This window comes from Mytilus galloprovincialis, chromosome 12 (assembly GCF_965363235.1).
Source record: "Mytilus galloprovincialis chromosome 12, xbMytGall1.hap1.1, whole genome shotgun sequence".
Classification (NCBI taxonomy): domain Eukaryota; kingdom Metazoa; phylum Mollusca; class Bivalvia; order Mytilida; family Mytilidae; genus Mytilus; species Mytilus galloprovincialis.
The window spans coordinates 41237419-41302502 of NC_134849.1; the positions used below are offsets into that span (position 1 = coordinate 41237419).

A 65084-nucleotide genomic window follows, 5' to 3' on the forward strand; every position below is an offset into this window, starting at 1 on the left:
TCGACATAAAATTGTGAAACAATGCAATACCCGATTTTCGTTATTGTGTTTTTTAATCTCAATACATATTTTTTACTATTGTTGAAATTCGTTATCAGTTTTTCCATCAAGTTGCCATGAAGTATAACAATATTTAACAATCGTTTAAATAATGATCGGCATTGAAAGTTCAATTAAACAAATTTAATTAAAAATGCACATGCATTTAGGATTTTTTAAATTTCACCGAGATAAATCTTTCATGGCACAATAATTTGATTAAAAAACACAAATGTTTATTTTATTCATTTGTCAAAATAATGTTTGCAGAGTTAAAATCAACATTGAAGTATACAATACATGTACATTGTCTTATAACAAAAACAAATAATTAAATAAATAACAACGGCTTTGAATTTCTGTATTCAAAATTATTATTCGTCACTTTGTTTAATAACATGGCCTTTCAACTATAGTTATAATTATTGTTAATTGTTCAAACATATTGAATTTGTGAAAAACATGTAGAAAATTGATTAAAGTGTCAATAAATTGTTTAAAGCTCTTAAGCGTCGTTAGCGACGGGGAACCAGTCACATATAAAAGGACCATGTTCACAGTTATTGTGAAATATTATATATTTGATATCATTATAGTTTACATAGGAAGACACAATGAGTTCAAAAACAACAAAATCAACTAAAACGAAACAGGTAAGATGTAATAATTGTATAAATAAAGATAAGATATAAAATAAATAAGGATAAATGATAGGTAAATTAGTTTACTTTTTTTCCATTGGACTTTAAGTGAATTTAGAAACCCAAATTATAAGGGTAAATGTGGCAGAGCGTAAGAAGCCGATCAATTGTTTATATTCTAACAGCTCTAGTTAATAAAACTGAATTACAGGCACTATAAATGGAAATGCATTTTATTTTATTAAACTGATAGATAATTAAGGATGATAAAAAAAAAATAGGCTTAAGTAATAGAATTTTTTGAAAAGGCATGTAAATTATTTCAAGGCACGAATTCTTTTTGAAAACCCAACATATATGTTTATTATGCTAATTAGTTCGTCAATAAGAAGTCTTGTTGTTTTTTTTGTTGTTTTTTTTTGCTTAGATATATTTTTACATTTAACTTGCTACCAAGAAGTTTTAACAGTGAAAGACTTTCACAAAAATATTGGTATACATAGAAAAATCTTATCTAAAAGTGTGTTTTTCTTCCTTTGATCTGTTAAATGATTAATATACTCTAAAAGATCCTTTTGCTGGCATACTGTTTTGAAGAAAAAACCCAAAATCATTGAATATGTGGAGTAACCTCCTGGAACGTCACTGGCTTGTATGTTGCTCAATCTTAAGGTGTTCTGTGAAGTGTTTGCACTTCTTCGACTTGATTGGTTGTTTTCACTCCGTATTTTCACATGCACCGCGCTGCATTCGGGAATTTCCAACATTTATTTAAACAAAATAGAATACACAAGACAATCACCGTCCAAAATTTGGATCAAAATTTTATGACGAGGTCCATCATTTTAGTTTGATATTTAAAACTAAATTGGTATTTAAATCTCAAAGAACAATATTTGTTTTATACACTATAACCGTATCATTTCGATAAATTGATTTAAATCAAGAACCCATTATCTGTATAATACTATGGGTCATTCTTAATAGTTGTTTGATTTTTGGATTAGGGAGCTACCATTAGATTTTTATGGGGGGGGGGGTGAAAATTTTTGTCCTGCTTATTTGTTTAGTTGTAATCTCTGTCCTGCCTTTTTATTTATCACTCTATTCGGTCCTGCCTTTTTTTTTTAGTTTATCCCGACTTTTTTTTACCTAAATTGTCATCCTGCCTTTTGTTTTTGCCAAGTTGCTCATCCTGCCTTTTTTTTTTACTCAAAACTCCTGTCCTGCTTTTTTTTCAAATTTCATCCTAGCCCCCCCCCCCCCATTAAAATCAAATGGTAGCTCCCTGTTAATGGAAAGGCTGCATTGATTTCGAAAATGCTTTCATTTCATTTCATTTTTTTTTTAATTTTATCTTATTTCCCGGTTTCATGGGAATATCTTCGACCAATGTGTGTGCTCCTTTGCTGACATAACGGAAAAATAATTTTCAACAAAAAATTAATGGCCAAATAGACATGTTCTTGGATGCCTTCATTTTTAAATCATTATCTTAATCATCTTTTCCAAGGGGGGTATATTCGACAAATTTTCGGTGCCTTACAACGACATAACGGAAAAATAATTTTTAACAAATAATTATAAGGACCAAAGTGAACTAAAATATTTGTTTTGTTATATTTAACTGTTAAAGTGTTCACACAAACAGATTTGTTTATATCTATGAATATAAAATATATTATTTAAGTCATATTTCGTGTTTAAGTGTTTTAGAAAGGTTTTATACAAATGGCACAAAACACTTCAAAATACTTAAATCTAATAACCCTATTCTGAATTACACGAGAGGGTAGACTATTATTTTCAACCATGAACTTCAAATAATTGATGATTTAAAAACCAATTGAATTAAGATATTTCTAAATTCTTTTACAGAAATTTTATGATATTAAACACACATTAATGATACATGTATCGCTAATTTATTATGCAACTGTGTTTAACACGCTGTAACAATGCATTGAGAATATACAATTTGGTTTTATACAATGGCTAGTCTTATTATAAAGGCTCATTTTGATACCCTTTGTAGCTAACTAAGGTATGGGCTTTGCCAATTTATGAAGGCCATACGGTTACTTATATTTGTTAATTTCTGTGTCATCAGGTATCTTGTGAAGATTTGTCTCATTGGAAATAATACCTATGGTGGCCTGTTAAGGCCATTTCGCGTTTTCGCCTTTCATATTCTATAGGTGAAAAAGCGAAATCGCGAAGTCGAAAACGCGAATATCTTCTCTTTATCATTGCATGTGTATGTACCCATGAAAAGCATACAGGTTCTTGGAATTTTACGTCATCTGATACAAAAATTAATTAGTGTTGCATGATTCTGAATCAACTCAAATCATTTTTTTTTCAAAAAAGGTTGTCGTATAAATAAAACAATCATGCATAGTCACAAAACATAAATTGCATTTGTTCTCAGCTCATTTAGAATATAAATGCTTGGCAAAGCTCCAATTTCTTTTTGTTTATCATTCTATATTATTTTAGTCAATATATCAGTGTTATATTATCAGATTATTACATGGCATTTTTCATATCGCATGTATTATCAGCCTAAGGTTCAATATCAGCTCAAGAGCCGCATGGCTCGAGGGCTGATATTGACCGAGGGCTGATATAATACATGCGATATGAAAAATGACATGTTATGATCTTTTTATCATATGCTTCAACAGTAAAGAAAAACAACAGATTCAGATATTGATCCTTCTACGTGGTTCCCGAAAAGAAGTTGAAAGAGTAAAAAGTTCACGGACGTCGGACCCAAAATTTGATACATTCAATATGAAATCTTTCTATCTTATGCCTCAATAGAGAAAAAAACCTATATTTTTATAAGGGCCAATCGACAGAAAAATAATTCAACAATATACATAATGAACATTGTTTGGAAAAGTCAACTTTTTTAAAGTAACTTTTTAAATAATGTTTCAGAAAAACTTTAAAAAATACCTTGATTTAATAATTAAAATTTTTTTTTAATTTAATTTAATTATTTTACACAATATACTTTCCAGTATTCAAATAATTATTTTGTACACTACTATGTAATGTTTTTCACTGAAAACGTAGCATTGAGGTGTATTTTCCGGAAATTGCCGAGTACCACCGGAATGCCATGTGATAACGTTACGGAAAGGCATGTGATAACAATCGAAGCATGTGATAAACTTTTCATATCAGCCCGCTAAGCACAAATTCGAAAAATATGGAAAATACTTTAATTTAATGCTATTATCATACGGTAAAAATCATATGTTATTTAGTCTAAGTATATGATAATACACAATACAAACGCACGTTAAAATTAAAAACTTTTTGTAAAAATAGAGCGTAGAGTACTTTTATCGTCTTTTAATATTTCATCATCTTACGCAATTTTACAGATGCAAATTTGAATTCCTATCAGAAATAAACTTGCTGCTACATTGGCTTGAGGCATAGCGTGGGGCTGACATATTACAAAACACGTTTTACCCCGTGTTTTTTTTTTTAAATCTTGATTCGTTTATATATTTCGGGGTTTAGTGTGACGTCTACATAGTTTCGCTGATCTAAAACACATTTTTAGGGGCCAGCTAAAGCCCGCAAACTGGTGCAGGATTTTTTGCTGTGTTAAAGATAAATTGGTGGCCTTGGACTGGTTTATGCTGTGTGTTAGGGTTGTTGACTGTTAAACACATTCCCTGTTTCCATACTCAGTTTTGGTGAAATGTGCAACGGTAGGCCATGTATATTCGTCTTCATCTTATTCATTAAATTAAGACTTTCAATATTCCAAATAATGAATTATTTGATAAAAAATATAGGTTGCAATTGCCTCAACAGGTCATAATTTAATTTAAAAATTAGAAGTTGTGGAAGAATTACCAATAAGACAACTATCCTCCAAAGACTAGATGTTAGCAAGTACCTTACAGCATCAACAATTAGCAAACCTCATATTGTTTGCAGCATAAGTTATCATAAAAGACCACGAAATGAGAAAAATAATGCTAAAAAACAATTTAAACGAATACACTTGCGGCCTGACATTGAATAACAGACTCCCGACTTGGGACAGGCACACATAGAATGTGGCAAGGTTAAACATGTATGCGGGATCGCTAACCCTCTTTTTACCTTCCGGGACAATACTGTAATAACAATACATAAGCTGACTGTTTTAATTGTAGCAGTCCTATTATAATATGCTCTTGCTTTGGATGCCTATACATTTTAATATTTAAGGGGTCAAGGTCATTAAGTGACATGCATGTCTGATTGAGGTTTTTTCCGAAACTCTTAGCTACACAAAAGTTTACGACAACAGAATTGTGTGCATGAAATATTTGTCACTGGACGGAAAGCTAACAACAATATTCATCACTCATGCAGTATTTCATCTTTTTTAAACCTATATATTAACTCTATTAGTTAAGCTATTTGGATTTTATTTATCTTAATGTAAGTAAGTTTCCTATTTTGAGGACAACAAAGAATAAAATTTAAAAGAATTTAGAAAGGGATAAGAAAACAAACACAATAGAGAAGTATAGAACAATATATTTGATTTGTGAATAGATTCAAATGTTGTTATTATATATATAGCTAGCGTATTTATATACGTTTCCTTTCGAGCTAACTTAACAAAGGGCTATTTAAATTCGATAAGGACAAACCGATCGAGAGACTTGTTTTGTGTCGTATCAACTTTACTAAATACTATTTCTAGGCATATCAATAAATACTAAAATACTATATATAGCCGATAGCCCAGCAATACTGGTGGACCCCATATTTTATTAATATAAATATAATAGATATATAATTGTGTTCAAAAATATGGGCTCTGTCATAAACGATCCCGCCGGCCAGGAAAAACCAACAAAAACGAGTTACCTCGGTTCAAACTCCATTTAAACTGCAGTCAAAAGACTACATTTTAAATAAAGTGGAAAATTTTGGAAACCTGTGTCCAAACCCAAATGCTCGGAAGACCGTCTCGAGAGGTACACTTGGACTGTGTATAACTGAATAAATATACTATATGGAATAAATAATAAATCAAGTTACTATATAAATCCCTACTAAATACAAATTTGAATAACAATTCAATAGAAAATGAAATTTATTTCACTGTTGTCCAGTCTGATGCTTGGCTAGAAGTGACCAACAAGGGAAAATATTCCCGCTAAATATCAGTATCACGTGATACATGTATGTATATACGTGTACATAAGAAGTACCCGTATCAATAGTATTCACTAGTACCGTTATTACAATAATTTCCCACTATACTATCGAACCGTTGGAAATTATAATTATCGGTAGTAATGTAATAAAATGGTTCGACAAAAGGTCATAAATTTGATTAATATAAAATGTTCGATTGAAAACATATCCATGTGCAAGGTTGTGTAATTCATTTTGCTTAAGACGCTATTTTTCTAAATTTCAAAAAAGTTTTATAAAACAACATCTTTATATAGATATTCTACGATTCGGCCGGTAGTCATGAACCGGTTAACTTTTAAATTACTTTATTACAACAACAAAAATATTTGCTATAGGCTTTCCCGATCAATTAATAAATCCGCCGATCGGTGACGAACCCGATCTATAATATTTACTATATACTATACATAAAGATTTGAGCTACCAATAATAAGAGAACGGAATTACTATCAATCATTATAATGGTAAGATTTCATTAAGTTGTCGTATTTCTGACATTTATCGAGTTTCAAAATATATCTTTAAATTGATTTCTATGCCACTAAGACACTAGAAGATTTAAGTATAGTTTTAATGCTGTAAAATGTTGACTATATATCCAGTCATAGATACCAGGGGCGGATCCAGCCATTTTAAAAAAGGGGGTTCCCAACCCAGAGTAAAGGGGGGTTCCAACTATATGCTCCCATTCAAATGCATTGATCGTCCAAAAAAAGGGGGGTCCAAAACCCCGGAAGCCCCCCCCCCCCCCCCTGGATCCGCCAATGGATACTTGAAACACCGTTACATCGTTTCGAGTAGCAAGAGAGGTCTTTTTCAATAACCTGGAAAAAACTTGTTTAAACTCAATGTTGTATTGTTCTTGGGGGGGGGGGGGTCTAAATTTTAATGAAAACATTCTATCATTTTCATTTTCAATCTCCAACCAGCTATATTTTAAAGAAATTGCAATCATTGGTATTACCCCCCCCCCCTTTTTTCACACACAGCCTCACAAAATAAATGAATAGTCAGTGCATCAGATGTAATTCGTCTACCCCATGTTCAAATGATTATGAGAAATTACAAGCAACCGTTTCTTTTTAATAATATTTTCATTCATGTAATGTAGATTTTGTCTGCCGATCGGAAAACGTACCCAGTCGTTGCATGTCATATCATTCTTCTATAAAAACCAACAAAAGGGGGGGGGGTGGTATTTTTCTTTTGGATAGAAAGGTGTTTCTTTTGGTTAGAAAGGTGTATATAGTAAAGATTTTTATCAACGTTAATGAATCAATTTTTAAAGTAAACATGATTGAATGATTGGGATTTAAACACGTTTCGTGACCTTGAAATTTAATGGGACTTAATCCTGTTTTATACATTTTAAGAAAAATATTTAAAAACATGAAGGATTAAGGAACAGAAATAATATGAGATACACCGCAAACATGAAAAGACAAGAATTATTTATATAATAAATTATCTATAGATAATGCAAAGTTATAAATGAATTAAGGATGGCTTTAATATTTGGTATCAAAGATTCTTAAGGAATTTACAAAAATGAACTTTGCACTTAAAGACCTCATACAGCGTACAATTCGGGTCAATACAAACTCATTATAAAAGTCAAAAGTAATTTAATGTATAAATTATAGGATTAACCAGATTAATTATTTGATTTAAGGTAAAAATTAAAGGATATGAACAAAAGTAAACTTAAAAAAGTATTTTGGTAGAAAGACCCTGAGTACTTTGTTAGATTGTGCATATGTTATGACTTGCAGAAAACCAACCATGGAACTCACAGGCGTACTTATAAGGGTTCCTACACGTTAGGAGAGAGTAGGATGCTGACTAATCAGTCGTGATCACGCCGAGGGTGGTTTATATCGACATTGACTACCAATTTGACGTGTCTACGTACATGTACATGTTCTTATACATCCCAGACATTCAAACAGACGCTTATCTTCAGAAGCGAATACAGACAATGTTCTTAAGAAGGACCCACAAACTGCCTAAGAGGGAACCCGCTCCAGTCATGACTCAGTGATTCTCTATATAATCAACTAAATGTTTCCCACAAAAGGGGAACTTTGCCCCCTCCCCCCTTAAATCCACCTCTGAATTTTTGGGGGCTCTTTATAACTTGGGCTTTATTATCAAATAGGAGATGACCATACATTCATAACCCACTCCAAATTTTATGTATTAATGAAACAAAAACTGATTTTCAAGAGAATGTGGGAATTGGGAAATTTATAAATCTTATAATCTGCTTCTGCTTCATATGCAAAATTAGTCACGGTAATGCATAAAGACCCTGGATACATTGCAGCGAGTTGTCTCGATATCTCAATTGTATGAGTTTGAATCCCGGTGAGGGTTTAAGTGATTTCACATTGTTATACTGATATTAATATAAAAAATTATTATCCTTAATATTCTTAACGATAAACAATTAAACTAATCTGCAATCTATTCCATCTTCATGCCAATACGTACATTATGCACTGTGTTACAACTAGTTGTCTTTATAGCAATCCTACCATGTATTATAAATATATATCATAAAATTATTTTGTTCTGTATGGGTTATTAAAATTCTTGCAATAAACAGGTCAATTCCTTTACTTTTAAAATGGAAAGAGAAATGTTAAAAAGTGCATTTGACTTTTTTCTACCAATCGACCCCGTGACATTTTCTAACATCATTCTATTTGAATTTAAAGTATAAGTAAACTTTTCATGTTTAGGCTACATGAAAAGTAAATTTCATTCAAATAACATGATTGAATCAATTTCAAAGTATCAATTTCTTTTTTGACCTTTTGAGTTGAATGTGTAAACATACGCTATGATAAATTAAAATGACGTTTTCAATTTCGATTTGAAAGCCACTGTTAATACAGAATTTACAATACCTGATTTTGTGTTTTTATACTTAGGATTTTTCTAAACACTTATGTACATTTAGGTTACTAGATGTAAACAATTTCAGGTTCGGGTCAGCAACATCAATATGTATACCCGATACAATTTTCATAATGTCAATATTAAAACATGTTAATGTAAGATCTAATCAGAAGATATCGCTCATTAGAAGATTTTTTTCTCTCTCAAATGTATGGGTGTCAAAAAGAGAGACTTGCAAATGTATAGTGCTTAAACTTCCACCCATGTGCATGCATGTACATTATGCACGGTGGCTTTTCTGTAGGTTTCTGTATTCTAGAGAAAAAATTTTCTCATGTTAAAATATATAATTGAACTAGCTACCAGTAAGTGCTAGAACACTTAGATCTGTATTTAGACTCTTTATGTTGGTTTTGGGATGTATAAGTACCCTGCCACGTCCGGTCTGTTTTTTGTTAGATGTATTTATGTATCTATTTGATGAGTTAAGTACTTTTCTGCTGATTTTCATAGTTCTTATGTTTTAATATTGCAACATTGCTAGGGAGGGTCGTCTCATTGAAAATTAATCATACCATATCATAATTTTGTATCGAATAATATTGAATTTGACTTGAGTGGATTTCAACCTCAGTTTTTGTTTAACTATCATCATTTACATACTTTAAATGTTCACTATGAAAAACTTTGTATTTAAATGCTTATTTGTATTTGTTAAAATGTATCGAAATTCAATATTTTGGAATTTTATCTGAAGTATAAGGAAACAATTACTTACAAATGGACAGGAAAATAATTTATTTATCAAATGCACATTTATACCCCTGGGGTTTGAAGGCATATACAAACAATACAATACAATATACACAATGGATGTAAAATGCCTACAAAATTGTACAAACATACATTGATTGATTTTTCTGGGTTTATTCATGGGTGCTTTGATGAAAATGTAACGAGCCATGCAGATGCATTAAGAAAACAATGAAGTTTAAATTGAAATAGCATGAATTATTGAAAACTGCAAATCAATTTCATGTAGGAAATGATTAAAAACAGTAGGGAAAAAAGAACATTCATTGATCTCTCTTTCTCATGTTTGATTATTTCTACCCGGGGGTCAATATCAAACAGGAAGAAGTTATGCAATATACATTTACTTACATGTACCTTTTATACCATTAATACGTATTTACGTGTAGGAAAGGGTGCCAATATACCAATTCTACTATTTAACATTTTAGAACTCACCCTAGAATTCAAGTTAAAATTTCTTCATAAAACCGGCTATTTACGCTGACTTTAAATAAGGATGATCAAAGATTACTTTACTTTTACTTTATTTTACTTTTTTTAAGAATTCCTCTTGCATATTTGTGAAACAAGCCGTCATCCTTTACGACGGAAACTGTAAGGGAATTTTTTTGTTCGGAAATCTTACTTTCAAACGGAAAGGAATTTTGTATAATGTTGTTTTACAACCAATTAAGATATTTCAATAGTTGTATTAAGCTTCAGCTACAAAGAATCTTACGATATGAACTGGTCATTATACTAAAATGTGTATGACTTACGAGTATTTTTACTCTTATGATATTTTTTTACAACAGCTCAAGCTCTTTAAATAACGTTCATGGGTCAATATTTCAGCTCAAGGTTATTCGTATTTATTTTATAACTTTATAAGTTAAGAATATCTAAATGCTATTTACATTTGGTAAAAAGCTCACTTGATCCCATGTTTGATTATTTACGCTATGCCGAATCAAAATAAGGTTGCTATTCTATTCTATAAATTTATCCATGATTGATTGTATTATATACTAAACTTTTTTTTAGTTTTCCGTAATTGATTTCCACTGCGTTCTTTAATGCTGCAAAAAAGAAATAGACTGGAAGGCCTTATTACTTATCCTTCGATAAAATAAAAGGCTATTAGCTAGATTAAACATTTTGTGTATTCAGCCAAAACTCATTTATCTTAGCGATATTAAAAGTCAAAAACAAATATTAGATTCTTATACATGTAATTGCGGGTCTGGATGGGTAAACGTAATTGAGAATCATAGTGTCAAATCTAATTTTTTTTATTAGTTTAATTAAAGAATAGAAGAAAAGGCCCTAAAAATTAACAATAGAGATGAATGGACTAAAAAATAAAGAATTATCATGGTGAAAATGACACAAAAACATAAAAAAATATATATACAGAAGTGAAATGCCCACTCAGACCTTCATAATTCTGCAACACAGTTGCCTTTGATATTTTGAAAGTCAATACAGCTAGGTTGATAATTGTTTTGTATCCATAAAATGGTTTGGATAAAATCTAACTTCGTCCATGGATAATAAAACATTACAATGAAATAGTTTCCAAAGATTAGTCAAAGAAGTTAACTGTTTGTTAATAGAATGCTCAAATAATTGGTAGTGTCTTCCTAATTATGGAAAGCCTGAGTGTGGCATTCGATGGAACATTTGAAAGTAAAAATAGAGCGGGAGATAGGTATACTGCAATGTTACACTTGAATAGCAAACACAACGAATAAAGCAAGGAACTTTAGACAATTTATATTATACTAAATGTAAAGAGTTAAGGAACCTAGTGTGTCTCGTCAAGTCATTGTGAATATTAGTTATTTTCCAATATATGTCAATAAAAATCATACTTAGAATATTAAACAAATCATTTAAATTGCAAATAAAGCTTTGTTCTAGTACCGAGAAAGTCTAGATTGGTATTTTTCGCAGTGTTTTTATTTCATAGACTTACAAATGTCCTCAGATAAAATGGCATTCAGAATACCTTTCTCTATGGCTATTTATGTAGACAAGACAATATTTTATTTTTTATTTTGTAATATGATGTAATAATCCTAATTGCAAATGACAATACTCATCGCTGATCCGATTTATTTAATAGTTGTCGATTTTTACAGTCAATTGTGTGAAAATCGTTTTTGATATGATATGTTACGGGAATTATGATGTAACAAGGTAATCTGATTGACACGTTTCGTAATGTAAGCTGTTCATACAAAAAAAATGCTCATATTTTTGGTTATTGGTATTGTTTGTTTTAAGATTATTTACAATACAATACCACTTTTTATAACTGTTCAACCTTTAAAAGATAAGTACAAAATGCACTGTTAAAATCAATTAAAATAAAAAAGCCAATTCATATAGAATAAGGACAGACGAGTATCTACAGATAATTAAAAGACTTAAAACTATAAAAGAAAAAGATAACGGTTACGAAACTGGATTATCGTTCTTACAAGTTCAAACCCAACTAATAAATTTAAAATAAATATAAACACAAATAAAAAATATGCTGTGACGTGTAAGCGGTTATTCAAAATCAATCTTTGTTAATTAGACATGTTTTCATTGCTCTGGTCAAGAGCTCGGTTGCATATAATATATTGCACAATCAACTGTCTCTAGCTACACAATAGTTGTTTAATTTTCAACCACGTGAAATTACTTTTTGCAGAGACACAAAAAAAACAACCCAACACAGACATTTGTTTATTTGGGTGCCTTTTGCTACATGAGGGTCTGGTGAAGGGGATGTCTTCATTTCTTCTGTATACTTACCATTTTTGTAAGCTTAATTTTTTTTCTAAATGTTTTTACATCTATTTTGCCTTTAATTCTTTTTCCCTTACTTTTTATATCTCATTTATACTCTGCTGTTTTTGATTGTATTGTAACTAAAATGTTCTCCGTTATTTATTTTGTTGACCTATTCTATTCTATTCTCTATTCTACCATTTAGTGACCGCCTTCAACAAATTGAAGATTATGTCACAGGAGGAAACTTACAAGACATAGATTGAAAAATGTACAATTTTAAAAAAAATACGAAAAAGTTTAAAAGATAACATGTTTTGTATAATTAAGTAAGATGTTTTGAGTTAATACTGATGCTTTGAAATTGAAGATTTGAAAGAGTCTACTGAAGTGCAATTTACAATGTTATCCGGTAGTTTGTTCCAGTCGGTAATAGTTCTTGGAAAATAGGATTTTTTCTGTACTGTGTTTTGCAGGATGGAATTTGGAAGCTGTTCGAATAGAATGTCTTGTTTGTCTTGTTTGTGGAATTACAAAAATGTACTTTATTATTTTTAGGTATTGCAATCTTTTCGTGTTCAATTTTGTAAAGCATTACCAATCTGGAGTCTTTTCTTCTGTCAGAGAGGCTGCGCCATTCATGATTTTGTAACATGTTACCAACGCTTGAGGTGTTTCTGTGTTTGTTGGTAACAAAACGTGCAGCCCTTCTTTGAACTTTTTCAATGCTATCTATGTCCTGTTGTAAGTATTGATCCCACACAGAGCAAGCATACTCTAGTGATGGTCTTACTATGGACTTATATGCTTGCTCTTTAATGGATGTTGAACTTATGTTCAGGTTCCTCCTTAGAAAGCCTAGTGTGTATTTCTGTTCTCTTTGACCTTATTCTTTATTCTGTAGACCCCTTCTAGGCCTCCTATACATATGTATCTTCTTACGTTTTGTATCTTGTACATCATCTGATGTTATGTATTTATAAGATTAAAATAATAACTAGAAAAAAACCCGATCTTGTAAATAAAATGTCCATAAAATCATCTGACCACTTATTTTCATATTCAGGACATGTTTAATTACGTATTATGACAAGTATAAGTAAAAAGGTTTACAATTGCTAATTATAATCAGTATTTGAACTCATTAGTATAAGTATCAATTTTGACACCTTACTTGTCGTAATCTTTTTTAAATTTCAATTTACTTAAGAATTGTGATAATCTTTATTCATTTGATATAAGATCGAATTATGATACATGTAATAGTTGATCATAGTTATACTTATGATCTGTTATGAAGTGTTCGGATTCATTAGAATAATTTTGAATTTTGACACCTTTCTTGTTATGATCCTATTTTTATTTCATCTGACATAGTAATTGGATAATAGTTATTTATGTTATCTAATTTGAGAATTATTTTGTAAAACGCCAGCGAAAGTCCTTACCTTTTATGTCAATCGATGGACATGCTAAAATTATCCTTAAATGGTCTTAAATTTAATCATCTGAAGTATTCAAATCGTGAAAGAGAAATATGCGTCAACTGGGATTAAAACATTTATATTGACACCACAACACTTTATGTCACCTTCAACAATGAACACAGTGTATAAATAAACGTTTAATACATAAAACGTGCGTATTTGTTAAAATTTTCATATGGTATTCCTCTTGCTACCTTGTATATTTTGTTTGTAAAAGACAGATTTCATACTGTAGCTTCTTTGGAAGAATGAACAGAAGCAATTTTCGCTGTTTAGATGTTGTCTTCACTATAAATAATTAAATTACGAGTTTGGTGGCTATGGTGAGCGCATATATCAAATCGAACGTGAAATGAAAGATACCACATTATACGTATCTATCAAGTCTGCCTCATATCTATTAGCGCACACAGTAGAAATTGACAATGACGATCGATTTATAAATACCTCAACTTTAAAACATATCTGATACAGATGACCGCAAATACGTCCCAATCGTCCTGTCCTCATTTCCTCGAGTTTGACACCATATGATTTGTACTTGCATGAGCAGTACGACGCGTGCTACATGTGGAGCAAGATTCGATTACCATTCCGGAACATCTGAGGTCACCTCAATTGTTTATGGGGTTCGTATTGCACAGTCTAGCGTTTTGTAGACTAATGGATTTTTTGCTCGTTGATTTTCTTTATTTTGCCACCCAACCTTCCTTCTGTAACTTCTGTCTTTTATCCTTCATGAGTATGACAAGGAGAAACCGAAGGAATGTATACATTTTAAACCACAAGTCAAAGGAACACTCACAACAACTTAAAAAAAAAGACTAAAAGACAAATGAAACCTAAGACCAACTCGACTTACAAGTTTGGGACAATCAAAATGCTTTGAACTTGTGTATACATGAAAGTGTATTTTTCGTAGATTTTTAGCACAACATTTTATCATATATTTTTTTTCTTTTTCAGAGTCGGAAAACAACTGATTTAGACAAAGGTACGTTAATTTCCCAGTTTTTCGGTACATATAAAAAAGAAGATGTGGTATGATTGCCAATGAGACAACTCTCCACAAGAGACCAAATGACACATAAATAAACAACTATAGGTGGCACGGTAGTGATAGCCTTTTTAGAATTTTCACCACTTTCTAACACTACAAAAAATTCTACATTCACAGTTAACTGAAGTACTTTCATTTTACTATTCAGAAATGAATTTAAATATGTATCATGACCGTTTACTTTTTTTGCTATTTTCAAAAACCTAAGGCCACTAGTACTTTTAGGTCTTTTATGGTGCAGTGAATACAAAATTAAAAAAAATTCTCAAAAATTCATTTTCATCTGTATGTAAAATTATTTCATATTTTTCTACACCTGATTCATCCCTCATTTTGGGAAAGTATGTTCAGTTGATACTGTATTTTTTGTCCAATCACACTGTTTAGATACATTTACTTAAGTAGGGTACACAATAGGGCAACCTAAATTCTGGAATGCAAATACTACCGTGCCACCTATAGGTCACCATACGGCCTTCAACAATGAACAAAGCCTATACGACCAATTGTGAAGGTCTGGATGGGGTTTACAGAAAAAAAGATTGGTGAACAGTACAGAAGAAAGGGGGAAAACAATTAAATAGAAAAAAAGTATTCTAGAGCTTTTTCCTAAATTATTTTGTGAATGTTTTATATATTGTTTTTTTTTTAATTTCAGAAATTGACGAGCTTTTCAAAGTATTTGATAAAAATGGAGACAAAAGTATAACAGCTTCAGAATTAGGAGCTGCTATGAGGTTTTTAAATTTAAATCCAACTAAAAAAGAAATTGCAGACACTATGAAGTTACTTGATGTTAATAGTAAGTTTATAATGTACGTTAACGCAACACATATGACACATAAAAATCACAAGTACACATGTACATCTATGCGTTAACGCAACAAATAAGAGGACACTCACACACAAATAACAACTGTGCGCTAAAACCGAAAATTGTATGAAACAAAAAGTTCAACAACTGCCAGCAAGAAAAAATGACACAGTGACACAAAATACAACTGTGCGCTAAACACCAACAATTACATGACACAGACTATTATACATTTTATATGTAGTCCTATCATACAAATAGAAAATTGACACAAATAGAATGTATTTGTTCCTTTACACCAAAAATTACACAAAACATATACAACAGTGGGTAAACATAACTATTTTGATGAAACAAAATAGGTAAACTCTGTGTTTGAATTACTAAAACGACCCACCGAATATAAGTGGCATACTGTGTAGCTGGTAAACACCTATATAATTCAAGACTTCACCGGCTGCACGATGACTCAATATAGATTTTGGTTATCGATGTCGTCGAGTTGCTGTCTCATTGACGTATATTTCATATTTATTTCATACATTTGAACGAGTATTTTGTGCAGGACTTGGTTTATGTACATTCCAACATTCAGCAAACTATTATCGTCGATGTCATAACCATGCATGGTTGTCAGATTTTGTTTTTCTCGTTCGTTATAATTTATGTACATACTAGTAGATATAAGAAGATGTGGTATGAGTGCCAATGAGACAAGTCTCAATTCAAGTAACAATTTATAAAAGTAAACCATTATACATTAAACATAAATGGCATTCAAATGTTTAGGTTTGAGCTTTCCTGATGAACGCACCTCGGACGCATGAAATTTATTAAGCTTTGTTTTAATGTCGTCTATAATCACGGGTGTCATTCGGTTTATCGAGAGAAATGATCGTGAAAGAATATCTAACGGCGGTCAAGTATTGAGAGACGATCGTGAAAGTTCTGGTAACGGATCGTGAAAGACATTTAATGTACATTCTAGTTCAGAATCTTTGAAAAAATCGCTTAATTTTCAAAACGCGGAACAAATCCGAACAAAAAATATGTCTGTCAAAATGGTTTAACTTCCTCAACATAACTGTGAAAGAAGATAAAGAAAATTTGAAGTACTTTTTGAAAAAACACAAAAGGCGCAATGCGTGTCTATGAAAATTATTACAAATAACACGCTTTTTGTACCTATAATGGTGATTTTTCAGTTTATCGGGATATATTTGAAATTTAATCTTGGGTGTATCTGATAGTACAGTAAAATTAAGGTATGTTCTTCTCTTAAAAGCATTAATTTGTATATGAAAACCTTGAATTTGTTGAATATCCATCAAACTTGATCGTGAAAGCTCAGGCAACGCATTATTTTGATCGTGAATAATAATGCGTGACAAGACCTATTATTACTAGTAATCAGAAATCAGTATTTCTTTTACCATTTGATACACCTGCAACTGGTTGAAGCCTGTAACTATTTTAATAAGGATGAACATTAAAGCTATTTTTTTTATTCAACACTTTACCTCGAAAGTTAAAAAAAAAACCAACTAAAAACGTCTCTAAATAAGTTTGAAAGATTTAGCTCTAAGAATCGGCCAAGTGCAATTCAGGCAGACCGACACTATTTAGCCAATAATATGGATATGCAACGTTTAAACCAAAATGATATCCATCAAACAAAAAATTACAGCAAAACAGCATCTTTCATGAGTAATTTGAGATTGAACGATAACCAACATTTTGTGCAACAGTACTTTCTTAAGTTCTGTATATACAACGCAGATGTGGCCATGGATTGATTTAACTATATACTACAGACTATAGAATACCAGAACGCAAATGCTGTAATGTCTCGTCTGCTTTACTTATGATAGTTAATTTTTGGAACGTCTATAATATCAAGGGTTTTACTAGAAGTGTCAAATGCGATTAATGCACTTAATGTATTTTTGTCCATCTGATGAGTTACGCCTTTTCAATTGATTTTTATAGTTCGTTTTTATTTTGTACTGTTATACCACTGTCTCAGGTTAGGGGAGGGTTGGGATCCCGCTAACATGTCTAACCTCGCCACATTATTTATTAATGTGTCTGTCCAAAGTCAGGAGCCTGTAATTCAGTGGTTGTCGTTTGTTTATGTGTTACATATTTGTTTTTCGTTTATTTTTTTTTATACATATAAGGCCGTTAGTTTTCTCGTTTGAATTGTTTTTACATTGTCATATCGGGGCCTTTTATAGCTGACTATGCGGTATGGGCTTTGCTAATTGTTGAAGGCTATACGGTGACCTATAATTGTTAATGTCTGTGTCATTTTGGTTTTTTTTTTGTGGATAGTTGTCTCTTTGGCAATCATATCGCATCTTCTTTTTTTTAAATTATGATTGTCAATGGTTCATAAAAAGAGTGCAAGGTCAGATGAACCATGACATACAGATCTCTACAAATATCCCGTAGACCAAATAAATGTGTTCCGATCGTTACAGTGCCTTAGAAACTGACAAAAGTCGAAAATATAATCCTCACAATCATAAGAACAGACAGTTATCCTAAAGCTTAACGAATCCGCGATACGGACTTGACCACAAAAATGAATCTTCATCCATGAAATAAGGCAAATTCGGGGTCAGGTGAATCCTGTCTGACGGACATGTAGTTTATAGGATCCAATATACAAAATGTGGGTATCCTAATAACTCGTAATAAGTTAGTACTTTACATAACAATAAAAAGCTTCATCCTACAATCATCCAAGTATTTTACATATTTCATTTTCTGAAAATATCAATACTTTGAAAAGCTTAAACCTATTGAGGATGTTGACCTATATAGCTTTTCTCAATATAAATAACAAATATTAATTATGATATAATTGAAGAATAATTTGAACGTCTTCGTAGCATCAGATCTTTCACGATCACTTTCACGATCTTTAAAAATGCGGTACGTGATCTTTCACGATCCGAAAAATCAATTTTTGTGTAAATAGTACTTTATTTACCAAGTTTCAGATTATGTTTATACAAAATAACTATGAGAACCATTTGATTAATTCAAACAGAATGCCCTTGTTCGTATTAAAGTAGGTTTTCTAGTTGAATTTGTGAAAAAATCATGTTTGTTTACATTTTTTATGTCACTGAAATGTCGAGAAGCAATCTGCCTTTTGTTGTTTTGTAATAACTATGTACTTTTAAAACTGGATATTCTCACATACTGATCATAATGTTGAACCATTTTGACAGACAGTTTTATTTTGTCGTAAATTTGTCTGTGTAATTAATTAAATTAGAATATGTATTGACCTTTCATATGTCTTCTCGATTAAATGTCTTTCACGATCCGTTACCAGAACTTTCACGATTGTCTCGCAATACTTGACCGCCGTTAGATATTCTTTCACGATCATTTCTGTCGATAAACCGAATGACACCCGTGATAATATCCAAATCACTGAACGATGAGTTGCGGTCTTCTTGTAGGAAAATATAGTCTATTTTAAAAGAAATCAAATGTAGATGTATTTAAAACTATGCTAAACCCGAACTACACACTATATTATGTATTATGTTTGGTATAAAAAAGAAAAATATATACACATGCAAAGTACAAAAGAAAAACATGCAAGGTAAAAGTCACTAAGTATATATAGACGACAATGAATGCATGTGAAAACCTAAAGAATTGAGAAAAAAAATATAAATAAGATATGATTTAATCCGCGTAGCGAAGTAACCATATAAAGTGGAGACAGCGGGAAAATATATTTTATGATTTTGAACATTTCAGAATTGATTGAAATGTCTCAGTCTGATCCAGTTACTTTAAACCGTATTTTTCCTTTGCAGACGATAACAAAATACAAAAGGACGAATTCCGCAAGTTTTTGAAAAATTATTTAAAGGAGAACCCGGAAGTGATGACACAGGAGGAATCGATAAGAGCAGCATTTAAAGTCTTTGACAGAGACGGTAATGGCTATATAGATGGTAAAGAATTAAAAGTAGCCATGACAAAATTAGGAGAAGCCTTAACAGACAAAGAGCTTGGAGAAATGATGCGAGATGCTGATGCGAACGGCGACGGTAAAATAGATTATAACGGTTAGTACGAATAAAAGGAGATATACTATTTACGTTATATGAATTTAAGGCGCAATTACTACATAAGTAAGCCGCCTACCAAAACCAATAACAACAAGATGAAATGTATAAGAAGGTCTGAATGGAGGTTCTTCACTTCGGTATTCTTTAATACTTTATGTCATTTTTCTGTATCTTTAATACTGTTTGCTCATTAATCTTTATTTAGTAAACCCCCATCCACACCATCATGTAAGCTAAAATAACCGATGTTAAATGATAAATATATTATAACGGTTAGTATCAATATATAGACTTGTGGTAAAAGTTCAACAGAAACAAGATGCCAAGGGGTCATTAAAAACACAATATAAGAAAAATGAATTATCCCCCAAAAATACAATGAATAGACAACCAAGAACACAAAACTACACAAAAAAAAACAAAACAAATGTGTCTAACGAAAACAGTGCATGTAAACTCGCTATATTCAGAACAGGTCAGCAGTTCCTGTCTGACTATTTACACCGTCGTGTTAACTGGTTCGTGTTACCTTTATTAAAGACGTTTTTAAATGTAATATAACTTGATCTGTATTTTCTATTGAGCGCAGAGTTTAGATATTAGTTACAGCTAGGATTTGTTGAAGTATTGTTTATGGTCCACATTGTTTAGCAGCATAAATTTAATTCATCATGTTCGTAGTTTTTTTTAAAGGAGCAATATTATCAATAATAAACTTAGAGGGTGGTAGTTTGGTCAAAACAGTCAGTAGTTTCCTTATATTAATGTCATAACAGGTTATACGATATATTTTTTCAATTTTCAGAATTTGTAAAGATTTGGACCGAAACGGAGAAAGCAAAGTAATAGAGCCATTGACGTTCAAAATGTGTTCATTTTCGTCCTCATTACCAGAAACAGCATTCAGTCGTTTTATAAAGATGTATACAGCTAAATTATATCAGTTAAAACACTTGTGTGGATCAAGGCAATGCGTTTTATACCAAATAACTTTGAAATTCATAGTCGGTTTTATAATATTTTGATGGCTGATTCATTTACCATTGTGGACTTTTTGAGTTTAAAAACATAGTTAAAACTTTCGATGCTATTGACACTGATTGATATTATTCTCTTTTACGATGATTCGCTTTTTACCTCATGACATTTTACATCAAATCCTTTATGTGAAAAAGAACCCATGCATTTATACCATATAGAATCGTACATGCTGCTTTTTCTTCTTCATTGTTGTAAATATGTTGATAGGGCAACGGTTATGTATGTTATTTTTCAACAAAGTTCCATTGAAGTCTTTTTGAGAATATTGTTAAAAGCGATGATGTGATAAATGTGCAAAATATGCAACTGTGATAACAGATATTATCAAATTCTATCATTGTATATGAACTATTAATATCTGCAATAACGTTACTTGTTTTATGTATCTTTTTAGAATATTTTATTTTTACTCATAAATAAATCCGTTATTTTGAAAGAGTTTGCATTTTATTGTAGCTTGTACTAGAGAGTTCAACTTGGGCGCATGTCTGATTGGGGTATGGGTTATATAATGAACTGTCCTCATATGAAGCTATAATTTTACAATTACAACCCAGGGTGTAAGTCTTGTATTTTCCAAGATTACTCTGACGCCTGACCGCATTTTTTAAAAGACTTGAGGTCGTCAGAGCGCACTCCATAAAGATAACAAGGAAATCACCCGCCCCAGACTTGTGGCAAGAATTGTATATTTTATACTAAGTACATATGTACTTATGCACTTTAGCACAAGAGAGGGCTTGGTTTGGCATGGTTTTTATATGGAGTTCTCTGTCATGGACGCAGATAATCCCCCAAAACAGCCAGCAGATGTCATAGCAATTTCGGACACGTCTAAACAAAGCAGGGTTTATATGTATGACATTATCATGCTGTCTACCTAATATTTATACTATTGTAATATTTGCAACTGAAAGTTTAACAGCACATACCTCAATATGTGGTGGTTGATCGTTATGAAACACCCGTGTCACAAATGACTACTAGTATGTTACAATTGTCGTATTCTTCCTCTTTTCTTAGACTATGACATCACAGACTGAGACTTGACCCCGAATGTCTTCTGTAACCAGGAGCAACTCGACGGGTTTCAATACCGACCAAAATTTCCCCATGTTCCGAAGCAACTAAGATCACCCCTACGCTTTTGTTTGTTCATCTTTTACGATATATTTGTTTTAACTTTTAAGGTGTTGTTTTTGTTTTGTTGACTGTTGTTTGTCTACTGGTTTCTAGGACATACAGTAAATCATTCAAAAAGCTTTAGGTTACTAAGGTACAGAAAGATTAACACAATTAACCAACGAAGATTTTCCATTAAAACCCATATCATGTTCAAATGAACATCAACAACAACTGATGATGTTTTCAAATTGACACGGCTACATTTACACGAACCTTCAAATGATTTAACTGAAATCATTTTAAATAAATATTTCATTTCATTCCAGTAAGAAAGTAACACATCTATGTTAAACATTTAATGTTTTGTCAAGCCAAAACGGTATTGATTAATGAAACTATACCACTATTCTTGAATGTTTGTTAACCAAATACGTTTGACGGTCCAAAGTTAGGTAATACTCCTTGGCTAATAGTACAAGTTTTTGTCATTTTTAGATAGTCCGGTATGTATTTTGTCCAGAAAGCAGTCCGCGTAGGAAGCATGTGTGAATCGGTTTCAATCGTTTCACCAACACGTAGGTAGTGTTCATCTTCGACGTTGTAGGGTAACCACTTCACATCTGGTGATTTTGGTAGATTAGGGTCACTGAAATATAAAATCACCATTTATATTTTGAATTAAGTCTTTATCATTGAGAATTTATCATACAATATCATGTAATTTATATGTTAATCCTTTGCTTTGAAAAAAAAGATGGTTCATTGATTTTTCTAGTGATTTGGGAAAGGGACCAAGGGCCCATGGAAGTGGGAATAAATGTTCGTGAAATGTTGGCTTTGTGGAAAATATATTCTTCCTTTTATAGGAGGGCACAAAGCATCTCCGTTCGCAACTTATAAGGGGAAGAGGGGTCTGGGGACATGCCACCGGAAAATTATATGAGAAATTTGGATAAAAAAATCTGCATTCTGAGAAGGAATAACTGCATGAATTGCTAAAAAGACTAAGGAGATTTGTAAACAAACAGACAACGATACAACAATAGCTAAATGTCGTGTCAAAATACGATTGGGAATTTTAGAGCTAAAAATTGGAAAAAAAACATAAATAAATAAAATACTTTCAATACACACGACACTCAAATACAAAAATGCTGTTGTAGTCATTACAGTTCCGTGGCTTAAATCAGAAACATACAGTTCTATAGGCTTAAATTAGAAATATACAATTATGTAGGCTTAAATCAGAAAGATGCGATTCTATAGTCGATATCAGAAATATAGAGTTCTGTAGGCTTAAATCAGAAATATACAGTTATATAGGCTTAAATTAGAAATATACAATTATGGATGCTTAGATCAGAAATACGTATAAAATGTCGACATACGATGGATCTGAAATCACAAAAGAAACAGTTCAATCAGAGAAAGATGTAGGAGTAACTATAGATTCAAAGCTAAAGTTTGATAAACATATACAGACACAAGTCAACAAAGCAAACCAACTAGTTGGGATTATTAAAAAGAACTTTTAAATATTTAGATTATAAAAGCTTCTGTCTACTATTTAAGGCATTAGCCCGTCCTCATCTAGAATATGCTAGTAGTGTATGGAACCCGCCCAAATAGAAAGATATCGAGACAATTGAAAGCGTCTAACGTAGAGCAACAAAAATGTTACCCAACCTCAAAGATTTGTCATACGGAGAACGATTAAAAATTCTGAAAATTTAGAAGGCTAAGAGGCGACATGATAGAAACATACAAGATAACAACAGGGGTATATGACTCATAAATAATAGAAGGTCTATTCACTCGCAACACCAGCTCGACAACAAGATGCAACTCTATGAAATTGGTAAAAAATAGAAGCAGACTAGACATCAGAAAATACTACTTTACTCACAGAGTAGTGGAAGTATGGAACAGCCTACCAGACATCGTAGTGACCACAAAGAATGTAAAGATTTTTGGAAATCGCCTAGACAAGCATTGGAAAGAACACCCAATGATTTATAACTTTGACACTGAATACACCTATAACACCGGAAGTAGCACAAGTGTAGTTAGTGACGATGAACCAGAGCCAAATATAGTGGAGCAAACTTATATCCTGCGTTTGGAAACACTTAGGTAGGTAGAATACTCACCCAGAATAAGCAAAATTCGAAATATATAACATGAGTTTTTCAGACAGTTGAATTTCTTCAGCTGTAATATTTGTCCTTGACATTGCGAATGGCTTCATCATACTATCAGGAAAACCAAAGAAGTATGGAATTTCATCTGCATGAAGGTTAGGTGGTTTATACTCTAATGGAAGAGTAAATGAAGAGTGTTTTTCAAACCCTAACAAATATGTCTTCTTCTTCCCCTTTTCTCTCTGTGCATGCGCAGTAGCGGTATTTATTATTGGAATATAAAAGCTGTAATCTGTATCCAAATTTAAAAGTTTTGTTTGATATGAATTATTTCCTAATGTTTTGGTCCAGTCACTGTACAAGAAATTCATTATTTTAGCAAGTTCCGGGGAAGTAATATTAAATCTATCCGATAGAATATTCGGAATAACAAATTTCTCCATGACGTCATCGGGAGATATAATCTTCGATATGTGCTTTTTAACATAGGGCAACATCGTTGAACCAGTAACGGCAGTTCCGTCACCGGTCAATGCAACAAATGCCATGTCAATATTGTCGAAAACACTTCCGGTTTGGTCATTGATCAAACAAGACTTCGTAAAAATATCAGGAGCGTATTGTTTAATAAATTCATCATCAGGGGCAGGAACAAACTCAGGTCGAAATAGATTTTCGGATTCCGTCCCTACTCTGGATTTATCAACAATGTCCTGAGCTGGAACGTTTCGCATGCAGGTTAACATGTCACGATCGTTAGCCGTAGGACATTTTAAGTTCTGTGCCATTCTTTTCGTGAAATCAAGCATCTTGTCGCGTGTATTATAACCCCATGCAGACATGGCTACTCCACTCTCGGAAATTGTTCGTGCAAATAGACCCTTGTTACCAGAATACATTGCTTGATAAACGGTACTTCCGCCTCCAGCAGATTCGCCAAACAGTGTTATTCTACTCGAATCACCATGGAAATATTCAATATTTTCGTGTATCCATTTAATGGCAAGTTGTTGATCCCATAAACCTAAATTTCCCAGCGAGTCAGGGTCCTTTGTAGCTAAAAATCCAAATGGACCAAGTCGATAGTTAATCGTTACCTGAAACAAATTATTAGAAATACTGTTTTCAAGTAAAGAATGAATGGATTTATCACGCACTTCAAAATGTTTTCGAGTATATGTATGATACTCGCCATATATAATTAGTAGTACAATTCACTAACACAATGTGTAATGAAGTTATCTTACCGACTATCTTGATATATGGAATTTAAACTAGTGGCATATCAATGTGACTAAGTCGTTAATATTAGTTAGTTCTTGATTTGTGCCGTTATACCACTGTCAAAGGTTAGTGGAGGGATGGAGCCTTCAAACATGTTAACCCCTCAACATACTGTTTGTGTCTGTCCAAAAAATCAGGAGCCGGTAGTTCATAGGTTGTTGTTTGTTCATGTCTGTTATTTAGATTTTCATAAATTGTTTTGTTATAAATTAGGCCGATAGTTTTCTCAATTGAATGTCTCGTATTGCTCATGACAAGCCTTTCATAGTCAAGTATATGGTGTTGGTTTTTCTCATTGTTGAAGGCCTATAATTGCTTACATCCATTTCATTTGAACGCTTGCAGATAGTTGTCTCAATGTCAATCATACCACATCTCCTTTTTCTGTATTGAGGATGGGGGCTTTAATTCGACGAAACAGAAAACAAACGACATTAAAAAAACAAAAACAAAAAACAAATCTAGTGGCTTTGATATAATAGACTAGTATATGATTGCGATTTTGTTGAAATTTGCAATTGCTTCACAAGAACAGGATGTCAGGCTAACAAAATTTCCTATCTTGGCAGTCAATATCAGGTACAAGTTTACTGCTGTGTGCTACATAAAATAACATTTTTTAGTCGAAGAATTTCAAGAATGTCTGTAATGTTTTTTTCAGTCTATGAAGAAACAACACATTTCGAATAGACAGAAAAATCATATTACAGTCATTCCTTATAATTTAATCATAAATTCCAATTAAAGCCGGAGTAAATCACGAGAAAACGTTGAACACGTAATGGTCACATGATAAAATTATGTCTAAGAGCTATTACATGTAGACAGTCTGTTTCCCGGCCGTTATGATTCCGTTATTGAAATTCTTGACAATTTTTAACTGGTACCGTATGAGGACGTTCGACAAACCGGGAACCGACACGTTCAAGTTCAAGGCCATCATCAGCTCATCTATACTATTAAACGAGAAGACCTCATTTTTGGTGTCGCTTCTCCTCCTTTCACAATAAATAAATCATCATGCCTCTGTGTCCTATAGGTAACATGTATAGTCGCATTTGTCATCCATTCTTATGATCATTAAGTTAGGGTTATTTGGGATAAAAAACGAAAAAGAATGTGTCCGGATATTTCCCCGTCATTGGACAAAACTTTAAGTCAGATTAGACTTCCGGTTTGTGTTTTTCTGTACTTCGAACATACAAAGACTATGAAATAAAGTATATGAATTTGCTTTCTGCTATCATTTTGAGTACTAGCATGTATCATCCTTGCTTAACGTGTTTCAGTTTGGGTTATTTTGGGAGGAAAACGAAAATGATTACTATCAATTAGTTTACAGTGGCGGATCCAGAACTTTTCATAAGGGAGGGGGCGCTGACTGACCTAAAAGGGGGGGGGGGGCGTTACTCTCATGCTTCCCCATATAATCAACAATTTTTTTCCAACGAGAGGGGGACAGGGCCCCCAGCCCCCCTGGGATCCGCCTATGGTTTACTATCAACGGCGGTGACTGCGGATATATGTCTATATACATGTACTTACATACATTTACTATGAATTACTGTATTTGTTATAATTTACTATAAATTCCAATGGTTATCTTTGGGGGGGGGGGGACTCTTTACTATTCATGGCGTTCACTGATGTATATATATATATATATATATATATATATATATAAGTACCTTTGACTTTGGATACCTCTCCTGAAATTCTCTGTATTGAGTAATTAAAGTATATATGCATGTTCATAGAGTACAGAAAAACAGAAGGTATAAAAATCGGTATTTGGAAAATAGGAGGAGGGCAAAAAAAATGTGCCCAGTCCCTAAGTACCTTTGAATTTTGATACCTCTCCTGAAATTCTCCAGTCAGTATATTTTTTTTTACAGTTTACATACGCTCTATTTCCCCGCGATTTCGCGGGTGTGTTCTAGTACCGTTAATATTTGTATATTACGAAGGCAACCTGAATGTTTTACGTATGGCACCAACCTATGTTAGACAAAACATTGTCAGCCAATCAGAAAAGAGGGACGAAAGATACCAAAGGGACAGTCAAACTCATAAATCTAAAACAAACTGACAACGCCATGAAGACGCGTTGCATTCAAAATTATATTATATAGCTATTTATAATCAAATCGATGATGTATTTACTTACCACAATAACCTGACCGTAACTAGCCAAATTTTCGGCAGAATAAATACTAGATTGTCCAATCTGGTAGGCTCCTCCATGAATCCATAACATTACTGGTAATCTAGGACCATTCGAATGAATAGGAGCAAATATGTTCAAGGTCAAACAATCCTCAGAAAGAAAATCTCTACCCGGTAACCATAGTGACATAAGGAATTTATTTTGTAAACATCCAGGTCCAAACTTCGTAGCATTAAAAGGTTGTTTAAAATTTGTAGCTGGTCTGGGTTTCCTAAAACGTAAATCCCCAACAGGAGGAACTGCATAGGGTATTCCTAGAAATTTTAATGCACCTCTCGGTTGACCATTGGTAGATCTTGTTATTTCAATAAAACCGTTTATAGTCCCAACACTTGTATTTACTGCAGTATATGCCTCATTTATATAAGTAGTTCCTATAGTTGCACTTGAAATTCCTGAAATAATTTGTGTTAAACCAAACAATACTAAAAAGTTGACCATAACCATCCCGAAATTTAAATCTTATCATAAAACTGAGGCGACTATAACTTTCCAATTTGATTATAGTTCAAGATTTGTACAGATAATTTTACCAGGTGCAAATTATACTTTGATAAGAAATCAATTTAAATTTGAAGTACATGATGTACGCATTATGAGGTTTATAATAAAGGCAACAGTTGTGTATCGGTTCAAAAGTCATAAATTGATTAAGAGAAAATAAATCCGGGTTACAAACTAAAAAACAGAGGGAAACACATCAACTATAAGAAAAAATCAAAGGAACAACCGGAACACCGAAGACTTACGTGCAACCATTGTTCTACATGTTCTATGAAGACATATTATAATCCTGGTACCTTGACCTTTGATAACTATTTAAACCACTGGGTCGATGCCACTGCCGGTGGACGTTTCGTCCCGAGGGTATTACCAGCCCAGTAGTCAACACTCCGGTGTTGACATGAATATCAATAAAGTGGTCATTTTTATGAATTGCCTGTTTACAAACTTTGAATTTTTCGAAAAACTAAGGATTTCTTATCCCAGGCATAGATTACCTTAGCCGTATTAGGCACAACATTTTGGAATTTTGGATCATCATGCTCTTCAACTTTGTACTTGTTTGGCTTTATAAATATTTTGATATGAGCGTCACTGATGAGTCTTATGTAGACGAAACGCTCGTCTGGCGTACTAAATTATAATCCTGGTACCTTTGATAACTATATAGCAATCTTGTGAAAAAGACAACTATCCACAAGAGACCAAAGTGTTTACGTGACCAATTGAGAGCAACGTCAAGTGTTTACAATTCCCCGAACTAAAAGTGTTTATGTTCATACTGTTCGGCAGGGTACAACAAGCAGTTCCTGGTAATGAATAAACATATCGCTTGATAAATTTGATGTAACATCTTTTAAAAGCTTTTCAAGATTTACCGGCACTAGCAACGAATGACATTTTGATGCATAAATAACTGAACGCGTCAGGAGCCAGATAATTATAACAAAAAGAGACTTAAAACGAGATATATCAGTATATTTATAGATTATCGTTGATCATCTCAACGAGATTGATTTTCTCGCTTGAGCTGGTACAGCGAAAGTGAGAAAAGCAATCGAGTTGAGATGACCAATGATAATCTGTTTATCGCTATTTTACCTAAGACGACGTTGTCAATTTCATGTAAATTTCGTTAGCAACACCACGTGGCCTCCTTAGTTTCTAGCGATAATTTTTCTATCTCAAGCCAGAAGTATGATATGAAAATTATCACAAAAAAAGATCAAAGGAAAAATGCACAAAATAGCGATAATATGTCCTATCTTATCTTTTTGATGTTTGTTTGTTTGTGTCTCTTTATATCTTACGTTTTTAGCAAATGTCAATCAATATCATCAAAACTTAAAATGGTTCAAAAATGTTTTTTTTTTTTTTAATTTGGGTACATGTGGTATGATTGTCAATTCAACAACTCAGAGACAGATGACATAACATGAGATCACTGGACAGCCTCCAAAAATGACCAACTCATATCGCATTTTAAATGTAAGACATATCAAACAAAATAACTGAGTTATGGTCAAAACAGTGAAGGAAAAACAAAAATGAAATACACCAAAATAGTGAAAAATATAATAGGGGCATTCAAACTCATAAGTCGAAGAAAATGGGCCGACAACGCCATTGTTAAAAACAAGAAAAAAATATCAACATCAAGAAAAACCAAGTACCCACAAAAAAAAGTTAATAAAGACCGAGTAAAACAAACCAACCAAAAACTGAGGGTGATCACAGGAACTCTGGAAAGGTAAGCAGATATTGCTCCATATGTGACACTCGTCGTGATGCAAGTATAACTATTAGTTGGGTGGGGGTAGGTAAGGTGGGGGTTTCGAGTGCACTTAAACTTGTTAAACCCCACTACATTTGTTATGTGTCTGTCCCGCGCAAGGAGCCTGCAATCAAGTGTATGAGGTTGTTGTTGGTACTTGTCTGTCAAGCATGTTTTTTTCATTAACTGGTTTGTTAAAATTTAGATCGTTAGTTTTCTCAATTGAATTGTTTAACATTTTCAATGTCGGGTCTTTTATAGCTGACTATACGGTATTGGCTTATCTACTTTATGTATGCAATACAGTGACCTATAATTGCTTATATCTTCAACATTTGAACTTTCAGACTGGCGGCTATTATACCTCATTTGCAATCATATCACATCTCTTTATTTTTCTATTTACGCAAGAACAAGACTTATAAGCACACATGTATAATGCATTTTCACAAAGAACAAGTAATTCTGTATCCTTGGGGGACTTTTGCATATATAAAGGACACAAATAACTACGTATAATATAAATTTAGTTGTTATATTTTGCTGTTAATAAAAATCTTGTCTGCCACCCGCATGCACAAGAAAAAGAGAGTTAATATCAGTCCGGATACGGAATCACCCTTTCCGATTCCGGAGTGATACAGATACCAGACTGTGAACTAGCAACCATTATTTACAACGAAATATGTACATAACAGTAATAGTAAAAGTGAGGGGAAAGATACCAGAGGAACATTCAAACTCATAAGACGAAAATAAACTGACACCGACATGGCTAAGAAAAGAAAAAGATCAGCAGACAAACAATAGCACACAAACACAGCATAGAAATCTAAAGACTGAGTAACACGAATCCCACAAAATAACTGTCGGGAGATCTCATTTGCTCTAGTAGGGTAAGCAGATCCTGCCGAAAATGTTGCAATTGGAGTAAGTACACATACGGTAAAAAGAAAAGACATTTTCCATCCAGGTAAAACATTTGACTGTTGCAAACGACTCAAATTATTCCATTGCAGTTACCACCCTCAATACAAGAATCGACTAAGCCAGATAGAGTATGTATACTTAATCATTATATCTCTATCAGGGATTTTATATTAAAAAAACAAGCTTTAATAAATAGGGTTTCTCTCCACTTCCGTGAAAGATTTATTATATGACATTTGTAATTTTTCTGAATATTTATGATCTATTCGACTATTATACTGCATATTATGTATTCTGGCCGATTGAAATTGTAAGGGTTCACACTGTGTAACTAAAGCAGTACGAAATGCATGTACCAATGGGACAGATATAGTACGGTGACCAGACCCAAATTTTTTAGATTTAATCGTCAAACATACTATATGGCTATATTATATATCATTGGATTCGGAAAAATGAGTACTTTTGAAATATCGATGTCGTCAAAAAGAAATGTGGTGACAGTTTTGCATAAAATAAGGTCAAAGATCAAATTCTGTTTTTCTTTTTTCTTCTTCCATACTTTTAAAATTTGAAGATATACACATCAATTAAGTTTAAATTTCAGATACAGACATTTTTACAAATCTATTAACAATGAATTACCTCGAAAATGTAAAACAAAAAGAATTAGGAAATCGATTTATTCTGTAAATTGGCGTTTTTCAAACACTTGATTTATGATACACATATTCTGTTAAAGTTACAGAAGTTATATTGCTGGTTGGCATTCAACGTCAGCAATAAAGGATAACTATTATTATTTTTAACTGAAGCCTAATATCATGAAGGCGTATTTTGCCTAAGCTCATTCATGTAATTCATTAAAACTAAAAAGCACTCAATACCTCGAAAACAGTTGCAATCAAAAATCTAATCAAAGAGATCCACACAACAGAATTATGCCAGAAGTATGTTTTGGTTCATCTATCAAGGAACATGATTTGAAATGTCTACATAATTCTGAACTTTCCAGGAGCAAAGCTCCGGACATGTAGGGTGTTGTTGTGAATAAACACATGACTATTTTACATGGAGATTTTCCTTTCAATGAAAACACAAGATCCTGTAAGAATTCTGCTGACATATGCCCTTTACAATACACGGGGTGTAATGAATCATAATTAACTATCGCCAGTCGTATTGTAAAATTGACGTAATAGGGGGTTTAGCAATGCGTAATGCGGTCCAAATTTTTAGTTTGAAACGAATTACGTAAAACATGTTGTTTCAGTGCCGCCTCACAGAGAGGTAATCTGACTAAACTTACATCTTTACTAGCGGCAAGCTTGACGCGCATTTAAGGAATGACTGTATTATGTTTTCTGTCTATGAAGAAATAACATAAAAAATTTGGTGCACACTGAATAACGCGCGTAGCGGGTTATTTAACAGTGTGCACCACATTTTTTATGTTATTTCGAATAGACAGAAAAAATATTACAGTCATTTCTTATAATTTAAATCTAAGTTCCATTTTAAACCGTAGAAAACCATGAAAAAAACGTTGATGACGTCACGGTCACATGACTAAATTATGTCTATGGGCTCATAACAAAATAACGTCAGCCAAACAGAAGACGCGTTACATCCAAAATTAAATTATTGGATAATAATTATAATGGACAGGTTTTAAAGAGATTTTTCTGATCATAGAGCTTTGAAATTAACTTTCATGTACAAGCAAGGGCTTTATCTTTGGCAATATTATCGAAACTCCAAAAACCACTGAAATAGTCGTGCGTGTCCTTCAAAGTCTGGTAGATAGTTTGTTTGCCTACTCCAAACAGAGACAAAGTTGTGTCGCATCCGGTCGGGCATGTACAACAGTTAGTGAATGGGTGAAAATTTCCGTCCATCCTTTGCACTGCTAATACTCCCCATCTGCACCCACAACTCGCTTGAATGTATCATACATTTATAGTAGTGAACACGAACACACAGAACAAACACATTTGTATTAGAGGTCTGTATGCTTGTTCTTCCGCTCTATCCCATTTCTCTAAACTTCGTGTCAAAGTTTAAGGAATTGAGTATCAGCCTAGGTCTCCTCTTGAGTGCTAAGCAAGATACTACAGCCATTAACAGTGTTGGTATAAATAACTTTGACAATTTCGGAATTTACAAACGTTCTGCCTATGTAAAGCTCACATCAGGTGGAATCATAAGGGATTTGTCAAAGTTTTGCAGTTAGGAATACTTCTCCACTCAATAATCTTATACACTTTGGTGGAAGCTGTAGTCTTTGTGCAGCGTTCCCTTTCGGCAGGCGTTATAGAGTTGTTCATTTCGTAGCGGTCAAAAACATCTGCTACTGTGTGCGCTATAGAAATTCATCGGAACATATGTTTTAAGTCAGCTGCAAGGTCACCGAATGTTTTACCTTTCTTAATATCAATACATTGAACCAATGCCATACCATCTCTGATGCAAGTTGAAAGTGATGGTAGAAGGGTATGGAAAGTGCACAAGAGACTCAGATTCTAATTGCTTCGCCAAATCAGACTTGCATGATTTTCTGATGGCGCCGTCATCTTGAAACTAGAGGCTCTAAAGAGCCTGTGTCGCTCACCTTGGTCTATGTGAATATTAAACAATGGACACAGATGGATTCATGACAAAATTGTGTTTTGGTGATGGTGATGTGTTTGTAGATCTTACTTTACTGGACATTCTTGCTGCTTACAATTATCTCTATCTATAACAGTACTTTCTGTGGAAAATGTTATTGAAAATCTTCAAATTTTAAGAAAATTGTTGAAAAATGACTATGAAGGGCAATAACTCCTTAGGGGGTCAATTGACTATTTTGGTCATACTGACTTATTTTTAGTTCTTACTTTGCTGTACATTATTGCTGTTTACAGTTTATCTCTATCTATAATAATATTCAAGATAATAACAAAAAAACAGCAAAATTTCCTCAAAATTACCAATTTAGGGGCAGCAACCTAACAACCGATTATCCGATTCATCTGAAAATTCCAGGGCAGATAGATCGTGACCTGATCAACAATTTTACTTCCTGTCAGATTTGCTCCTTTGTGGTTTATAGACATATCCTGATTTTTGATCGTAGAAGATGACAAAATGGCGGAACGCAGAGAATTGATACTCAAAATTTGAAATCGATGGTGATCTCTTATCTAGCGGAATAAAACTTTAATATCTATAAATTTGAGAATTTTTATACAGAATGGACATAATATCAATTTTTGATTTTTTTGCGAAGTTTCCCTTTAATGCTTTGGTTTTTGAGTTATAAGCCAAAAACTGCATTTTACCCCCATGTTCTATTTTTAGCCATGACGGCCATCTTGGTTTGTTGGCCGAGTTACCGGACACATTTTTTAACTAGATACCCCAATGATGATTATGGCCAAGTTTGGTTAAATTTGGCCCAGTAGTTTCAGAGATTAAGATTTTTCTAAAAGATTACTAAGATTTACGAAAAATGGTTAAAAATTGACTATAAAGGGCAAAAACTCCTAAAGTGGTCAACTGACCATTTTGGTCATGTTTGACTTATTTGTAGATCTTACTTTGCTGAACATTATTGCTGTTTACAGTTTATCTCTATCTATAATAATATTCAAGATAATAACCAAAAACAGCAAAATTTACTTAAAATTACCATTTCAGGGGCAACAACCCAACAACGGAATGTCCGATTCATCTGAAAATTTCAGGGCACATAGATCTTGACCTGATGAACAATTTTATTGCTGTCAGATTTGCTCTAAATGCTTTGGTTTTTGAGTTATAAGCCAAAAACTGCATTATACCCCTATGTTCTATTTTTAGCCATGGCGGCCATCTTGGTTGGTTGGGCGGGGCACCGGACACATTTTTTAAACTAGATACCCCAATGATGATTAAGGCCAAGTTTGGTTAAATTTGGTCCAGTAGTTTCAGAGGAGAAGATTTTTCTAAAAGATTACTAAGATTTACGAAAAATGGTTAAAAATTGACTATAAAGGGCAATAACTCCTAAAGTGGTCAACTGACCATTTTGGTCATGATGACTTATTTGTAGATCTTACTTTGCTGAACATTATTGCTGTTTACAGTTTATCTCTATCTATAATAATATTCAAGATAATAACCAAAAACAGCAAAATTTCCTTAAAATTACCATTTCAGGGGCAGCAACCCAACAACGAAATGTCCGATTCATTTGAAAACTTCAGGGCAGATAGATCTTGACCTGATGAACAATATTCCCATTGTCAGATTTGCTCTAAATGCTTTGGTTTTTGAGTTATAAGCCAAAAACTGCATTTTACCCCTATGTTCAATTTTTAGCCATGGCGGCCATCTTGGTTGGTTGGGCGGGCACCGGACACATTTTCTAAACTAGATACCCCAATGATGATTGTGGCCAAGTTTGGTTAAATTTGGCCCAGTAGTTTCAGAGGAGAAGATTTTTGTAAAAGTTAACGCAGGACGACTACGGACGACGACGACGGACGACGACGACGGACGACGACGGACGCCGGACGCCAAGTGATGAGAAAAGCTCACTTGGCCTTTCGGCCAGGTGAGCTAAAAAGGGATTTGGAATGGGACCTACAGGGTGCGACAGCACATGTTCTATGGTAACATCATCTCTACATTTTGCCAAAATCAGTGCACGTCTACAAGTTATGGATTTATTTGAGCTAAAAGTATTTCCTCCGAATTATATCTAATGTTTGTTTTTGTGGTCATGTTGTAAAACGTTTTTAGTTTTGACTTTGATATATGACTATAAAGACTCCTTGCCTGGATCTAAAGGAAAGAGCACTAGTGATAAAATTTTTAGACATTTTCAAGCCTTCCTATTCAGCTGTGAGTAAAGAATCTCGAATATCTCGTGTAGCATGCATTCTAGAAGAGATGTTAATAAGACACGGAGGATGGGATTCCACATCAAAGGGATCAGTCATGGATCATTCAGATGATCCACAATGGCAATAACATGTTCATCTCTTTTCATTGCTTTTAGCTTTATTTCCCCTTGTGATAATGCATTATTTGCAGCAATTCCAGCGTTACACGACTAAGAGATTCTAAGAAATGTCTAAAAAGGGTCCATCTAACAAGCGCAGACTTTTGATTTGTTATGCCTACAGTGCCACCTGATCCCCTTGAGGCTTCTAGAACGGTCTTTCTGTTGCCATGTCTTTCCATGAACCGTTGAAATGTCCAGGAGTCTGTTTGAAAGCAAAGTAGCCATCTATTAAATTCTCAGAAAGTTGAAGCATATCGAGTATGTAAACTTGCATACACCTTCAGTAATTGGTACGGTTGGTTACAAAAACATGAGTATACATTTGAGAAGACGATCTCAAGGAAGTTACAAATTTCCCTCTCGTTCTACTCTAACATTTGACAGCTACTGTCTACTGCTTCAAGGAACACATCCTAGTATTTGAATGCAGTTGATACAGCACATTCCCTTTGCTTATATGTATCTATAATAGGCTGTATATGATATTCGACTAGCTCCGTAGTATAAGCGTTAAAACTTATATCTGGCTTAATTATAAATTGCTGAAATAATGCTTCTGATATAAATTAATTTTATATTATTGATTAATAAAGGTATTAAATATCATATAAATGTGAATTATTTTACATTTTGCATTAAAAAAAATTATGAAATTAAATTGAAACGTACTCTATTCAATGCAAAATATTCGTAGTTTTAATCCTTTACATAAACTCTTAAAAAACGGGTTAATATTGCTAAACTTTATTTGAAATCGTTAAAATAAGGTGTAACAACAATGTATATAATAACAGAAATCATATCACGGATGTTATTCTACAACTTAGACCTCAAAACTTTTCTACGTCGATTTTGTGTTCAAGTTAAATAATGTATTTCAAAGCCCATTTTACAAAAATTGCACCGTACGATTTTTTGACGACAAGTCAAAATGTTAAGATTAACCTTTCAACTACCAATACTGTGATTTATAGCCGTATAGTCCGAATGACAATTAAACTCCTTAAAAAAGCGACTTTTCCTTACTCGGTCACCGTACTAATAGGTGTGTGTTAACATACATAATCTTTTCTTTTTATTTTTTTCGTAACTTTGGTGAATAGTTTAAATCGACTGATGTATTGTCCATTCCAATTTTTATAAACTTCAGATTTCACGTCGTGACCATTTATTGGACTTTTTATAAATTCACAATACGGGGGATAACACGTATTCTACATATAGCTCAGTTTCCCTTTCACCTTTGTAGGAGAAGCCGTTTCCAACCATATGTTCCTATGTCGGAAGATGAATAACACTTATGTGTATAATATACAAAACCCTAAGAGTTCAGTAATAGATTTTGACAAGACAAATATATCTACAAATAAAAAGATGTGGTTTGAGTGCCAATGAGACTATTCTCCATCAAAGGTACAATGGATAAACATTTAACAATTATTAATAGGTCAAAGTACGGCATTCAACACGGATCTTTGGCTCACACAGAACAACAAGACATGAAGGATCCACAAATGACTAGACTAGTGTAAAACAGTTTAAACAGGAAAACCAACGGTCATATTTATCTGAAAAACGAGAAACGAGTGAACCAATCAAACAAACGACAACCACTGAATAACAGGCTCCTGACTACATGATAAACATAACATTTCTATTTTTAAATCTATCAGACTTCGAGATATTATTCTATCTCCCGATGAATATGCCAAAAAAGTGGAACATTGAGGGCATGTTGGTGATTCCTATACTTACTAACAAATTAATATCAAATTAAATCATTTATCATGTAATTTATTTTCACCTTCATACAAGTATAATTTATGTAACTGCATGTAATTACTCAGTCAAAATGGGGGAACGAATTATTTTTTAATTCCAAATTAAATTTTTGTCTTTGATACAAATTATTACAAAGCTACCCTTATAATATATTATCGATCTGTTCTGTGTTTAATGATAATCCACGTTTTTTTTGTATTTTACATGGATAAAATCTTTGTCTTTGTACATGGATAAAATCTTTGTCTTTGTACATGGATAAAATTGAATTATCTCCCGTTGAACAGAGAAATCAGAAAAGAAACTATAACATAATGTATAATGGCAAATGATAATATTTATAACATTAAAGTATTGAGATATTTATACATACATTATGAATACAATTGTCAAACACTGTTACAGTAGTGAAATCATCGTATAGAAACATTACTATCTTGTGACAGCTGTGCCTATGAGTCACCGATAAATCAGTCCTGACGATGAAGGGGCCTCGGTGGCAAAGTGGTCAAAGTAGTTACTACTGCAATCACCAGCCAGACAACACTAATGTTGTGAGTTCGAATCCCGCTCGTACAGTTGCATTCTACTCAAATCTTAATTGACTAGGATTGTTAGTTTTCCTAACGAAGGTCGGTGGTTTTCTCCGGTCACTCCGTTTATCCCCACCAATATTCTGGCCGCCATAAAATAGCCTTAACGAGGTGCTTAAAAGTGGCATTTAAACACAAACAATCACCAATCAAATCCACGTTGTATGCCATGTAGTTCTTTGGTAGAATATCTTTTCAACTCTGTTTTTGTATGGTGTTTGCCACATATTTTGTGGAGGCAGATAATTGTTGCATATGCTTATATAATCAATATTTGTAATAACTAACATAATAATTTCATGATATAAAGTATAATAATTTATAATGCATATGTAGTATACAAGTTGCAATTTTGTACAGGTTATAAAAGGTACAAAATATTGTACATGTTATAATTTGTACAATGCCAAAATACAAGTTATAACATGTACAAAAGTACCTCGTACATGTTACAACATGTACAAAATATTGCTTAAAAATGGTTTTAACCTGTAAAAAATTTAAAAATAATTATTAAGCTGAATATACATTCAAGATTGAAATTTATCAAATAATAAAGAACAATAATCAAATGCAAAAGAAGGTGTATTATTTACAGCATGAATAAAAGACTTTATTTTCATATATTTTAGAAACAAGTTTTTAATGTCTGTGTCATTTTGGTCTTTTGTGGATAGCTGTCTCATTGGCAATCATACTACATCTTCTTTTTTATATATTTTTTAATTGTTGCTACAAGACAGAGACATCTGACCCCTTTGAGTTGCACAAAACTTTCATTCTTCTACATTTTCACCTACCACACTTACAACTACTACCTTTCTTACACTAACAATGCACAAAACTTGCCCTCCACTTACTGATATTTGTGGCCCCATCTCAGTCAAACTCATATCACTCATTTGGACTTTAGACACTTTTAAATTTGCATTTGCAAGACATTGAACCTGGTTTCTACTGAAGTATCCCTTTATTTGTCCAACAAAGTCTTTAGTTCCAATTTTATAGCCGCCATGTTTATTCATATTCACTACGCCTGTTATGTTTTTCTCATCGGCAAGGCCCATCTCAATGGACGGCATAGGAATGATAACCTTATCAACTTGGGAGAGAACAGTTAATCTAGATTTGAGATTTTTTCAAGGCATCAGCTTGTACCTGCTGGCTGAAAAGGGCCCTATTTTGTACACGCTTCATGTCAATATTTGAAATTTCAGAAAATACTCTAACTGGTAATTTGACAGCAGGAATATCACCACCAGAAAGCGCCCTCTTTCAATGAAGTGTACCAGTAGATGTCATGCTGATACTTCCTCACCAACCATGCTAGCATCACTGCATTCAATTACTATTGTTTCTGTTTCTAACTCAGTTGTAATCATTGTTGTCTACTGAATTATGAACATTCAAATCACCATCAGTTTCTGTGTTTGTGTCAGTAATAATGTCCGTCTCTGACATTGTTTTGTCAGTTTTAATTTCAGTGTCGGTATTATGTTCTGTCTCTGTAAAAGGGTCTTCACTATCAGTATTATTGGATACAGAACTAGCTTCAAATATTGCTTCTAATATAAAAAAAAAAGAAGATGTGGTATGATTGCCAATGAGACAACTATCCACAAAAGACCAAAATGACACAGACATTGACAACTATAGGTCACCGTACGGCATTCAACAATGAGCGAAGCCCATACCGCAGCTATAAAAGGCCCCGATAAGACAATGTAAAACAATTCAAACGAGCAAACTAACGGCCTTATATATGTAAAAAAAAAATGAACGAAAAACAAATATGTAACACATAAACAAACGACAACCACTGAATTACAGGCTCCTGACTTGGAACTGGCACATACATAAATAATGTGGCAGGGTTAAACATGTTAGCGGGATCCCAACCCTCCCCTAATCTGGGACAGTGGTATAACAGTACAACATAAGAACGAGCTATAAAAATCAGCTGAAAAAGTCTTAACTCATCAGATGGACAAAAATACAAGTGGACGTGGTCCGGTACTTATACATCCCGACACAAAAAGACACAATGAACAGATCTGAGAGTACTCGCAGTTATCTGACAGCTAGTTCAAAGCCACTAACAACTAATAAAAAAATCATGCAACTAAGACTAAGTCTTCTTCTGTCTGAATACCAGCTAAAAATACTAAATAATGTGTGTATTTTAAAAGTCTTTAAGGTGTTAAGTAATTATGAATACTATTTAAATGGTCATTAACTATATAGAAAAGGTATGACACTAACATGAATGTAAAAAAACAATGATGCAAATATAATTGAGGTTAATGGCTTGTGTTGTAATAATAGAAACATTTTTTTTATTTTCCAATTTTGTACAAGTATAAACCATTTTTAAGCAATATTTTGTACATGTTACAACATGTATGAGGCACTTTTGTACATGTTATAACTTGTACTTTTGCATTGTACAAATTATAACATGTACAAATTTTTTGTACATGTTATAACCTGTACAAAATCGCAACTTGTACACGACACATATATTCTAGTATATCACGTAACTATACAATGATTTAATTTCAATCAATGATATTTGTCGTTTATTTGATGAGCTAAAGTGAAATCAAAATGTAATCTTCCGAAAGCACTATAGATTTGAGAAATTCTAAAGCAAATATATCATATACATTTCTATCATTTCACTTTCAAATTATACACTGTCAGATAGGCACAAAACAAAACATAAAACGGAAGATAAGCGTACACCAATTCCAGACGAAATTCTCGAGGTTTTTTTTTATATCCCTTTGAACAGCAAACTTATTATATTTCTGGTCAAATACCCATTGTATTTATTAGTATAAATCAACTCTACATTTAGTCGAATTGACGATAATTTAAACGAAATTTGGGATTTTTGTTTTGGCTGTTGAAATTATGGCCCAGATATTAAGGAATAATAAAAATGTAAAAGGAATAAATATAAAATTAGATGGGAAAAGTCATAGTATCAAGATTTCACAACTAGCAGACGACACAACACTTTTTTGCAAGGATAAAAACGATGTGGTAGCTGCAATGAACGAAATAGAAATTTTTGATTTCTTTTCAGGTTTACTACTAAATAGAAATAAAACAGAGGGAAATTGAAATCTTGTAAAGATAAAATAGTCGGGATTAAGTGGGGAGATAAACCTATTAAAGCTTTAGGGGTGTTTTTCGGGCATGACAAAGAAGAATGCAAAACTTTAAACTGGAATGGTAAACTAGAAAAGATGAATAAATTATTTATGATATGGAAAAAACGAAATCTTTCAATTTTAGGAAAAATCCTAATTATAAAGACTTTAATATTGCCTTTGTTTGCTTTCTTGGGAAGCGTCTGTCTAACTCCAGAAAATGATCTAAAAGAAATAGAAAACAGTAGCTTCAAATATATTTGGGATGGGAAACCAGCCAAGGTTAAAAGAAACATGATAATTGGTCCATATGAGAAGGAGGTTTAAAAATGGTAGACTTTAAAAGTTATTTTGTGGCTTTAAAAGCATCATGGGTAAATAGATTGGTAAATGGTAAACTTGCGACTTGATAGCTTATACCATTTAAATACTTAAATGTTTCAAACAATATTTTGTCAATATTTAATATGAATTTTAGTGATATTAAATCTTTAAGATATCTTAAAGATATTCCTGCGATTTATAAAGAAGTAATACAGTCTTGGAATTTGACTGGCGGGGGGCAAACAAACCAACCAGACACATTTGTCGATATTAGAAAGCAAGTAATATGGGGAAATAAATCTATGAAATTTGGTATTAAATCAATTATATTTGAGAACTGGATTAGGAGTGATATAATTTACATTAATGATATCTTAGATGATAAAATGTCATTATCGGAAATCTACATTCTAAACAAATTAAAGTACAAAATAAACTGGATCGCCGAATTTCAAAAATTAAAAAAATCTATACTGGCAGAATGGATTCAAGTTGTCCAAAAAGAGAATTCTGTCAAAACTACAGTTAATATTCAGAGAAATAAAATCATATGGAAAAATAATTTTATCAAGACTACATAATTAATAAATAAAATGTCATATAACTCTTTGATAAGTATAAAACTAGAGTCGTCAATAGGGATAAACAGATGGCTTAGAATCCTACCAATACAAGAAACTCTTAATATGAATACATTTTACAAATTTATTTTTGAATATATGACTGAAAATAAATTAAAAATATTTAGATGGAAATTATTACATTATATTGTTCCAACTAAAAAACTGTTATTGCAGTGGAAAGTAACTAAGACAGATAAGTGTAATTTTTGTAAGCAGGAAGATTATGCTCACTATTTTCTGAAGTGTAGATATTTGAATAAATTTTGGCAAAAAGTCTATGAATTTTTTCAAAGAAGTAAAATAGATTTTGATATTAAATTGCAACATCTGGTATTTGGATATAAAATCACAGGTAGTAATTAATAATTTTTGAATCATATACTAACAGTATTAAGTTTTTCTATTTATAAGTCATACTACGTATCCGAGCAGAGAACAAAAACTGTTGATGTATTTAGTATTTTTGAAAATGAATTTAATGGAAGAATAGATGCATATAAATCAAGATGTCCAATGTTATTGTCAATTAGAAAGAATTTTTAGCATTGATAAATCTCTGCATAAGACAACTATACATCCTTTATATTATTCTTTATAAGTTTAAGTTGGATCAGCTGTTTATTTCCCTGGATAATCAGTGGAGTGTAACAGGGTAAATCAAGAGAAGCTTGGACTCTTGGTGAAATTTGTAACAAGCAAGATTAGATGAATAAATATTATTATGTTGTTAAAAAAAAGACGACATAACGTTTCAACATTCAAAAAAAAAAAAAAAAAAAAAAAAAAAAAAAAAAAAAAAAAAAGATAAGATTGGGATTTTTGTTGTAAAGACATATTATTGTAAAATTTTGATAATGCTTTATGTGCAGTCTTTTGATAATTGTACATCAATCCTCTCAAACTTATCGTTATACTAATTTAGCAAAACCAGAATATTTCATTTACTTTATTGTGAAGAAGAAATTCTTTTGAAAGTCTTTGTTTGACTTAGGCCCAACTTCTTTAGATGCCTTGAACAACAGCCCTTTAGTAGTGGATTTGATGAGATTTATCTTAAACTCGTTTTCGCTATTGTCAAAGGCGTTGTCTATTAGTCTCCTACTTGTATGTGTGAGGTTGATCAAATTCCTTGGAAACCTCCTCTTCTTTCGTGTTTACATTTGACTTGGTGTCTCAACAGTCACACTGGGTACCAGAACTTATCACATGTATCGTACAAATTGTTTCGATAACCTCGTCTTTGTTGCCGAGAGACGCGGATGAGTTTCAGTTAGTCATTACTATCTATTGCTTTAGATAAGCGAAATAAAGGAGTATCTCAAAGCAAGTTTCTATTTTGTAATACTTTAGAATTAAGGTTATCTTTAACTACAACTGCCACAACATAAATGAAATCTTGTAATTAAATATCAACATTTCTGAGATAAAGAATGAACATTTCGCCTCTGATGAAAATAGAAGTAATAGCATAAACATTGTAGTAAATAACTTCGACATTTTTCATTTATTTCTTTATAAATTCGTGGACGTTTTTCAAGTCCGGTAACTGTTTTTGTAACTGTTTCATCAAATCCTGTGATTTTAAGTTTCTGATTAAATTTTTCGGAACGCTTACTTTTCTTTTTCTTATCATATATTGCGACGAATTTAATAGTTCTTGAATTTCTTTCGGAAGTCTTCCGCCTTTCGATACTCTTCGCACAATAATATACTTCCGTCGCACAGGTGCCTTTCTACCCTTGTTTTTATTACCTGTACCTTTTTTTACAACAAATGTTCGACTTTGTATGACATTTTTTGACAAAGGTATAAATGTTTGAATATCGTGCGATTGCAGCTTGGGAGTTATTTCTTCAACCCTTGTTGAACTTAACGCAATGCCTTTAGGTTTTGATATAGCCGATGAACGCATTATTATGGCTTCAGCCTTTCTCAACAAAGAAGCAGTCATACGTGAGGGACTATTTAGTTTAGGTATTGCAACCGACGATGATAGCAACGTCTTTGTAGGTTGAGATGCTGGAAGGGATGATATTCTTTTATGTTGCGCTTCACGTGTTCGTGATATCAATGAAGTCGTCGGTCTGACCTTTGTAAACGTCGGCCTGGACTTTGGATGAGTGGTTGGCGCTGTGACTGTATATTTTGAATGATCACCGGAACGTGATAGTGCTAACGTTAACGGTATTGATGATTTCGTAGAACGAGAGAATGACAAACTTGTTGTTGAATGTTTGTTTAAACCAACAGGAACAGGCGCTCTACCCCACAAAGTGGCAGTCTTTCTATTATTACTGATTGTATGTTTATGGGGGATGTCTCTATTACTTTTGCTGATTTCTGAATTGAATTTTGAATGAGCGGTCATTGTTTCCCAATCCATAGTATCAACACGTGACCGAACTGATGGGGACGGCTCGTTTTTATCTGACGAAATTGACTGATCCTGCTGTTGCTTTGATAACATACTTCTATCTAGCGTGTTTCCATCAGAATTATTACTAAAGATTAATTTTGGAACAGAAAAATGGTTTCTGGAAGATTTGACCCTATTTTCAGATATCTCATGATTATTCGAAGACCTCGCTGTATTTTCAGGGTAATTTGCAGATATGACTGTATTTTTAGGTTTACTTGAAGATATAGCTGTATTTTCAGACAGTGCATGATTAATTGGAGACACGATTGTATTTTCAGGGTTACTTGCAGATTTGACTGTATTTTCATGGTTACTTTCAGCCATTTCGGTACCTTCAGACAATACATGGTTAGTTGGAGACATGGCTGTATTTTCAGCGTCACTTGAAGATATGACTGTATTTTCAGGGTTTCTTGTAGATATGACTGTATTTTCAGACAGTGTATGATTAATTGAAGACCTGAGTGTATTTTCATGGTAAACTGCAGATATGACTCTATTTTTAAGTTTTCTTGAAGATATGCTCGAATTTTGAGGGTTACTTGCAGGTATGACTGTACTTTTAGGGTAACTTGCAGCCATGACGGTATTTTCAGAAAATAAATGATTTATTGGAGACATGGCTGTATTTTCAGGGTTACTCGCAGGTATGACTGCATTTCCAGGGTTACTTGAAGATATGTCTGTATTTTGAGACAGTGCAATTTGTCCTAATGATTTTAAGACTAATGATTGTCCGTGCATGTCATTTCCAAAGGATAGAAGCATGTCTTTTATCCTTTCCATCAATTTTCTTGCTGGCTCAGTTAATTGACTAGTGTAATTGCGCAGGTGATTTTTTGAAGATTGGTTTCTCTCCAAGTATCTTACATTAAGTTTTTCTACTTTCAATTCTGTTGTATTCTGTTTGATTACACGGGTTGTTGTATCCATACTATTCTGTTCTAGCGAAGGCTCTGTAGTATGTGGACTTTTGTATTTGTTAATACTACCATGTTCATCACCACCAATGCTTAAATCGGCACAGTTGTAAAACTCCTCTTGCAGACCACATCCTTTACAGCTGGTACCATTCGGATTCATACCCCAACTATTTTCTGATAAAACACAAAGACAATCATATTGAATGAAAACAGAAAGTAATACATTTACAATATAGAACTTGAATGCTTACTATATTAAATAAAAATTAAGACAAAGGACACTAAGGTTGCAGGAAGGAAAACAGATTACTGACACTAAGGTTGCAGGAAGGAAAACAGATTACTGACACTAAGATTGCAGGAAGGCAAACAAATTATTGACACTAAGGTTGTAGGGAGGAACACAGATTTATGACACTAACATTGTATAGAGGAACACAGATAAATCACATTAAGGTTGCAATGAGGAAGACTGACAAATGACACTAAAGTTACAGGAGTATATACTAAAATGACACTAAGATTGCAGCGAGCAAAAAAGATTAATAACACTATGTCACTAAGGACAACAAGTCTGGCAGAAAAACAAAATTTTAGAAAACACTATACACTTTACAGAGGACTAATGACACTAAGATTGCAACGAGAAAAAAAGGACTAGAAATGCTATGGATTCAAGTGAAAAAATCGGGAAGAAAAATGAAGTTACAGAAAACACGTTACATTTACAGAGGTCTGATAATTAAACACCTCGAAGCTAGCAAGACAAAAAAACCTACCAACTTCACAAAAAGAAGGAAACAGGTAATTTGGGGAAACGAACTGATTAATTTTGAAAATAAAACTATTATTTTTGAAAATTGGATTAGAGTAACTTGATATTTGTCAATCATGTTATAGATGACACTGGTAATATATCTCAACATTTTATTCTGGAAAAATAATTTGATTACAGAACTAAATATTAAAAAAAAAAAAAACCATTCCAGAAGACTGGCTTCAGATGTTACAGTCGGAAAGTTCTATAAAAAGTATTTAAATATTCCTAGACAGAAACTAATCTGGAAAGGTAATTACATTGAGGCTTCAAGCTTTTCAACAAATATATTATATAAGTCAATTTGTAAAGGTAAAACTGAACCATCAATTGGTGTTAGCAAATGAATGCGTATTTTACAAATTAATGAGAACCTTAGTATTAACCAACTATATGTTTTCATGTTTCATTATATAGAAGAAAATAAGTTATAAATATATAGATGGAAACTTTTACAACCACTTTTTTATTTCTTGTCGATTTTTTAGAAAAAAATTTGAAAAGTATTTATGAGTTAATGATAAAATCAAATTTAAATTTTAGAGTATCATTAAAGCAATTAATCTTTGGATATAAAATTTATGACAATTATGTTGGTCTGAATTATTTCCTAACAATCTTAGGTTTTTCCATATACAAATCATATTATGTATCTAATCAGAAATTGACAAAGGTAAATGTTTATCAAATTTTTGTTCGAGAATACATAAAAAGTTACAACGAAAACAGAACAATGAAACTTAATCCATTACCAAAGTGACTAAAACGAAGTTTAGACGATTGAGAGAATAAAACATAATGTATTAAAATGTTGTACAATGGTATTTTAAGAAATTTATGCATATTATTATAATATATACATATATACCAGCAGCTGATTGCTAACCTTGGTAATCAGTGAATATAACAGGGTGCATCAAGAAAAGATTGGTTTCTTGGTGTAACAATGTAACAAGCATATTTGAAGAATAAATATATAATGTTAAAAAAAAGAGTAAGGGGTGATCTTGGGTGAATCATGACACTTCCTTCTTCGCTTCAGACATCCGTGGTTTTGTTTCTTTCCAGTCAATCAATGAAATGAGGTGGAGTTAACATTCACGATATCAATTTACTGAAACGGACCATATGCGCAGTCGAATTTTAGTCGATCTTCAGTGATTAACGATGCTTTAAGGTGGTACCTTACACCGGAACTAACACTAATTTGGCTCGTTTAATTTTCTTTAACTTTTGACAAAGTATTTAGTTTGACCCTTTGCCAAAAATATAAAAATTTTAAAAACTTTGAACCAACCGTTTAATCGGAAAATTACACTGGTTATATATCAGTTTGACAAATACACAAATACTTATTTTGAAAATTGAGAAGCTTAATTAATATTCCCTTAACAACACAACGTCATTAAAACGTTCTGCTTATTTTCCAGAGTTATCTCCCTGTAGTATTAGGTACCACCTTAATATAATATCAATGAAAAAAATCCACTTCAAATGTTAAAAAATTGCTTGATAAAATCTGAAAGGAGTAACATAAACACGAGAGAGATACCTTTTATCATTAAAAATAATTTCAAAATTTTTTAATACAAATTTCTAATCTTCCATACAGGAGGAAAGGACAACAACTCTGTCTGTAGGGGAGATTCACAAATTTCAGTGAAAAACAATATTCGTAGTTCATATTCTTTCGATGTTTTATAAGAAAATGCAAAAACAGAGGAATCTGATCTATTACGAAAAAAAAAAAAAAAATACAAAAGTCTAGGTTCTACTATTTTAAGATATTTTAGAATTTGATATGAATAAGTGAGGTGTGCGTTGATTGTTAATAACATATGTTTAGTATATAGTTTTTCTGTTTACTACTATTTGTATTACGTAATTTGTAGACGTGTGGCTTATTCTTGTTATATACTTTGCATACTCTTTAAATTTATCATTGACAAACAATATCATAACAACTTATTTATAGTATATACAATCTTCACATAGGAACGTCTGTCAGACTTCAAAACAAGACAGTTAACAACGATAGAAATAATGGACGAAAATTATAAGAAATAATATAACATACCTGTATGATACCGCCATTGCAAAACACACTGAATACATATCATTCCAAGAGGAATTTCCAGTGAGAGGTTGTACGTAGGACCCAACTCTTCTTTGGGATAAAACCTCATTTTTCGATGTTTAATCGACCCTTCCTCTATCGACAGAAGATGCTTATCTAAACATCTTTGAGTGACCGGAACAGTTTGATCATTGTGTGGGCATAACCGGAATTCGAAGTATCCTAGATGATTTACTGTCAATAATACAGTAACTGTTACTGTCTTGGTGTTCGCAGGATATTTTGCTGCTATAATACCGGAAGCATAAATACCACCTGCTTCGTGTTTTCTTGGACCTACGTAAGGGTCACCACACACACCACATTTACCGTTTGATTCTTCAAGAAACTGTGAAAAAAAACTTTGGAGTAAATTATACAAAACATATTTTTGTTACCATCTCATTGAAATATATAATTATATAAAACAAAATTCGATCCTCCCTTTGCCTGTACTTTGAACAAAAGTCTCCACAATACAAATCATGTAGTATTTCAAAGAATGAAATCGCTTTTGAAATGGAATAAAAGCGAATAGAAGGATTTTTTTCGTATTATCTTGATATTGTTTTTTTTAACATTGTAGTAGTAATCGACAAACGCTTCATATTGAGACTATCATGTGTATCAACTGAAATCAAAATATTTATATGCAAAAAACCTGATAATCAATGCATACACTATTTTTGCTGAAAATCGTTTTTAAAACCATCGTATTTATTAATGAATCTATTTCGGTTGAAGTACATACATTTCTTCCCCCACAGTATAAGGCGTTGTCATTGTAATTTATGGTAGTGTTATAACCATATCTCCACAGAGAACTCCTGTTCGGAGGCCACAGTAAATACCCGTGCTGTAAGGTTGGTACTAGAGAACTGAACAATAGCAACAGTTGAATCATACTACCTATAATATACAATTAATATACAATCTAGATTTTGTTTGATATGTTGTAGGTTCTGTTGAATCATACTACCTGTAATATACAAATGATATACAATCTACATTTTGTTTGATATATTGTAGGTTCTTTTGAATCATACTACCTATAATATACAATTAATATACAATCTAGATCTTGTCATAGTTTAGGTTATTTTTCGTTTTACCATCTTTATAGGTTTTTTATTACAAATATTTTGACCTGAATTATCAATTTTTGAATTATCAATTTTTGAAGATACATTAATTGTCAAATGCGCATCTCGTGAAGTAACATGTGTACCATTTATATTTATACAGCATTATGGAAATTTTAAAATGAACAAGAATTCAATTCTATGAGATAGTAGCATGGTACATCAATTGAATTAAACATTTAATACGATACTTGTATTGACTAAGATAAAATTGTTACACACTATATAGGTATGAAAATATATAAACACATCGTATACAAACTTAAAAAAAAATAATTTAACAACCCGATGAAAAACCCTGGCACCCTTTTTTACTTTAACTTACGTTTCCGTGTATTCAAGTATACTTTTAATACCTCTGGGATATTACCGCATAATGTCATCTTTGTATATTTATTTTTACAATTAACAATTTTTTATCAAATGGAAAGTTGTCAATCAATATGTGAACAAGTATTGATGTCTTTATTCGTTGCTCAACAAAATAAAATGACAATTGACTAAAACGCATAAGTTTGCATAATCAAATATTTGAAATCACGTATTATGACATAATCGAACGATGTATGGTTATTTTTAGAAATACAATATAATGCACCTTTCATTTATCAATAATATTTCAAAGTCTAATTTTAATCATAAATTAAAAAATTCCCATGCAAGACTTATTGTTTCAAGTCAATATTATACTTTATGAAGAGAAAAGCAAATCCGATATTGTTGAACTTCTTAATTTTATATCTTCGGTTGACAAATTCGCTTTAATTTAAAATAATAATAAAAGATAACATACTAATTTGAATTATTATAATTGTAAGTCTGCATACATAAAAATATTAAATTGATTTAAATTTTTCATCTATAAAAGACTTGATTGTACCTTAGTTTCAAAACCTATATACAAACAAGAAGCACACGTTTTATTGATAAGAACATGTATTTGTGAAATGAAGTTAACATATATACATGTGCTATATATATACAGATTCGAGAAATATATTATGTAATAGACATCTTCCCCTGCATTGAATTTGAAATTTGTGTTTTTTTTTTTTAACTTTTTTGGGAGTTTCCCTAATTAATTCCACGTGCATTTATATACTAGACAATTTCCCGACAAAACCAGACAGAATTGGAATACATAAAATTGTAAATAAATAAAACTTCAATAGTGATGCCCATTTTAACTTGTTTTCTTGTAGCAATAAATCTATACTTTATTTGATTTGGCTTTGTATAACGTTACGACATTTTAAATACTTTCCTTGTGACGTATGAAAGAGAACTGTCAATCAAAAAATAAAACATGATAGTATGATTTTATGAACATGGAACAAGGAACCTTACGTTCATCTATTTGGGTTCTTCCTGATTCCTACATTGCTAATCACACACCATGGCATCCATTCTAAAATGAAACATTCAATTTAAAAAGTAAGTAATTAACAAAAATACCGAACACTGACGAAAATTGGAAACAAAAACTTACTAAGCAAATGGCAAAATCAAAAGCTCAAACACATCCATAAAATGGATAACAAGTGTCATATTCCAGACTCGGTACAAGCATTTTTCATGCATAATAAAATGATGGATTATATCTGGGTATTGAACTGCAATCTGTATTTTTAATATAAAGCTCTATAAATCGTCGTATGGATCAAGAAAGAGACAACAAGAACATTAACGTTCACCACATACATTGTATATAAGTAAACAAACGGTAGAATAACAATCAGTAAAATAGTTAGTGAATAAATATTACTAGAGATTACCCAAATTTGCATGATACCTAACTTTAATTTAATTTGAAGCACTATCTGTGCATTTGGAAAATCAAAAGTGACGGCAGAAAACTTTCATGTAATAAATTAATGAACCAAAGTATTCCTCAATATCATACTTTCAGATTTAGAACAAACAAGAATGTGTCCCAAGTACACGGATGCCCCACTCGCATTATCCTTTTCTATGTTCAATGGACCGTGAAATTGGGTTAAAAACTCTAATTTGGCATTAAAATTAGAAAGATCATATCATGGGGTACGTGTGTACTAAGTGTCAAGTGGATTGGAAAAAAACTACCTTGACCAAAAACTTTAACCTGAAGCGGGATGAACAGACGAACGAACGGACCCACAGACCAGAAAAAATAATGCCCCTCTACTATCGTATGTGGGACATAAAAACATAATTAGACTAATCACACTGAAAATTACAGAGGAGAATTTCAACCTTCTAATCTATCCTTAGTTACTGTTGTGGGTTCGGTTCAGTTTATGATGAACATTTTATAATCAGCAATAACATTCGAAACTAGTGACAAGTTAAGAAACACATGAACTATTAAATATTGATACAAATACAGCTTTCCTTTACCATTCCAAAATGAAAGAAATTCCACTAGAATGAACAAATGTAAATTGATACAAAATATATTTGGTGACCTATCATCTAGGTCAGTTTGTCTATAGTTCTAGACTATCGTTGACTAAAATGATTTTCAGGCCTGAGCCGGAATGGCAAAAGTGAGAAAAGCAATCGACACTGACACTGTCAGTCTTAAGATCAAATAGAATAAAATGTATTTTAAGATTTACCGTTATAATAATTTGAAATCCTTGGTTTACATGACTTACAAACAGTTAAATTTTTTATAAGTATTAATTGCTATTTACATTTCAATAGTATATTATGGGGGTTAATAGAAGACAATAAAGCGTCACAAAGAAATAAACATTATAACATAAAAAGTAAAATAAAAATTATATTATATTATTATATCCTTTGATAAATAGTTTGACGATCATAATGAAACTACAACTAACTTGTTTGACATTCTAACAATAACAATTTATTCGTCTACACTTGAAAGTAGTTTATAACAATGTCGTTTATAGATATATTGTCAAAAGTTTAGGTTAAAGTCAATTAATATTTTTTTTAATAAAACACTTACCTTTATTCTGTTGTATAATACTTTTTTTATTTATTAATATTGATTTACTTACAATATCACATTTCAACCAAAGATAACAATTACAAATATGGGACTTTAAATTGAAACTGTATCTTCAGGAAAAAATAAATAGAACATATAACCGTAGTTTGTGTATTCCATACGTACGTGTGAATAAATTTCAATATGTTTTTGAATTTGGACACATTCCAATTGAAGGTTTCTTTTTTTTCCTCGAAAATAAAATGGAGCCTCAGCTGATCTTTTATGTTATACAGAGTCTACTAAAGTTTCCAACAAAATTCTATTTATTTGTAGATTTTGTCTTAATACCATTATTACTATTCAAAGGGTCTTCTTTTTTTCTGTTTCTTGCAGTTTTCATGAGAAAAGACAAGAAGACAATGAGATGGTGCATTACCATGTTAAAGAGCAATAACTTCAATAATGAGTCGACTGGTGATTTGGGTCATGTTAATTTTTTCGTACATCTTGGTTGTTTTATAATTTTTGATATATTAGGTGTGTATTTATTTATGTTATTGTTTTGAGGCATTGAGCACAACACTAGAAATTGGTATAAATCGTCATTAAGAAGCAATTACTCCAATAAGCAGTCGACTGACAAATTTGTCCGTTGTCAGTTTATTTTCAATCTATGAGTTTGTCTGTCCCTCTAGTATCTATTGTCGGTATAAGTCGAATAAGTCGGTCTCTAAAGCATCAATATGAAAGAATTATCTTTCCACAGCATGCACAGTTGAGATGTGTATTGATAAAAACTACAAGCTAAGAAGAAAAAAATCTAGACTCAAAAGCTATACAGATTATTGAAACTAAGAATTATTTAAATAAAAAAAGCTTAAAATTTGTAGAATAAGATAACAAATTTGTTTTCAATGGTGAAAATGAAGAAATATTAAATCCCATTGCAAGGAATAAGTCAACACTTTTACGTAAAATTATGCTTTAAAAAATATTTTATTATAATTATTCTATTCATTTATCAATTCACTTTGGCCATTGATTTTCGTTCACGATGGAACATTGTATTGATGACGTAACAACTTCCAGGTGTCACTTTTTGATGAACAGTATTTTCAGAATTCATATAACTTGTTGATTTAAAAATCAAAGTGGCGAAATAAGTTAAGTATTAAAGGACCCTGTTAAAACAACTTTTCAACTGTTTTATCCGACAACTGAAACCAGTTGCATCGTACACTCGTGTCACATTTGACAAGGTGTCCTCCCCATGATATTTGAAATTATCACTTTATAAATAGTTCCTGACAAGTATTATCTAAATTAAGATATTCGAACTCCGATATCATCAAAATGTACAAGCTCGAATACAGAAAAAAACTTCATCATGTTTGTTTTCCTTTAAGAGTAAGTACATCTAGTTAACATACTAAATGGTGTAAAACCAAACTGTGATAATATTATATCGCTATTTTACGAAACAGATTATCATTGCTGATCTCAACTCGATTGTTATTTTCACTTTCGCCGTACTGGCTAAAGCGATAAAACTCAATATCGTTGAGATCATCAATGATAATCTATAAACATCAATCATATTTATACATCATTATCTTCAATATTGTGAAATTGATCTAGTATTAAAAAAAACCATACCTGATGATCCTTGTTGTCGCATATACTGTCCTTTTTCTTCGCATGTCTAAATATTTCATCAATTAAATTTTATTGATTCGCTGATTTATATATCTATTTGACATTCAATATATAATTCAGGTCAAATTGACACTAATAAATATTACTTTTTCATGTTCACCTATATCAAATATGTCAGATAATGTTAAAATTACATTTAAAATTTAAATGTAACTGTTGATGCATGTTTCATAGCATGGTATATGACAAAGACGTTCTCTGTCAATAGGGTTTTTGTCGTCATTTTTTTTGTTAACAATATGAGTCATAAGTAAAGGGAAACAATAGGTAAAAAAGAAATTAATAAATAAATTAATAATTAACATAAAATGCTGGTCGGCAACACTTAGAGAGAAAAAAATCAAACTGCTGCGCATGAATAAAAACGAAAAGGACCCATTTAAATCTACATCATTTGATGGTTGAAAAATCGTCAATGTTGACTTGTTGTCGGACTCCATGTGACATGTAACGATTTCTAAACAACTTATTCATTAATTGTTTTTGTTTTTAGAAACAGCAAATGTGTCGTGCAGTAATGAGGTCGAGTGTCACAATATTACATGTCGTACTAACTTGTTGTGGTTAACCAAGCATTAAAAAGTGGACTATATAGCATACAGTATCCAGTATTTTATTGATATACTTATATCTCTACCTACTGGAGCTGTTTTAAAAGCGATAATCTAGTATATGAATTCTCGATTTCATTTCTACACAAAGGCATGTTTTGGGGATAATCGTTTGTCGCTTCCCTTGTTTGTTGAAAGATGGATAATTTTACTATCATTTGAATACTGCACGACACTTTGATTTCGCATCGTTTTATTTTATTTCAACAACAGCGCTCAATTGTAAAAGGAGATAACAACTAGCATAATTGCCTACCTAACAATTTTCCGTTTGTGTGTGTGTGTGTTTTCTGTCCGTTTACCTGCTTTTCGTCATGGATGAATAGGTATCATAACTTTTCTTTAATCAACAACATGTTAGATAAATCAAAACCAAGGAACCATGATCTTATTATTCATAAAAGAATTTTGAAAAACGTAACAAAAAAAAAAACAACCTCCGATTAGTTGCAGTTATGAAGTATGGTACTAAAGACTGATATTTACAAACATGCAATAAGTGATACCACCATAACGTACAAATAACAGATAAACTTATAAAAACAGTCGTGAATATGTTTACACACATTTTTATATGTAATGAACTTACGGTCTTATGAAGCATATGTTATACCTGCATTTTATATTCAACTTGTCAAGATTAAGGCAAAATTGGTGATCAGTACAAATTACGTGATTCAGAAAAAAAGAAAGAGTCGCTTTTCTTATAGAATCAATTCAACTGCTGATCCTCATTTGGAAATCCAAAACTAAATGCAAACGTTTTAAAGCTCATAAAATAAGATACGAAAAACTAGGATGTCCACAAACAGTTACAAAGAATCAAATATATTTATTTAAGAATTGAATGCTTCTTTTTGTAATTTCATTGGGGTGTAAAAGCGTTGACCGAAGTACATTTTGTATGAAGCGCGGAAGCGCTTCATACTAAAAATGTGCGCACGGTCAACGCTTTTACAACCTTATGAAGTTACAAAAAGAAGCATTCAATACTTATAATTACATTTTTTTAGCAATGATCATGAAAACACGAGTTTTATTATTGTTTTATTTAATTCACCTGTGCACTTTATTGTGGGACCACGTGTTATCATGAATGAAAAGTTTTATTGAGCAATTCAATTGCTTACGGAACAACACGTGATGTGCAGTTAGCCAACCAGAATAAAGTATCATAATGAAACTTACATCTTAAATGTAATTATTATCAGAACTACAGTATTTATGATGAAGCTAGCAAACAAGTGAGAAAAACGAGAAGACATTGAGAAAACAATTTCCCAGCAGCGCACTAGACAAATTTGGAAATAACTTTGAAAGTTCAAGACCGTACACTTGAATATCAAGAACATTCGTTGAGTTGACTCATGTGAATACTTTGTAGTAAAAGACTATAACATATGTCTTTACTAAGTGTATTGATGTCAAATGGTTGAACTTTACGATCATATCGAAAATGACATAAAATTGAGAAAGGAAATGGGGAATGCGTCAAAGCGACAACAACCCGACCATACAGCAGACAACAGCCGAAGTCCACCAATGGGTCTTCAATGTAGCGAGAATTCCCGCACCCGTAGGTGTCCTTTAGCTGGCCCCTAAAAAATATGTATATAAAGTGACATGTATATAAAGTACGAATGGAATTACACAGAACACATTTGAAGTGTTCCGTCAAGTTGAACATGACAAAGATGCTAAAATCAATTACTACAAAAAATTCGAATGAGTAAACTGTTTTCAAAGTGTAGATTTTCAAATGTACAGTTGAACGTTCAAAGCTAAAGTTGGTCTAGCATATGCCATACATAATTTTTTTCGCAATGATTTCTCTCAGTCTAATATATATATCTGATTCCTTGTAAATGTTTAACAACCTTTAAATTTTCAATCTCTTTCATAACATGTTATATATGTAAAGGTAATTATTGCATACTATCAATGTCACATTTGTTTAAACAGTAAAGGATTTCGCTTTTCCACCAATAACTTAAAGGTAAAAAAAAAAAAAAAAAAAAACCACACACAATATACTTAAATGAATAAATTCCATGTATTTTATAGTGAACAAAGGATAGTACAATTATCATATAATTTTTTTTTATTCAAGAATAGATAATAAGCAATAATACTTATTCACGTTTTTATTGATACATTGTTTTTGAAAGGCCACCTCGATGTTATGTATTTCAAAGAATATTGTAGGTAGAATCTTTAAAGATAAGAATACCTAAACAAAATATGAAAGTTGAAAGTCAAGTCTCTTTGAAAATGCATTTGACATATTTTTAATCGCCTAATGTCGTGACTAAGTTTAAACACATTACATAAGAAAAATGCTTCAATGGCGATGATCAACCAATCAACCATTGTGATATACTCTTTTATAGCTTTATCGTGACCAAGAATTTGATAAACTAACTGTATTTGAATTGATCCAAATGAAAATGTGTGTAAATTACACAAATAAGACAACAACCGAACTACAGACATTTAATACCTTCATGTAACAACCAGGGTCCGTATGGATAAGACTACTTAAGTTATGATTTGTTCCAAACGGACAGATTTTTCTACATATATCAAGATGAATTAGTACTTCGATTGAATTTATCAACTTCAGTGTTTTATGTATACGGATAATGACTCTATACATGTATCGGAATCATACCAGTGGTCATTAGTGGTCACAGTTCATTTGTTTCGATATACATATATGTAGTATTTTTGAAGTACCCTTGGTGCATTAAGTTTTGTTGTAAATTCCGTAAATTTCGTAAATTGAGGACAAATGTTATTGTCTTGGGTGTCTGATTTCGAGGTTAATACAAAGTAGAATCACAAAAACAAAATTAAAAAAAAACGAACTACGAGGAAAGTCCCTACTCAAATTGCAAAATAATGAGCTCAATCACATCAAACGAAGGGGCAACAACTGTCATATTCCTGAATTTTGTTAAGATATTTTCTTAATATGTAGAACTTAGTGGATTAACCCTAGTTTTATAGCTTGCATTGATAACGATGTGTGAACAAAAAAAAAACAAACATAATAGATAAAAATGTCAAATATAGCAGTGCAGCAGTAAGCATTGTGTTCTTCATTTTATAATCTAACTCACTATGAAAACAAACAAATATGTATAAAAAAAAAACACAAAACAGCATATAGACAAAACACATATTATCAAAAATAAAAGACAACAAAAGTCGCCATATGGACCTAGCAGAAAAGTATACTTCATTTAACATTTAAAAAAATGGTTTATAGCAAAGATAACTACGAAAACTTGAACCCCACGAGTAATACTTAAGTTTCAGTTATATGGTTTCAATTTTAGATATGATCTTTCCAATTATTCGTTACTTGAATTTACATCATACATCTAACTGCAATCTTTATTTTCAGAACTAAACTGCTACCTCCTAGCAAAAAAAGTATTTTGATGAAATTATTATTTTTTATTTACCAACAAACGTTTATTTACCACAAACAGATAAGGAAACCGTTTTCTGTGAAGGTAAAGGCGTGACCTATCAACTACCAAAGGAAAATTGTTTTGTTGCAAAGATTTACTGAACTGCCTTATATTTTCTGGACGCCTTTTTGCAACGTTTGAAACTTTTCTCCGTAAAAAATGTTCATGCAGGATTTTTGCAGCTCTACGCATTGATTTGATCAATTCAAGTCTATTTTTAGAATCAGTTAGTCTTCGACGCTGGTTTGTTAATAACAATGATAATTTGTCTTTCTTCAAGCGTCCACGTCCTTTTCTCAACATAACCGGAAATTTGATTGGAATTCTTTGACGGTTTTTATTTGAAGGAGCCTCTAGAGTCGATTTTGTCCGATCATTTATCCTTATATCGTTAATAAAATTATTTTGTTTTAAAATCACATTGTCATCATCATCATATATCCGTCTCAGATGCATAGTTTGTTTTTTGACCTCTTGAAATATGTTTAAACCATTGTTGTTCTTTATATTAGTGTTCAGGCTTGGTGTTTTTTCCAGCGGAACCGTATTTCCTTGAAAACGATTGACTATTTGCATATGAGAAGATCCTTCATTTTTTGAATCTGTTGAAAGTAATCCGTTCTTTTTTGTTGATTTTAAAAACTTTCTACGCTCATCGAGATCGTCGTGAAAATTTCTGTCTTTCTTTAAATCCAATGAACTTTCATGTAAACCTTTAGATAAAAAGCCAAACAACCCACTGTTCATTTTGGGATTATTTGATGAATGTTTATGAATTATTTGCTTTGAATCATACTGATTTTTTGGCATAAAAATCTTTTTCTCAATGGGAGATCCTGAGTCATAGAAATAAGCCTCCTCTTCATTATGTTTGTTAAAAATAGAAGTGGGTCCTATTTTATCAGCGGAAGTTGACGGTGTTGTGAATCTTGCAAACATCCGACTTTGGATTACATCAGACTGCTTACCATCAGTTTCGGTGTATTGTATTTGAGACATATTGTCATTAGCATTGGTTTCCCCGTTCATAAAGTTGCTCTTCACAATATCAGCACTTATATTTCCTAAATTACGACCATTGATGGGATCAGAAATAGTATTTAATTGTTTCATTCTTTGATCCTGTTGTTTAATGTCATGAATAGGAAAAGAAGACAAAATTTTATAATTCAAATTGTTATCATTTTGAAAAAATAATTCGCCATCTCTCCCCTTTGCAATGTTTATTGTCGGAGATTTTGATGGTTGTGACCAAAACGAATTATGTTTTCTTGCTAACGGATTAACTGGAATTCCATGTTTAATGGGAACGAAGTGTGTTTGTTGTGAATCACCAACAAAACTGAAAGGCATAGATCTGATAGGCGTTCTGGTACCTTTTATTTTGCTTTTGTCATTCACTGGGAGTTTCCAATGTACAACAGGTTTCCGTATTGTACTTGGAAGAGTTGTAGAAGATGTCGTAAACGCTGTTTTAAAATCTGGCGATCTAAGAGAAGGGATGATCATGCTATTTGGTTTTGTCAGTCCACTGAGAGAATTCGGTGCCTTTCTATTAACAAGGGTTCCAATTAATTCATTTCGCACCTTATCCGCATATGTCTCAGTGTACAATTTATTAGACATTAAATGGTGTCCAATTAAATCAAGCCTAATTGGATATCTGGAATCTATGTTATTTTTCATTGTCTGTCTGTTCAATTTATCAGTGGTTTGTGAATTTACATCATCAAAGTCATGTGACCTCATTTTAAAATTGTTCAATGCTTTATTTGTTGTATCGGGTATATCTGTAGATCTTTCCATCATGTGATTCGCATTTTTCAACAAACGTTTCTCGTCTTTTGAAATCGCACTTGGTTGAGGAAAACTTAATTTTGTTCTTTGACGATAAACCATTTCTGTCTGCAGTGACTGATTTTTGACGGTTTTATTTCCTTTACTGGCAGTTCGATCATTTTGAAAATTGTTATAATTTGGATATGTCTGTCGTGGAAGAGATTCATGATCAGTTCTCTTTAAGTTCGTTTGTTTGGCAAATGTTTTTGCATGGTTTTGTCCATTTTGCTGAAACCATCTTGATTCAAAACTATCATATACGGCAGGCAGAAGATGTTTCTGCCTATATTGTCTTATTTCATCGTCATCATTATCACGACTAATCCTTGCTATTTTGATATAATCATCATTGCTTTCCCCCACCAATGGAGTCTCTATATATTTATGACGTTTATCATCTAATAAATAAAGTCTCCTTTTTAAAACATCAAATTTATCATCATCGTCTTGCTCTTCGTGATTTGATAAGACATTATAAGTGTATGAGGGATGTACGTTCAGCTTGTTTCTGATTGACGCTGTTAATTTCTTCGAGAAGAGTACAGGACTTTGCGTAAACTGTGAAGTGTATTTTTTACCACCACCTGGGGAATGCTTTTCATTAACAGGCCTTTGTCTGGACTTTGACAACGGCAATGGTAGTTTTCGGAATTCATCGTTTCTTTGTTTATGAAATGTATTTAGAACTCTTCCATCTAGACCTTGCAAAGTGTTGTATTTTCCTTCATTATCCTCGCCTCGTTCGGTATAATGACAAGATCTACATTTACCGTAAATATTTTGAAAAACCTAAATTAAAAAAAAAAAGATACACATTTTAAAAATATGATTCATTGTTGTAACAATATATAGTTATTCAACATACATACTTTTCTAGAAGTTGGCTGGTGGTGATTGGTTTTCGTACGGTCATTGGGTTATTATGTTATGGGCTATACGCTTGTTTGTTTCTTTCTGTGTTTTTGGAATTTTTACCTATACTAATGTACTAGTCAACAAAAGAAACGATACACGACTTTAGAATAAAATTGATCAAAAAGTATTAAAACTAAAACAAAATTAGATACACTATTTTCAAAAGCGTTCATTTGAAATGTATGCACACATGATAATGAAAATCAAAACCTTTCGGAAAGTAACTAAATTCCGTGTAAACGATTATAGGGTGCAAATATTTTTGAGGAAAGTTGGATACAAAATCGACACACAATTCTCCAACTGAATTTTCAAATTTGTTTAAAAATATTCAATACGCTAATCAAATTATGTTCATGTTGTAACAAATGGGTTGAAATATTGTCTTTTTTTAAAAATTTGGGTAACAAAGGTGCTATTTGAAATATAAAAAAATGCAACAAAAAAAAAAAGAAAAAAATGTTTGTGTCTTAAATCAATGTTTTTGATATGAAAACAACACACTGTGTAAATTTGGAACCTTTCGGATTAGTTTTTAGATTGTTAACGGTGTTTTAAATTTCACTTTACACATACTGTCAATGGTAAATCAATTGATAATGTTTACATTTTAACGATTTCTTTTGGGGGCCGAACTTTGCTTTACAAATAAACAAAGAAACTGTACGATTTTTAAAAAAGAATAGCTGGCAAACGTTGTCTTTATCTTTAAATGAGAGGTTGACATCATTAGTTGGAACATCTGTTTTTTAAAATAGTCGTTTTATGTAAATTTTGTCAAAAAACTTGAATTTCGCCAAATGACGTAATGAAAGCAAAAAAAATCTTTTTTTAAACGGATTCATATTTCCATGGACATAAAATATCACTACCTTCAATATTGGTCTTATAAACGGAAAACTTCATCTTTAATTTGAAAACAAAGTCGTGTATTGTTTCTTTTGTTGATTAGTATATTATATCTGTTTGTTTTATTCACACTTTGTTGTCAATACAATGTATTTTTGTAAGACTGTCATACAAGTGATAGGTTAAGCTAGCTATAAAACTATGTTCAATCTATATAAGAAAATGCCTGTACCAAGTCAGGAATATGAAAGTTGTAATACATTCGCTTAATGTGTTTTAACTTTTGAATGTGCCATTTGATTATTGTTCGGTATTTGTGTTATTTTACTTGTACTTTCTATATATTTTGTAAGTTTTGTTATCCTTTACAGTATATTATAGAAGTATATTGTTGTAAACCTTTACTAGTCGTAAGTGTTGGAAATTCCCCTATTGTTTTATCAAAACTGTTTTTTTTTGTTAAAAAATCTACTGAAAATATTTCTTTTGTAAATTAAAAGACTATTTTTTATTAGAAACAGACATGTACTTAGTTTCTTGATATCATTATGTAATACATTTTATATTCTTATTTGTATTTTAAGGACAATTACTATTTAAAGGCAAATATGAGTTTCTGCAAGAAAACAATATTCATTCTCTATACGTTTAATTTCGATTCCTGAATACACATTATGATTTAGCAGTTATTACAAAAATATTTCATAATAACCATCATAAACCTGTACATATATAGTAAATTCTCAAAATTAGATCTCAAATTTCTTTAAAGAAATTGAGTTTATCCATGATTTGTTGGTTGTTTTTCTCAATCAATTTATGAATTTCGAACAGCGGTATACTACTGTTGACTTTATTTATATGAAATATTCAGGGAATTTTGGATATGTGAAACATTTTTAACACTAGACCGTATCAATTACACAATCTAGCGCTTCTGAAAGTTTTTTTCGTTTAGATCTCTTAAAATAATGTACGTATATTCATTTATTAGCATATACTACCATCGAACCAACTTTACGATTTAAACGTTAAAGACAGATAGAATACCGCAGATATATCTACGATTTTGCCGAAAAATTGCAATAATTGCAGGAACCTGGGATGGTGTTTTCAAAGCTATCTTAGGATTAGGACGTGTCCTAAGACCATCTTATGACTAGCCTTTGTCCTAAGTCGTGTTCTCGAAGCTCTCCTAACTTAGGATATATCACATTTTTCGTCCTAATTTTAGGACACCTAATTAGGTGTCTTAAGATCATCATATCTTCATCCTAACTTTGTGCATGCTTTTTTCTCATTTTTTACGTGAAGATGAACATGAAAAGAAACGCACCACCGGTTATTAACTCGTATAAAGAAATTGTTCATGATTTTAAACTTTGAACTTCGTGTTTTTACGATACGATGACACTACGAATTCAATATTCTCATTTCAAAACAAATTGTTTTTACAGTTTATATCAAAATCCTATTTGATATTATTTATAATTACATTTGAAATCATGCATTTAATTAAATACATGTTATAACAAAATTTTATAAACAATTTTATTAATTGGTTTTGTCTCTAATAAATGTTTTATCAAACAATTACTTTTACTATTTAGACTTTCGCACATAGGATATGTTTAGGACGTCCTAACATAAGATGCGTTTGAGATAGCTTCGAGACGCAACTTAAGAGTGTCCTAAGTCGATCCTAAGTCCATCCTAAAATCGGTCTTATCTACGACTTAGGACGAATCTTAGGATACTTTCGAGAACACCACCCCTGATGTCCAGTTGTTGTCGTTTGTTGATGTGGTTCCTAATTGTGTCTCGTGTCTAGTTTTTAATATAGATTATACCGGAGGTTTTTATGTTTGAATATTTTTAAACTAGTAATGTTGGAAGCCTTTAATATGTTTATAGCTTGCTGTTTGGTGTGAGCCATGGGTTACTAATCCAGTGTTTACTCTTACCACTGAGTACGACTTTTGAATTGAATTATGAATGACTTTATGGATAGATACAGATACTTAGAATCTTTCAGTGTTTTTTCAGAGTTAATATGAATATTGATAACACATGACTCACAGCCAAAACAACAAATCCGCTATTGTCAAAATTGATTGCACTCTTTTGGTACAACCAATTAGTCATTATTAACATGTTTCTGAAAGAGCATAATTGATGCGGAAGCAATTATTAAATTGAAATGAACTGTAAATTAATTAAAACTGTCTCTGTCTGTAAATGGTACCACTCAGTGCACCTACAATGGACTTTATTCATACTTTGACCTATTATGGTTTACTTTTACAAATTGTGACTTGGATGGAGAGTTGTCTTATTGGCACTCATACAACATCTTCTTATATCTATTCAATAAGCAAAATAATATCTATTGACATGAATAATGTCCTTGAACAAGTAAGAATATAAAAGAGGATTGGGTTCATTTTTTTGTTGAAATTTATTCCATTATTTTGTTACTAGTCAATGATACTTTAAGGGGCATACGATACAGTTTTGATCCTGTATTTACAGTTCGATGGAAATTTCCATCTAGGCCAATTTTTGACGGATTAAATCAAATATGTAATAAGAAATTTACCTTCATGTGCTACTTTTGGAGTTAAATGAGGTCGAAATTTTGTATATTTGCTCAAAATTCGGATTTGTGGCCGTATTTTTCCTTTCGAAAGAAAGACACAACTTTTTTGTTTTAAAAGATAAACACAAATTGTGTTTTTGTTAAATAATTTGTAATTTCTGTTTTTATAAGTATTCTAAAAATTAGTGCATTTTTTATTCAGAAAAAAAAAAAATCATATTTGTCAAATGGTCAGGAATTGAGAAAAATACGTCATTTTGTTGCTGTATATTTATCAAAATTAAAAAAAAAGCACTATTTGAAAATTTGGTCCACATTATC

General features: G+C 32.0%; 3 protein-coding genes across 4 annotated transcripts; 1 reads left to right on the forward strand and 2 right to left on the reverse strand.

Annotated features, from left to right (window-relative positions):
• The first annotated feature begins 568 nt into the window (after nucleotides 1-568).
• On the forward strand, nucleotides 569-21097 carry LOC143053605 (neo-calmodulin-like). Of its 2 annotated transcripts, none has more exons than XM_076226399.1 (5): nucleotides 569-692; nucleotides 14846-14873; nucleotides 15598-15741; nucleotides 19599-19853; nucleotides 20662-21096. In XM_076226399.1, exons 1-5 carry the CDS (start codon nucleotides 654-656, stop codon nucleotides 20700-20702), a joined length of 507 nt encoding a protein of 168 aa, XP_076082514.1. In that variant the 5' UTR covers nucleotides 569-653; the 3' UTR covers nucleotides 20703-21096. The 2 variants fall into 2 exon arrangements, with proteins under 2 accessions (XP_076082514.1, XP_076082515.1); XM_076226400.1 differs by lacking the exon at nucleotides 569-692 and adding an exon at nucleotides 6269-6373 and having other exon boundaries at nucleotides 20662-21097.
• Nucleotides 21098-22365: 1268 nt separating this feature from the next.
• Nucleotides 22366-28181, reverse strand: LOC143053606 (neuroligin-4, Y-linked-like). The gene is made up of 3 exons (XM_076226401.1): nucleotides 27615-28181; nucleotides 24173-25260; nucleotides 22366-22668 (listed from the first exon to the last, which is right to left on the reverse strand). Exons 1-3 carry the CDS (start codon nucleotides 28119-28121, stop codon nucleotides 22443-22445), a joined length of 1821 nt encoding a protein of 606 aa, XP_076082516.1. The 5' UTR covers nucleotides 28122-28181; the 3' UTR covers nucleotides 22366-22442.
• Nucleotides 28182-43196: 15015 nt separating this feature from the next.
• LOC143053610 (uncharacterized) lies at nucleotides 43197-54533 on the reverse strand. The gene is made up of 5 exons (XM_076226404.1): nucleotides 54412-54533; nucleotides 51159-51219; nucleotides 49421-49578; nucleotides 48631-49018; nucleotides 43197-45910 (listed from the first exon to the last, which is right to left on the reverse strand). Exons 3-5 carry the CDS (start codon nucleotides 49571-49573, stop codon nucleotides 43899-43901), a joined length of 2553 nt encoding a protein of 850 aa, XP_076082519.1. The 5' UTR covers nucleotides 49574-49578; nucleotides 51159-51219; nucleotides 54412-54533; the 3' UTR covers nucleotides 43197-43898.
• Nucleotides 54534-65084: the final 10551 nt, after the last annotated feature.

Bases quoted from the DNA above. Each gene is read 5' to 3' on its own strand.
- LOC143053605 (XM_076226399.1), top strand. From the start codon at position 654: ATGAGTTCAAAAACAACAAAATCAACTAAAACGAAACAG. The intron at 693-14,845 runs GTAAGATGTAAT...TTTCTTTTTCAG, and splicing joins AATCAACTAAAACGAAACAG to AGTCGGAAAACAACTGATTT. The intron at 14,874-15,597 runs GTACGTTAATTT...TTTTAATTTCAG, and splicing joins AACAACTGATTTAGACAAAG to AAATTGACGAGCTTTTCAAA.
- LOC143053606 (XM_076226401.1), bottom strand. From the start codon at position 28,121: ATGGTTATGGTCAACTTTTTAGTATTGTTTGGTTTAACACAAATTATT. The intron at 25,261-27,614 runs GTAAGTAAATAC...AATTTGTTTCAG, and splicing joins GTTACGGTCAGGTTATTGTG to GTAACGATTAACTATCGACT. The intron at 22,669-24,172 runs GTGAGTATTCTA...TTTATATTTCAG, and splicing joins TCGAATTTTGCTTATTCTGG to TGACCCTAATCTACCAAAAT.
- LOC143053610 (XM_076226404.1), bottom strand. From the start codon at position 49,573: ATGATTCAACTGTTGCTATTGTTCAGTTCTCTAGTACCAACCTTACAG. The intron at 49,019-49,420 runs GTATGTACTTCA...TTTTTTTCACAG, and splicing joins TATACTGTGGGGGAAGAAAT to TTTCTTGAAGAATCAAACGG. The intron at 45,911-48,630 runs GTATGTTATATT...GTGTTTTATCAG, and splicing joins GCAATGGCGGTATCATACAG to AAAATAGTTGGGGTATGAAT.